Consider the following 70,654-nt stretch of genomic DNA (forward strand, 5'->3'; position numbering starts at 1 on the left):
CGTGACCGATATGTAGAACTGAATTGTATTGCAAAATAAATTAAAATAAATTTAAAAAAAAAAATTATATTCTATTTTACATATAGCAATAAAACTTGCATATTAGAATACTCTGATATAGCTATAAACAGAAGGAAAAAGGGAAATTTTTTGGGCTTACAGAACCCCTTCCCAGAGAACAATTTTTTTAATCATTTTTTTTCCGAGCCAAAGTGACAAATGTCCTTAGGGACTGGTCACAAATGGCCAGTGGAATTTTTTTAAAAGCCGACTTTCACAATCACTGTCTGAATGGAATAGAAAGTTCTGGATTCTTTTGAAATGCAAAAAAAAAAAAATTGGTTCTTGTTACTTCAATTCCCCAAAAACTGAATTTCCAGATCTGCCACAGAAAAGAAAATAACAACAGAGACAAAACAGTTATAGAACTAATACGTCTTCTCTGTGAGAAATCACTCCTCACACTTAGAGATTAATAAAGTGAAACACTCAATAATAACACAGGACTGGTTCTGGCTAATGCATAGAAGGGAAGCAGCCTTGAGTAGACATGTCACCAGTTTCTGTCTTAGGCTTAAACATTCTGCATATGCTGTCATCTTTGAATCTCTTTCAAGCCTTGAATAATGTAAACAGAGAGAGGGACAGGGCACTGCAAGTCTGGTCACTGGAGCAGGTGGGCGGTTTCTACAGCAAAGATACTGCCAGAACTACTTCATAGGGACATCGGTGTTGTTCTCAAATAGTTGCTACGCAGTTACCTTGCTCACTTGACAGAACTACTGTTCCCTGATAACAGAACTGAGACCTGTTGGCAGGTGAGGATTTAATGTTGGTCGTTACCCGGTGCTGCCCCCATAAACTGGGGTTAGAGGAACTCTTTGATGTGGCCAGTTTTAAGTCAGGGTTTTGTTCTGGGATGGAGACTTTGTTCCTTTTGTCATGGGAACGGCAATTAGGGGTCAGTCTTGGTGAGCAAACACTAACAGCAGTCTTCTAGCAGCCCTCAAACTTCAATGACAGGACAAAAGTTTCTAACAGCCTTGTCAGTACACTGCCTATCTTCCGGTCGTGTGGGAGGCAGCACTCCTTTAGCTAAGTTCCACTTGAGTCACTTAGTACTTCTAAGCAAGTTTATTAAGAAGTACTTTTGTCTATTTTGTTACCTCAGGTTTCTCCTGCATCAAAACTAGGGGAGATTTTAGTTTCAGGTCCTTTTCATGACTCAGGTGTCATTTATTCTCACTCATCACCTAATATTACCCTTTCTTGATCTCCTTTCTAAATTTTAGACTATGCCCACACTTACACCTGCTTGCATGTATATATCGTGGGCTAGGATGAGGGAGAACATGTTGTTTTTAACTGAGTTTGGGTTGCCTTAATATGCTTCCTAGGTCATTTATTTTCCTGCAAATTTCATAATTTCATTTTTCTTTATAGCTGAATAATACTCCATTTTGTATATGTACCACATTTTCATTATCTGTCCATCTATTGATCGACATCTACACTGGCTCCATTTCTTTGCTATGGTGATTAGAACATCAATAAGCATGGATGAGTCTCTGTGGTAGAAGATGGAGTCCTTTGGGTATATGCTTAGGAGTGGTAAAGTAGTTGGCTCATGTGATAGTTCTATTTTTTTTAAAAGAACATCCAAACTGATTTGCACAACAACTGTATTCATTTGCACCCCCACCAGCAGTGAACAAGGGCTCCTCTTCCCCGACATCCTCCCCAACATTTCTTGTCAGATTTCTTGATGATAGCCATTCGGACTGGGGAGAGGTGGTATCTCAAAGTAGTTTTAATGCATGTCCCTGAGGAGTAAGGATGTGGAATACCTTTAAAAATAGTTACTTGTCATTTGTGTTTCTTCTTTTGAACTTTCTATTTCATTAGTCCATTTTTAACTGGCAATTTTGTTACCTTGATGTTTAATTTCTGCAATTCTTTGTTGTGGGGTGTGGTGGTTTGAATAAAAATAGCCCCTGTAGGTTCATAAGAAGTGGCACTATTTGAAAAGATTAGGAGATGTGGTCTTGTTGGAAGAAGTGTGTTACTGGGGGGTGGGGGGGATGGCTATAAGGTTTCAAAAGTCAAGCAAGGCCCAGTGGCTCTCTCTCTTCCTGCTGCCTGCAAATGTGGATGTAGAACTCTCAACTCCTTCTCCAGCACCATGTCTGCCTACATGCTTCCTGCTGCACTGATAATAAAATAAACCTCTGAACTGTAAGCCAGCCCCTATTAAATGTTTTCCTTTATAAGAGTTGTGGTCAGCCTGGCGGTGGTGGCACACATCTTTAATCTCAACACTTGGGAGGCAGAGGCAGGAAGATCTCTGAATTCAAGGCCAGCCTGGTCTACAGAGGGAGTTCCAGGACAGCCAGGGCTACATACAAAAAAACCTGTCTTGAAAAAAACAAAAAACAAAGCAAAACAAAAAAAAGTTGTCATGGTTATGGTGTCTCTTCACACAATAGAAAGTTGACTGAGACATGGGGGTCCCTGCAAGCTCGATGTCCAGCAGAGAAATGAACCACTAGAGGCAAGAAGAAAATTTAGTTCAGCACAATTTAGTTAGCCGGGCCGCTTCAAACCTAGGGAGTCTAACTTCAAGCAGTTTATTTTTTTTACATATTTAAACACAGTAAAACTTTGGGATACGTTTCCTTATGACAATTATCACAAAGTTTAAGGCCTGGCTACATCAGAACTGCCTTACAAACTGTATGTCCTTTGTAAAGTACCTTGTAACCTCTTCCACAAGAATGGGTTCTATTGATTGAGAAGAATGGGCTGTCTCCACAGAACAGCAAAAGATCACCAAGTTATTAAACAATATTCACTCCAGTCTTCCATGTGAACAGGTGTCAATTTCTTCTATTGAAGAAAAAAGCCTGCATGTTTAGCAATTCTGGCTTCTCTAGTGCTGCCTGTGAGTGAGTGGACCTCTGTCCTCTATACTTTGTAAATTTTGGATATTTAGCCCCATCTGAAGTACAGCTGGTAAAGATTTTCTCCCGATCTGTGGGCTGCCTGTTTTGTCTGCTGATAGCTTCTTTTGCTGGAGATTAGTGAACCACACCTCTGGGTGTGTCTGTGGTGGCAGTTCCAGAGACTTTGGTATATGGGACAGTAACTGGGGAGAAACCCCTGCCCTGGATGCGTGCAGCACCATCGAATAGGTTGTGGGCCCAGGTAGCATAAAAGTGCAAGGAGAGAAAGCCAGGTATTAAGTGCAAGCTCTACTCTTGCTGCTATGTCTGTGACATCAGACTACCAGTGGCCAAAGGGAACTTCCAGGCCTTGAGGGTTGAACTGCACCACGGAGGCTCCTTGTCCTGAGATGTCCAGTATCTTGTGCTAGGAAGCTTCTGGGGTCCTCCTGCAAGCACCTTCCATTTCACGGTAGGATCATGGAGAGTATAGACACTTGTTATTATTTCTGGCTTTGTATAGGTTCTAGGGATTTGAACTTAGATCCTCGTGTTTGCACAGGAAGTGCTTTACCTGTGGAGCCATCTCTTCACACACAGACAGACAGACAGACAGACACACACACACACATACACACACACACATGCGCGCACGCACACACACATACACATACACATCCTCCCTCTCTTCCTCCACAGAACTTTGAATAATGCAGAAAGAAAATACATTGTTACAGGTAGCCTACCAGAAATAACCACTCAGACAGTTTATAGTCAACTGAAAGTCTTCATCCAGGCTGGCTGGGACCACACCAGATATTCCGGGACCTAGGTGTGGCCTCAAGTGTCCAGAACGCAGGACTTTAAAGGCAGAACCCACACACTGGCATCTCTTGCCGGGGGGGGGGGGGGGGGGGGGGGGGGGGGGGGGGGGGGGGGGGGGGGGGGGGGGGGGGGGGGGCTTCACAGAAGAAGGCAGAAGCAAACAGTTTTAACAAAGGCTAAAAGCAATGGAGTAGAGGGGTTTCGTACCAACAAACAGGCCATTTAACAGAAGCTAAATTAGCTAGGATATCCTGACTTTGGGTTCCTAGAACAGAGTTGGGTAATTTTGCATGAGATTCTCCATCAAGTTAAACCTGGAATGGCCTCAGCAAGTATGCAAGATGGAGGAACCTCTCCGTTGCCTTGCCCTGTCACGACATTTAGGGGCGGAAAGAGAGGAAAGAAGACCTAAGACGGAAGGGAAAGGGATCTCAGAGCCAAGTGCTCTAAAGGAAGGTGGTAGGAAAAACAGAGAGAGGCCTGGGAGATGGTGCATGGGTCAAGAGCACAGACTGCTCTGACAGAGGACCTCAGTTCAGTTCCCAAAGTCACACACTGCCTGTGCCTTTCCAGCCCCAGGGGATCTGATGCCCTTTTCTGGACTCATTGGGCACCTGGGCACTCACATATACAGACACATGCATACACACATGAAATAATAAATACACACATTAAAAATAATAAAAATAAATCTTAAAAAATAATAAAGCTTCAAATAAGAGAACATTTAAAATTTTCCCTGAAGGTGAGTGGCCGAAGAGAGAACCAGATGTCTATATCTGGCCTTCACACACATACACCACATATACACACACAAACACATACTAAGTTTTAAAAAACTGTCCCTAAAGAAACAGGAACCAACAAACATCTAGTTCTTCATCTGTTCTGGAAGAGATTAGAACACAGAAACCAAAGTACTGTAAAAATGGGAAACAAAATCCTAGAATTGTGCTGAGCATGGTGGTACATGCCTCTAATTACAACACTTAGGAGCAGAGGCAGGTGGATCTCTGTGACTTTCAGGCCAGCCTAGCGTAGCTGAATTTTTGTTTGGGCCATCAGCTCACAAACAACAACACAGAGTTCAGCCTTAGCTTAGGTTTGTCCCACTAGCTCTTATAACATATTAACCTGCTTCTATTAATCTACATTTTACCACATGGCTTTTTATGTTTCTTTCATTCTGTATGTCTGACTCCCTCTGTGTCTAGTTGGCATCTTGCTGGTGTAATTCGAGTGCCTAGATTCCTTTTCCTCTCTCTCCCCAGAAATCCCACCTAGCCTCCCTGCCTAGATATTGACTGTTAAGCTTTTTATTACACCAGTCACAGCAATACATCTTCACAGAGTACAAATATTCCACAGCAGCCTAGTCTACATAGTGAAGTCTAGCTATGGCTGCATCGTGAAACTCTGCTCCCCACAAAAAAAATTCTGGAATTGTGTTTCTACATATCACAGGGCCTGAAGGAGTCAGACACACCCTAAGGCCCATGAATCTCAGAGCTTGGCCACTTAGAGATGGCCTCAAACCAGGAGAGCTGGGAGTCATAAAGCTGACTACGTGCATAAGTTGTGACAGTGTCCATGCCCTCAGGAAGTTAGCTGTCCATGATGAAGCAGTGTAACAGTCACAGGGACCCTAAACAACTCAAATTTCAGTGCCGGACATGCAACTCAGTTGACAGAGTACTTGCCTAGAATGCATGAGGCCCTGGATTTGACCTCCAGCTTCACATAAACCAGACACTGTAGCACAGGTCTATAACACCAGCACACTAGAGTTGAAAGCAGGAAGATCAGAAGCTCAAGGTCATCCTTGCCTATGTAGAATATTTTGAGGCCAGTCTGGGGATATACGAGACCCTGTCTCAAGAAGGTGGGGGCTGGGAGACGGGGAGAGAACGAATTTAAATTCCTGCAGGACATCCTGTGTTGTGGCTGAGAGCAGTCTAAGGAGAGACTTGACAGCTTACTCACAGGAAAGGGTTAACCCACAGCTCTGATAGCCTACCTCAGCTAGATCTCAAGTATGTATTTCCTGACTTCATTTTACTCTTCTACATAACATTGCTTCAGAGAAAATGAAAAGAAACTGCAAGGTTTTTCATTCCACTTCATGAGTCAAACTGTGACTACATGCATTTCCTTCTGCTAATTTCTGCCTCAGGAACTGATTCCAGTAACAGCAAGGCTCAGTCTAGACTGTCAGCAGATGAGTGCTGAGTTCTGCCAGAGGCAGAGGGCACTGTGGGTCTGATCTTGCTGGGGAGGTATGTATGGCAGGCTTTTTGTTGCGTTTGTTTGTTTTAAGTAAGTGTTTATAAAGGAACTTAGAAACCCACAAGAGCAAAGCAACGAGGAAAGGCCAATGCTTATCAAAATAATCAGGAGCTGTGGTGCCCAGCGGAGTCCTCGAATAAACGCTATGCTCTGATCGTGCAGCACACAGTGGTACAGGGGAGAGTTTTAGGAAAATACCACTCAGGAATATTCTGGCACAAAGAGCCAGCTTTCCTTTTTGTTTTTGTTTTGTTTTATTTTTTGAGCCAGGGTCTCAAGTAGCTGAGGGTGGCTTTGAACTCTTGATCTTCCTGCCTCCATCTCCCAAATCCTGGGATTATGTGTGCCACCCTACCCAGCTGATATGAGAGGCTATGATTTTTCTCTTTGTGTATGTGTATATGCATACTTGTGCACATGAATGTAGACCACCACTGTCCACCTTATTTTGAGATAGGGTCTCAGATTGGCCTTGAGCTCACCAAGTTGAGTGGGCTTCTACTTGAATCTATAGGTCTCCACCTCTTCAGCATTGGGATTATAGAAATATGTCACCATACCTGGCATTTGAAAAAAGATGTAGCAGGAATCTTAAAGAGTCTTATTAATAAAATCAAACCTGAGGCCAGGTATTGGGGTGAACGCTGAAAGATCAGAGAAACAGAACAAGCCACAGTCACCTCACCTTGCCATTTCCTCAGCTGATCCTGTTTCCTCAGAATGGAAGCCTCTGAGTCTTCATCCAGAATGAATCTCAGCTGAACTGCTGCTCAAAAGCCTAAAAGCTTAACCAGCCTAGTTCCTGGTTTTCACGCCTTATATACCTTTCTGCTTTCTGACATTACTTCCTGGAATTAAAGGCTCAACTCTTGGGATTAAAGGCGTGAGTCACCATGCCTGGCTGTTTCCAGTGTGGCTTTAAACCCGCAGAGATCCAGATGGATCTCTGCCTCTGGAATGCTAGGATTAAAGGTGTGAGTGCCACCATTTTCTGACCTCTATGTCTGTCCAGTGGCTGTTCTGTTCTCTGACCCCAGATGAGTTTATTAGGGTGCATGATACACTGGGGAACACATTGTCACCACAAAAACATGTATTGGTTTTATTTATTTGAATGAGTAGTATTTTGTCTGCACATATGCATGTGCCCCATGTGTGTGCCTGGTTATCCTTGTCTTTTGACCCCTCTCTTCCCAGAGGCCAGAGAAGCACATTGGACCCCCAGGAACTGAAGTTACAAATGACTGTGAGCCGGGCGGTGGTGGCGCACGCCTTTAATCCCAGCACTCGGGAGGCAGAGCCAGGCGGATCTCTGTGAGTTCGAGGCCAGCCTGGTCTCCAAAGCGAGTTCCAGGAAAGGCGCAAAGCTACACAGAGAAACCCTGTCTCAAAAAACCAAAAAAAAAAAAAAAAAAAAAACAAATGACTGTGAGCCATCATATGGGTTCCGGGAACTCGAATCCAGATCCTCCAAAAGGAACTCACTGATCCTCACTGAGTGGTTTCTTTACTCTTTACACAGCTGCTTTTTTCTCTTTTTTGTTTGTTTGCTTCTTAGTTTGGATTCTAGTGATGGAATCCCAGTCTTCATGCTTAAATAGCAAGCACTCTGCCTACTAAACCGCCTCCCAGTCCTAGCAAAGCTCCCTGAAAACATCAGTGTGGCCACGCCCTTAACCCACAGTTTGCTACCTACCTGTTGTCTTTTCTCCCTTGTCAACAACATATGGGATATATTTATCCCACTTCCTATCATCTTATCACCTTGGGAAAATCCACCCAGTGCCAAGATAATGCCTGTCATTTCAGCACTTGAGAGATGGAGGTAGGAGGATCAAAAGTTCAGTCATTCTCGGCAACATACTGAGTTCAAGGCAACCTAGGTTATATGAGATCATGTCTGAAAAATAATAGATAAAAAACAAAGACTGGGATATATAGAGAGAGATCAGCGGTAGAGCCCTTGCTTAAGATGCACAAAATCCTGGGTGTGACACTGGGTACACACACACACACACACACACACACACACACACACACACACACACACACACAGACTTTTAAAAAGAACATGATTGAGACAGAAAGGATCATAATATGCTGCTGGCCACACATCCTTCTTTATTTTTACTTTTGTCCTGTGGTCCGGCTGACATGCTCTGTGGCTTCTTTTTCCTCCTTTTGCTCACCCAGCCTTCTTTCTGAAGAGAAGTTGTCTCAGTGGCTGCCCTTGTCAGCTGTCCCTGGCAGAGCTGCTTCTGCCACGCCCCTTACCCAGCACAGTGAACTCTACATTGAAGCCACAGCAAAACAAACAAGATGCTGGCTTCTTAAGATCAGCTGTGCCCGGCTCTGAGTTACTCCATCTTGTGTGGAGAAGTGGCTTCAGGCTGTGCCTGCCCCTGGTGACTCCACTTTACAAGCAGCATTTGGCTCTATTTAGAGTGCAAATGCCAAGACAGATATCAGCACCTGTCCGTTATCAGTGGTGACATGAGGCCCAGGCTTATGCAAGTAAAAAGGAACTAGCTATGGCATCAGCATGGGTTGGAACCACATGGATGTTACTCTAAACTGGACATCCCACTGAAAGAAACTTAGGTTGGTGGAGGACACACGACTCTACATCTCACAGAAAAGGCATTCTAGACGTTTTGTTTGTTTTGTTCTGTTTTGGAGACAGAGCATGAGGTAGCTCAGGCTGGCCTTGAACTCCTGATACTCCTTCCTCTACTTCCCTAGTGCTAGAATCACAGGCATGTGCCACACTGCCTATCCATTCCCAATTTAAAAAGAAACCGGGCAGGCCATGGTGGTGCATATCTTTGATCCCAGCTCGGGAGGGAGAAGCAGGCAGATCTTGAAGCTGGTTTGAAGCTGGTCTGGTCTATATAATAATTTCCAGGCCAGCAAGGACTACACAGTAAGGCCCTGTGTTCCCTCAAAAAATTATCAATTGTCCTTGGCTTTGTTTGTTTACATTATTTAAAACGTGTGTGTGTGTGTGTGTGTGTGTGTGTGTGTGTGTGTGTGTGTGTGTGTGTGTGTACAACCTGCAGGAGTCTGTTCTCTCCTTCCACCATGTGGAGCCCTGGGGTCAGACTCAGGCCGTCAGCCTTGGTGGCACCTTTACCTGCTGAGCCATCTTATGAAGTCCCAGGTTTTGAAAGAAAAAAAACCTTGGAATTTCTTATGAGGTAGTGGGTGGAAGCGTCCCATGCTTTGGCAAATTCTTTGTTTCCTAGGGTGTTCTTTGAAGGATCTGGACTGCAGAGACTTGCTCTGTCTTTTTCTTTGAAAATCAGCTTCCGGTCACTCTGCTGGAGTGTGTTCCTACTAATGAGGGGCATGCACTGCCACTGATGACACGTCAAGGAAACACTAATTTTGTAAGTGAGACACGCAGAAGGGCATCGTGGCACACACCTGAAATCCTTTCCCCAGTCAGTTTGGAGACTCTTTGGAGTTGTTTGGGCTCATTCTGAATTAATTTTACTTTCTGCAATTTGTCTAACAGGAAGTGTGGGATCCTTATCTTTCGGAGCTCTTCTGGGCCATTAGAGTTCTGTTGAACCGTTGGGGTGACTGCCACTTGTGTGACAGGCCAGCTTGCGGAGCACTTTTGAGCAAATCTGAGTTCTGTTGAACTATTTGGGTATTCCAGGAAAGCTTGGATCTTGTGGTAGCAAGCAGGAAAAGGAAATAAGGAACTGAGAAAAACAAGAGTATAGAAGATACCTCTTTTAATTTGTGTAACTATGAAAAATATTAAATCTATACTACTTTGGTGTTCCCTAGAGAGAATTCAAACTAAACTTAGGGTAATCGTTGTGGTTAGTTTTCTTTTTTTAAAAAAAATTTTTATTTATGTGCATTGGTGTTTTGTCTGCATGTATATCTGTATGAGGGTGTCAGGTACCCTAGAACTGGAGTTACAGACAGTTGTGAACTGTCATGTGGGTGCTGGGAATTGAACCCAGATCCTCTAGAAGAGCAACCAGTACTCTTAACCGCTGAGGTATCTTTCCAGCCCCTATGGTTAGTTTTCATTGTCGATTTGAAATAATCTAGAGTCACTTGGTTAGTGAGAATGACTAATTATCTACTCACTGTGGGCAGCACCATTCTCTAGGCAAGGGGCCCTGGACTGGATAAGGATAGAGAAAGAGAGTTCAGCATGAGCATGCATCCATTAATTCATTATTCTGTGCTCCTGGCTGTCAATGTGATGTGTGACTAATTGCTTCAAGTTTTTGTTGCCTTGAATTTCCCAGAATGGTAGACTGTGACCTGAAATTGTGAGCCAAATAAACATTTTCTCTTTTAAGTTGATCTTGTCAGAGTTTTTTATCTCAGCAATGGCTAACAAAACTAAGACAGTAAAGCTGGCATGGTGGTGCAAGCCTTTAGTCCCAGCATAGGAGGCAGAGTCAGCTAGATCTCTACGACTCCAAGGCCAGCCTAGTCTGTAGTCAGAAGTTTTCCTGTGTCCTGCCCAGTCCTGCAACCACGCAGACTCAAGCAAACACACAGAGGCTTATATTAATTACGAACTGGGTGGCCTGTGGCTCAAGCTTCTTGCTAGCTAGCTCTTGTATCTTAAATTAACCCATTTCTATTGATTCATAAGTTGCCACGTGGCCATGGATTACTGGTGTTTTCACATCTCGCTTCTCCTGCCGGTGTCTCACAGCGTCTCTTCCCTTCTGCCTTTCTTCTTCCTGCCTATCTGCTTTTATTTCCTGCCTGTCTCTAAGCTGCCTTGCCATAGGCCAATACAGCTTTGCTTGTCAATCAGTCAGAGCAACACATATTCACAACATACAGAAAGATATCCCACAGCACTAATCTACATAGAATGTCTCAACAAAATAAAACAAACAAAAAATTAAGACAGTGATTTATCTAAGAGTGCTAATGTAATTGTTTTTGTTTTGTGTTTAAAACAAAGCATGAGCATTTACCTCTAAAACTCTAGTTTACTTTTAAAGGTTTATCTTTAAAACCCTGTCTCTAGGAAGATGGAAAATTAAGGGGACCCAGGAAGCTCCAGCACAGTTAACAACATACAGTTAATATTCCTTTTGTTTATAGGTATTTTATGTTCAATTAGCAAGGAAAAGTAATAATAAATAAAATAGTAAGGAACCAGACTGAAGGCCTGAGTGTATATGGTCTCAGGTCATGTGCCATTCCTTTCCTTTACATCGATGTGATACGTGACAATTAACTTTGTGTACAGGGGCAGAATGTAATCTTCCTTCATTCCTGTGATCTGGAGTTTAACTCTGTTGATAGTAACCTGTCAAGTGTCCCTCAAGAACCACACTGTGATCTCATTAGCAACCCTCTGAAGACAGCCACTTCAAAATCCACCCAGATTCTATTCTTGGCTGTCTGTGACTGGTGCCCACACTCTAGGACATGTCTTACCCTCTCCCCAAGCACCTCTTTCCTTCTCTTAACCTTCATGTTTAAAAATCTAAATTTAAAATGTCTTTTAAGACTGGTGAGATGGTTGAGCTGGTAAAGGCACTGACTATCTCTATCACTTTCTATAGTGCACTGAAGTTGCCATCCTGAGCCTCTATGGCTTGATTCTACTCTTTGGCTAAGTTTTGGACCTCCTAATAGTTTCCTTATTATCTTCTTATCATGGTCATTATTATTATTTGTGTGTGAGAGAGTAAGGCTACTGTGATGTGCATGTTGAGATCAAAGGACAACTTGCAGAAGTCTGTAGCAGGAATCTTAAAAAGTCTTATCAATAAAAACAAACCCAGGGTCTGGTATTGGGGTGAATGCTGGAAGATCAGAGAAGCAGAACAAGCCACAGCCGCCTCACCTTGCCAATTCCTCAGCTGATCCTGTTTCCTCAGAATGGAAGCCTCTGTGTCCTCATATCCAAATGGATCTCAGCTTCTCGAAAGCCTGAAAGCTTAACCAGCCTCTAGTTCCTGGTCCTCATGCCTTATATACCTTTCTGCTTTCTGCCATCACTTCCTGGGATTAAAGGCGTGAGTCACCATGCCCGGCTGTTTCCAGTGTGGCCTTGAACTCACAGAGATCCATGCCTCCAAAAGGCTAGGATTTAAAGGTGTGAGTGCCACCATTTTCTAGCCTCTGTATCTAGTGGCTGTTCTTTCTCTGACCCCAGATGAGTTTATTAGGGTGCACAATATTTTGGGGAACACAATACCACCACAGAAGTCAGTTCTCACCTTCCACCACATGAATTCCAGAAATGTAACTCATGTTATCAGGTTATCAATCTTAGGGACAAGTACCTTTACCCATTAAGCTATCCTGCAGACCCATGAATGCCTTAATAACTAACCACTTGTGGTGACTGTTTATGCATCTGTATTGGCTTCTTCCTCCAACAAGTCCTCTTTGAATGGTGTAGCTTCTTTAATCCTTTTGAATCATCCAGCAACCTACATTTACAAACCAACAACAGCAAAGTGAGGCTGAATGGAAAGACAGGGAAAGTTCAGGGATACAGAAAGAAAAATGAGTCCTCACCCAGAGTCTGGTTGAGGCCTCTCACCAGCTGAGAGTTAAGGTTTCATCACAATAAAATTAACTGTGAGGAAAGTCTACAGAGTCAATTGCTATTTGAGACAGTCTCCACTCTGTAGTCCAGGTTGACCTAAAATTTGTGGTACTTTTCCTGCTCTAGATGAAAAAATGCTAGAGTTACAGGAATGAGCCACCATGCTCAGTTAGAATTCTTACTTATAGACAGAGCTCAAATAGGGATGTTAAAATATCAATGACCCATGTTTATATCCTAACATATATACATTTGAATTTAGCCTTATTCTTTTCTGGTTTGAAGTCCTGTAATTTCCTAAGAACCACAAAAACAACATAATCAGCCTTGTTCACAGTCAAAACATATATTGACTTCCTTGTAACCTAATAAGCCAAGGGTTTATCTGACATTTTCACCTGAGTTTTATTATTATTATTATTATTATTATTTGGTTTTTTTCAAGACAGGGTTTCTCTGTGTAATAGCCCTGGCGGTCCTGGAACTTGCTCTATAGATCAGGCTGGCCTCTAACTCACAGAGATCCACCTGCCTCTGCCTCCCTAATGCTGGGATTAAAAACACGTGCCACTACATCTGCCTTCATTTTGATCTGTTTTTATCTTAGCCATCTATAACTGTCCTGTGCACTGAAGAAACCACCCTATGATCTCATTCAATAAACTCCTTAGGTCAGCACAAGCAAACTGAAACACTGATATTTAATCTTTAAAACCTTTGACCATCATGACTGCAAAAGCCACTAAATCCATACATGTGGTGATCCTTTGGATTCTACTGAGAAGTTTGTGCTGCTCCAGGATGCACCTAGCCCTCAAGACCCTCTCAAGACGTCTCACTTGGGTAAAGGTACTTACCACCAAGGCTGACAACCCAAGTTCTATCTCTGGAACCTTAATGATATTGGAGAAGAGACTCCTTCAAGTTGTCCATTGGCTTTTATACACCTGCTATGGCACATGTGCCCCCCACAACAAAATAAATAAACATCAAAAAAATTTAGAAGAAAATCCTGTCTCCCTCTCCCACAGTTAAATCTATATTAAAACTCTCTATCTCTATCTGTCTGTATATCTCTATCTCTTTCCCGTGTGTGTGTGTGTGTGTGTGTGTGTGTGTGTGTGTGTGTGTGTGTGTGTGTGCATGAATATGCACATACAAGTGTGCTTGTGGAGGTCAGAGGTCAACACTGGGCACTTCCAGCCCTATCACTCTCTGCCTCGTTCTCTTGAGATGCGGTCTCTCTCAGAACCTGAAGCTTGCTGGTTTTTTGGTTAGGCTGCCTGGCTAGCCAGCAAGCTCTGCTGATCGCCCCATCTCCACTCCTCATAGCACTGGGATCACAGGCATACAAGATATATCTGGCTTTTCACAGGGTGCCAGAGATTCAAACTCGGGTCCAAGTGCTTATGCAGCAGGTGTTCTTACCCACTAAGTCGTCACTCTAGCTCTTCCACTTACTTTTTTGAAACTGGGTCCCTCACTGAACCTTGCACTTATAGGTTAAACTGGCTAGCCAGCAAATCCTAGAGACCCTCCTGTCTCTCCTTCCCCAGATCTGACATGGCAAGTCTGCTGGTGTGTCTGCTTTTTGTGTAAGCGATGGAGATTCTCTTACACAGAAAGCGCTTAGCGACTGAGCCGTTGTCCTGGGTCCCAAATTCTTTTTTAATAAATTCTAACTTTGTGTTGTATTGACTAGTTCTGAAAGTCTATTATGTGGTATAATAATCTCAGCATTCCCAGAATATGGGAGACAGAGGCAGGCAGATTTCTGTGAGTTCAAAGCCAGCCTGGTCTACACAGTGAGTTCTAGGCTAGCCAAGGCTACATAATAAGATCTGGTCTCCAAATAAATAAATAATAATCCCAGCATTTCTGGGTATAGTGTTGCATACCTACAATCCCAGCCTTAGGGAGGTGAAGGCAAGAGAAACAGAAGTTCAAAATCATCCTCATCTATGTAGTGAGTCCCACACTAGCCTGGGCTACATAAGACCCTGTCTAAAAGAAAATAACAGAAGAACTGCAACACACTTCTCTCCATCACAGAGGGCTCACACCAGTCCAAATCAACTACTAAGATGCCAGACCTGAGAGCGTGTTTGTGCATATGAAATATGAAATCTCCAGAAAACTAAGCATTTGTCACTGGTGGATGTTGATACTGGAGTGGGAGCCAGGCATGGTGGTAAGCACCTTTAATCCCAGCAACCAGGAGGCAGAGGTAGACTGGTCTTTGTGAGTTTGAGGCCAGCCTGGTCTACTTAAGGAGGTCTAGGCCAACCAGGGCTCCATAACCAGAAAAAATAGAAAAGAAAAGAAATGGAGCCAAAGAAATAAAAAGGAAGCTGAAGTGGGAACTGTCACTGTTACTGTTATGACCTGCTTTTTTCTTGCTCTTTTTCTTTACTACTTTCGGAGTACACAAACTGGTTGCACTTTCAAGATGTGCATGCTCTTTAGGAGGAAATAAACTTAACTGTGAAGGGCATCTCTATGGGTAAGACACTGGGTACCCTAAGCCACTCCTTAGCTCCTCATCAGCCAGAGGCACTTCTCACATTCGAAGACCCTGGTGGTCCTGCCTGGGAGATGCAGCCAGAGGAGAGAAAAAGTAGGCAAGTGGTAACTTGGGCTGCAGTCTCAGGGACAGGGGCAAGGTTAGAGAGGCCATGAGGTCAGAGGCATTTGGCTTTCCCCAGCATGTGATGGCATTGGGGATGTCTGGGGAACCTGTGAGGATGCTGCCTGGCCTCAGAGCCCCATGTAAGCAGGTGCGTTCCACACTTACATGGAACTGTCTTTCTTGAAGCTGCAGGCTCTTGGTTTTAACTGCCAACTTGAAGTAACTTACTGCTTTGAAAGAGCACAGAAGACATTGTTCTCTGTGGTTAGTTCTGTACTCTTTGCTGCTGGCCATTCTTCCAGGCCCCAATGTGTCCCTTTTCACTTCCTGAATGCCTGTGACATTCTAGAAGTTCTGCCTGTGGAACATCTGGGCCCCAAACCACATCACTCTGGTCTTTCTGCCCTTCCCCACAGCTGCAGGTTCCCAGAGTTGGAGTCTGCTTCCTTTTCTCCCCCATGTAGCTGGGGGGCCACCACATCACACTATTCACCAATCACCTTCTTTAGGGCATTGGTCACCATGTGTCTGGAAACTGTGAGGCCTCTTCTTAGTGTCCAGAGGTCTCTATTCATTCCTGTGCAGCATGCCAAGTTAAGGTCCAATGTGGGGAAGGGACTGGCCTGCTGCATAGCCTTTCCAGTGCTCTTCACCCATAGAGCTCACACCTAGGGTTCTCCCTCTGGACGTCACTGTGGGGCCTCAGGTCTTGCCCTAGCGTCCACTGTGCTCATGTGGGCATAGATTTTTCTCTAAATACAGGTCTCATCACAGCTCATAAGCCACGCGGGATGTAACAAACTCTCTTCAGTGTCACCCAGTCTACCTCCTGTCCCACAAATGTGTCTTTCCCAGGGTCCCCCATTACATCCACGGCCACAGACGACTCCTTCCTCTGTCCATGAGAAAGCTCACAGTGCAGACACTGGGCTGACCCCGAAGCACTACTAAACCACAAGGAGGCTGGAGCTGAGCATGGATCTGGCTCAAAACTGGGTCCACAGCAGCCCTTCCCTCCAGTAGCTGTAGTGGACAGCAGTCTGCTTCTCAGGTGCAGTCTTCACAGCAGGCAGCAAAGCCTCTTTGCAAGGAGCGGGTGTCAAATGCCTGCAATCTCCTTGAATCTGGGACATTTTCCAGGTGGGGCCCGGAGGGCCTTCTAGGGTTTGTCTTCAAAGTGTAGGACCCTGGTGCAAACCAGCAGAGCAGACTCCCTCTGTTCTGGTGCTTTACTGTGTGGTTGACAGTAAAGGATGTCGACCCTGGAACTCTCCTGCTGCCCACTCCATCTTACCTGGCATTTTGTTCCTGCCACACACCCTGAAGCTGTCCAGATGGATCAACCCTAAGGTACCTCTGGCCTTGACCCCTGCAGGGGAGCAAACCCACACAGCTCCCCAAAGGGCAGTCCCCTAAACCCTGACGCAAATACCAGCTCCATCCAGGGCTTTCCTAGAAAAATCCTGGACCCTCCTCTAGTGTTCCTGAAATGCAGCTAATGCAAGGATTCTAATTAAAACATATTAATGACGGAATCTCTAAGGAACTCATGGCACTGTTATGTTAACTCAGAGTAGTTCCTGAAAATTGAGCAGTTTCCTACATAGTGCCTGGCAAGGAACTGGACAGGCTGCCTTCTCTAGCCCCTCCCCCTAGTCTTTCAGTTTCCTACTGAGAGTTGGCCAGTTTCAGACTTCCAGTGGCAGCTGAAGCGGTAACATTGGAGAGCTTGCTGCAGAAGGAGCAGGTGAGGGACTGGGGTGTGCAGGGAGCATCCAGGAGCATCCAGGTGCACCTCGGGTTGAGGGTTCTGTGGAGTGGGAAGGGCAGCCTCAGAAAAGGAACGAGCAAAGGCAGAGCTGGGCCACCAGTCAGGCAGTTGGGATTCAGAAAACACAGGACACAAGGGTCAGGGCTGTGTTCAGCATTCATTCAGCATTCAGCAGGACCTGTGTGTCTTCAGGTGCCTCAGCTTGGCTCTGGAGGAGTAGAGGAAGTCTGTAGTTCTTCAGCATTCACTGAGTGGGGCAAGTAGGATGGAGTCTTCTCTGGCCTCTAAACATGCATGATAGAGGATTTGGAGGATGGGAGGACGGACACTGTGCTCCAGGACTGTGAATAAGAAAAATGAACTCACCCAGTAGCAGAGATTCCTGCACATTCTCATCACCCATGGGTGTGTGCACACACTTTTTTTGTGGGATCCTGAGCCTTTGCCCTTGCTTGTACCCACACCCCAAACATTCCCACGTACCCACACGCACACATACACATTCTGACTAGACACCAGAGTGCTCAGTGGCTCCTCCTCCCTTCATTGTTTCCTGTGAGGGCAGCACTTTCTCAAACTCCTTCCCACCTTCAAGTTAATATCTGCAGTTTGAAAATCACATTATCTGTCTTGGGTCTAGGAGTTCCAGCCAAGACGCCGAGGCTGAGCCTAATTCCCTCGGGGCATCTATTCTGTGTCTCTGGGAAGTGAGGCCCTGAAAGGGATTGGGTCCTTGCAGGGAGGGGGCCATCTGCTCCCAGCAAGGGTGGAGGGTTTCTGTGTTAGCTACCCTTCCTAGCCACATGCCAGAGGACATAAACTTCAGGAGGCTTAGCATTGAGTGGACACACACAACAGGCCACTAACATGCAGGAAATGCTGGCTGTCATCCTTCAGGCAATAACTGAATCAGGGCCCACTGTGCTTCTTACTGAGCTGGGCGCATATTGTAGAAGGCCAGCTGACTGCCAGCTTCTAGCCTCATGTCCTGGAGGTGGATGCTCCACTGTGTCTGTGACACTGGCCCTGCTGGGCCTTCACATCTCCCAAGGGACTGGAACAGGATCTGTGGGGTTGGCGCCTTCAGTCAACGGTCCTTGGGATTATGTCTTTGCATGTTTCAAGGCAAGAGAGACCCTGGTCTACCCTCTGCCTGCTATGCCTGGACCTGGGTCGGGGAGTTGGGGTACATCCTTATCTCTTAAAGGACATCTTCAGGCAGCAAAGAGCTGTGGCCCAGGAGACAAAAGTCCACTGATGGTCAGGAACAAAAGTGTTGTCTCTGAGGCCAGGAATTCTTCAGTGACCTCCAGAAGGGATCCAAAGTAGCCCAGGCCACCACAGGACAAACCTCTATGACAAGACAGTGGCCTTGGCCATCCTGGAAGGTGGCTTTACATAGACCTGCAAAGGCCCTAGGGTAGAACATACAGTGGTGCTGAGCCTGAGTGACGTGCTCTATGCATCATGATCCAGCAAAACACCTACAGCCAAGGGGACCCAGTGCTGTCCCCTATCCCACTGCCAACTCCAGCCCTGAGGTTTCATCTACTGAAGAGGAGACAGGTGGGAAACAGAAAATCCAGAAGTGGCCTGCCTAGCGTCCTCTGGTTAGAGAGGCAAGACAGACTGAGGTTAATATGAGATGCAGCCCCATACACAGCCCAGTTTTGGGATGGGCCAGCACCCCAGGCAGGGCTCACTCTTCATCAACTGCAGTTCTAAGAGCAGAAGGGAGGCATGGGGACTCAGCAAACCCACAGTCAGCGTGTTCAGCAAGGTCACTTAGGAGATTGTGTTCTGGTGGAAACTTTGGAGAAAGTGTTTCATGGCACTGTCTCAGGGAAAGTATTAGGTAGATCTTGTCAGTGGTGGAAAGCCCCCTCAAGAGAGTTGCTACACCTTTCTAGAAGTTTCCACCCCAGCAAACCGGAATGCTGGAAAACTGGTTATGTGAACCCTGATGATGGGTAGGGATTGGAAGACTGAAATGCATAGGCTGCATTTGTAGGGTACAAAATAGGTTCTGGCACACTCCTGGTTCTAAGGAAATAAGGTACAGAGTTAGGTCACCATTCTGCCTGGGAAACAGATCTAGAGGAAGATAAAAAACAAAGAAGGGAGATTATTTAGCCAGGTGTTAAGTCAGGTGTCAAAGCTGCTTGCTGAAACTTGCAAAGTAAAGGTGGATGCCCAAGTCAGGGCCGCAAGTGCCTGAGCATCTGGGCTCTTGGTGTAGTGGACAGCTTGCCCTGCTTAACCAGCGTCTCCTTACATGCTGCCCATAGCCGGCTCTCATAGTCACAATTTCCAACATGACTTCCAGGAAGATTTGAGAACGTGTGTGTGTGTGTGTGTGTGTGTGTGTGTGTGTGTGTGTGCGCATATGTGTGAGTGGGTGCATATGTACATATTTGTGAAAGGTGTTTTCCTCAGGAACTTTGCTTTTTTGAGACTTGGTCTCTCATTGGCCTGGAGCTCACCAAGTAGGATAGGCTGGCTGCCCAGCAAGCCCAGGGACCTGCCTATTTCCACTTCCCCAGTGGCAAGGTTATAAGTGTGTGCCACCATATCTGACTTTTTTTTAATTAAAAGATTTTAATCTTATGTGCATGGGTGTTTTGCCTGCATTTATTCTGGATATATATATATATAATGCTCTTGGTTGCCTGGTGCCCTTGGAGGCCAGAAGAGGCCATCAGATCCCCTGGGACTGCAGTTACAGACTATCATAGGTCAGCATGCAGGACTGGGAATCAAACTTGGGTCCCCTGGAAGAGTAATGTGTTTTTAACTGCTGAGCATCACTCTAGCACTCATACCTGACTGTTGTTGTTGTTGTTGTTGTTGTTGTTGTTGTGTTGTGTTTTTCGAGACAGGGTTTCTCTGTCCTGGAACTGGCTTTATAGGCCAGGCTGACCTCAAACTCACAGAGATCCACCTGCCTCTGTCTCCCGAGTGCTGGGGTTAAAGGCATGTGCCACCGTGCCTCGCTCAATACCTGACTTTTAAATGTATGTTCTAAGTATCAAACCCACTTTACTAGCTGAGTTATCTCTTCAGCCTCCAGTGAACATTTTAAAGCTAAAACTTGAAGCTTTGAAAGAAAAAATAGGCAAGAAAAGCATCGATGTGTAGAGTCAGTTTCTGAGGAAAAGAAATGAGAGAGAGGAATAGCCGAGAAAGGAATTTGCCTCGTGTAAGGCAGACAGCGTGCTTCTCTAAACACAAGTGTCTCATAAACCAATCAGAAGTCAGACGGCTGCATGAGAAACTGGCAATGTGCAAAATAGGAACCAACCCCCCAGGAGCAAGAAGCAGCCCTGGGAGGTGAGCACTGGCTCCCTCTGCTGTGAGTCCACGGATGTGTGAGTAACAGGGAGCAGTGGGCAGGTTCCGGTAAGAGGGTTCTAAAACCCTCTTCATGTATCTGGGATTTGTGTGTGATGCCACCAGTTGGGTACAGCCTGGGTTCTTGGTCGCTAGAGGGAGGCTGCAGGGATTGAGGAAAGGCTAGGCCAAGACCAAACCCAGGGCCTTATACTTGCTAGGCAAGTACTCTACCCCTAAGTTAAATCCCCAACCTCAGCGTTAGTGTTCTGGTCTTCAGGTGACCACAAATCCCACAGCTCACAGCTGCAGGAATTATTTTCTCACAGACCTGGGTGTCAGAAATGGAGGCCATAATCATGTACCACAATGCACAGGCTTGGGGAGGGTCTGTTTTTGTCCTGAGGCTCCAGGAGACAAGGTTTTGTGGCTGTGGACCTGTGGCTTCACCAGTTTCGTCTCTGCCTCAGTGTCAGATGGCCTTCATCTCTGTGCCCATGTGCCAAATCCCTTCTTCTGAGATATCAATCCTACTGGGTACAGCTTACCAGATCCAGTACAGCCTCATCCTGACTGGCTACACTGGACTAGCTTAATTCCAAATAAGGTCACAGTCATTCAGTGGATAATTGTCTTGAGGGACAGATTACCATCTGAAAGGGAGAGGCAGAGGAAAGAGGGAGGTGCTGGAACTAAGCTTCACATAAAAATGACCTCATTTGTGTGTGTGTGCATATAACAGACACAGGGCATGCATGAAGGACGGTTTTACATGCTTCTGGCTTCTCTCGGCTTGTGTCTACCTAGCAGTTTCTATCATATACTTTTCCTTATTTCTTTCTTTGGGAGAGAGGTGTGGTAGTGGCGAGGCAGAGTCTCAAGCTCAGGCTAGCCTCAAACACAAAGAAATCTTCCCGCCTCACCCTCCCAGTGTTGGAATGACAGGTATGAGCCACCACAACCAGCTTGCTTCATACTTTTCTGTTGCAGGTTGTTTTTAAAGAAGCATGGGAGAAATGTAGTGATTTAAGCAAACTATCCTTCTTGTAACAATAAATTAGAAATAAGAAAAGGGCCCAGAGTGGTGACACATACCTCTAACTCCAACATTCAGGAGGCTGAGGCAGGAGGACCTTAAGTTCAAGGTTAGCCTGGGCTATATAGGAAGATTCTATCTCTAAATAAAAAAAAGAAAAGGTTACTGTTGGTTTTGTTTTTTGAGACAGGATTTCATGAATCCCAGGCTGATCTTGAATTTGCTATGCAATGCGATTGACCTTGATCTTCTGATCTTCACACCTCTACCTCCCACGGGCTAAGATAACATGCAATACTATGCTTGTCTGGAAAAGTTTTTTAGAATAAGATAAAAACAACACCAACTGCCATAAACTCAAAGATACTCCAACTGCAGTCCTGGAACCACACAATACAGACCCGACTTCAAGCTGTCACCCTGAAACAGCTTGAAACAGCTGTTGGAGGGAGAGGCCCTTTGCGTTGCCCAGAGTCTGCTCCCAGGGGCTTGGGAACAGGTTGCAGGTGAAACAGGAGCAATATGAGCCAGGGTGGAGGTGGAAGTTGGTGCTGAGCACAGGGTAGGGCAGGAATTTGAGAGTCTGGGTTTGTCCTTACATACCCCAAGATGGGATGCTGTGCCTCTGGATGGGTTTGTTTAAATGAAGAAGGAATCCTGTGCAGACTGTGGACCCTGGGCACTGAGGGTATGTCCTATAAGTCTGTGACTGAGGATCAGCTGATGTAGGATATTAGTAACAAAGGAGCTGGGTATGGTGGCAAACTCCTTTTATTCCAGCACTCCAGAGACAAAGGCAAGTGTATCTCTGTGATTTGAGGCCAGACTAGGCTACAAAGCAAGTTCCAGGCCAGCTAGAGCTTCATAGTAACACCCTTTCTCAAGAAAATAGAGAAGAAAAGAAAAGAAAGAAGTCAGCAACAAAGAAAATTCAGAGCTGAGTCAAAGAGGTATATGGAAATCCTTCATGCTTTCTGGTCAATATTTCTTTCTATAAATCACTCGGGTGTGGTGGTACCTGCCTATAATTCCAGCATTTTCGATGTTGAGGCAAGGAGGTACAAATTTAAGGTCACCCTGAGCTACATAGCAAGATACTGTCTAAATAAACAAACAAGGGACTTTAAATGTTCTCTCTGCCATGACTCCATTCCCATAAGCAGTGCCATCCAGACACTTGCTAACTTCATGTGTTTATCACAGCCTGCGATACCTCACCAAATACTGGTGGCTCAGAATCCTACAGAAGCTCAGGTATTCAGGCAGGGCTGGTCAACAGCTCGGGAACTGTGGGCTGTACACCCCTGGCCAGGCTAGGACTGCTCCCACCAGGCTCTGCAGCAGCCTCATGGGCCTCTGACCCTTGTGTTTTCCTTCTTCTAGGTAGTGTTCCCAGACAGCTGGAAATGACAAGGCTCTCCTAAGGCCTCCCATTCCACCACCTGGCCATGAAGACCCGCCCCTCGGTGTCCATTGTCCACGCTCCCAGAATGTTCAGCGTACTGCTCCTTGCTGTTTCCCTGAATGCTCAGAATGGAAGTAGGTCTGGGTCTTATGCTAGCGGAGAGGGTACAAGAGTGCAGCCAGGACGAGAAGGACCCACTGAGGTTAGATTCAGGTGATAACTGCCACCCAGTAGACTCAGCACTGAAGACAGCCGGGAGGCCTGGTGCTACAGAAGTGTGAACTGTGTACCTCTGAGGATAGCTAACAGTAGAGGGCCAGCAACACTTGGAGCTGATGTTAGAACACTGGTGGGACTGCCCAAAACTACACCCAGGCTGCAAGGGAAAGAGGGTGCCCTGGCCAGGCAATGGGGGCACCACATAACTGAGGACCTGCTTAACCTCCTCTGGATACATCCAGCCTTGTCCAGCAGCCTAGGCATCATCTGGACCCTTAGGCCAGCAGACACTCAGGACAATCAGAGTGGGTGTAGAAAATGGGGCCCAGGGAGTTCCCCAACACAGCTCTCCAGATCCAGCATCCCCAGATAGGTAGTGAAATCACTGCCATTACATTCCTCCCACACAGTGTGTGCCTGTCTTTGACCCAGTCAGTATGAAATATTTCATTCTGTCTCTTGGAGGCCTTGACACCTGCCCCTCTGTCAATGGCCTACAAGAGCAGCCAGCAACTGTCCTGCAGCTCTGCCTTGCCCATATGTGATCATCTTCTCCATACAGGCTGGGACAGTCCTATCTGCACCGAGGGCATGTTGTCTGTGCCTAGAGGCAGTCGTACAGTGATGACCTGCAACATCTCTAATACCTTCACTGATGTCTCCATCTGGCTGATAGCCAATGGAAAGGAGATGGCCATCTTCGAGAAGAAGCCCCAAGGAAACTTCCGTTGGAGTGGGTGGGAGCTCCACGTTCAAGGGGGCCAGGCACAGCTTGTGATCAAAGACACCCAGGACATCCACACAGGGCTGTACTCGTGGCAGCTGCATGGACGCCAGAAAGTTTACAGAAACATCACCCTGGATGTTTCAGGTGAGGTGAGGGCTGTGGAGTAAGGAAGTGAGAGGGGATAAAGGCCAATATGCGGAGTGTGGTGAAGTATGGTGACTTGGGGGACAGGAAGATGGGCAGAGGGGAAGGTGGAGATTCTGGTCTTTTTGAGGAGCTTAATCTGTCTGAGATGTGGGAAGGGGCTCCATTGTCCAGGGCGGAAGCCCATCAAAGGTGGGCAGGAAGCAGTTGAAGCCAACACACTTCTTTTCCTGCCACCCCCAAGCCTCTCACACATCAGCTGTGGAGACAAAATTGCACCCCGATTCTCTGTGCCCTGGGAGTCTCCAGAAGAATCCAGCCACTGTCTGGCCGAGGACACTCATGCTATACCCTACTATTGAGAAGTCCATAGCCATTGTCACCTTAACTGAGGATGTGCTAAGCCCTGGTAACCACAGAGTGAGGCCCCAGTTCCAGCAACATTCACACTGCCATGATCCTAGCCCCCTTTCCAAAACATCCTCCACCATGGAGGCTTGCCCCGGACTCTGTGCATCTTAAGTTCAGCCAGGTGTGATATGATTCCAGCACTTGGAAAGCTGACAGGCAGGAGAGTCATGAGTTCAGGGTCAGACCTTGTCTCAAAACAAGAGCTGAAAAGCAAAGACCTTTGTCTGATAACCCTCCTGTCTGTACCTGGATCCTCTCCCCAGAGCCCTCCCACTACTCTAGCCTCCCTTCCTACCTGTTCCAGTTTAACTCTGTTGCTGTGACAAACTCCATGACCAAAAGCAACTTAGGAGAGGAAAGGGTTAGTTTCAGCTTATGAGCAATGTCTGTCATCAAGGGAGTCGGTAGGAACTCAAGCAGGAACCCAAGAGATGGGAACCATGGAGGAGGCTGCTCACTGGCTTGCTGTCTAATCCATGTTTCCCCACCTCCTTTCCTCTTCCTTCTCTCCTTCTCTTCTTTCTTCCCTCCATTCTGTCTGTCTGTCTCTGTTTCTCTGTCTCTCTCTTGCACTCTCTCTATTTCTAAACAGGGTCTCACTGTGTAGCCCTGGCTGGTTTGGAACTCACAGGAATCTGCCTGCCTCTGTCTCCTAAGTGCTGGAATTAAAAGTGTAAGCCACCCTAGCTAGCTTTTTTATGTAGATCAGGACCACCCGCATAGGGAATGGTGCCACCCACAGTGGGCTGGACCCTCCTACATCAGTTAGCAATTAAGATAATCCCCCACAGACATGGCCACAGGTCAATCTGATCCTGCCATCCCCCAACAGCTCCCTTCTCAGGCGACTCTAGGCTGTGTCAAGTTGACAGTTAAGGCTAGCTAGAACACCACCCTGGCTACTTCCATGACTCATTCACAAAGTGGAAGTAATTGCAGAAGACCCCTGTCCTACCACAGCCCTCTGTGTCACCCCCATATCTCTCTAGAGACCAGCACACCCCCGATGCCCATCCTTACTGCACCTAAAAATGGATTCCTCCCAGCCTGAAACCCACTGCCCGCTCCATCCTTTCTGCATCTGAAAAGGCCCTGGTCTCCATATCCCTCTCACCCTCCCAACAACAGTTCAGTCTATCATAATCACTGAGCCCCTGAAGGTGAGACCAACGGTAGTTCTTCCTGGGACCAGCCAGCCATGTAGGACTACGGCAGCTGGAACTGGAGGTGTAGTCACATAACACTCAATCTGATGGTATGTCTCCGACAGAGCCTTCAAGCAAGGATGAGGCCACAGACACGAGGCTATCCGCATCCCCCTCAGGTAGGTGTCATAATCCTGTCCCCAGGCTTCTTAGCATTCCAGCTGCTCCTGCTGCCATGGAGCCAAGTGCTGGCCAACTGAGACCTTTCACCCTTAGCCCTTCCTGTACTTGCCCACTGGGTGTCACTGCCCAGGAGGGTGTGGGGCCAGCAGGTGGCAAACAATGGGAAGAATAGGACTGTGAACCAGTGAGGAATGCCAGTAAAGAACCAGTGGTGACAAAAATCACCTGACTACTCCTGACCTACTTCAGATCCGGTCAAGAGCCCTCAGCAAGAGGCCAGGCCCAAGACCCTGGTGGGAGTCGTGGTCACTGTCATCTTGATCTTGGGACTCTCAGGAATCAGCGCACTAATCTGCTACAGGCACCACCGTTCCTAGAAGTCCCAGTGGATATGTTTGTCAGTGCCTGACTTGAGGTATGTGTTGGATCTTCCTGGGATCCTTCCCTCATACCTCCTTGGGGTGTCCCCTGAGTTCTGCTACAACAGGGGCTCAGGGAGCTTGTGGAGGCCTCACAGGACCAAGACAGCAGGTCCCACTGCAAGAACATTTTTAGTCTTCTATAGCCAAGAACATGGGCCCTGAATTGGGTCTGCAACGATCATGTTCTCAAGGCTTTATTCTGACACCTTGGAGAGCAGCATGGAGTCTATAGTCTTCAGGATCCTCTCAAGACTCTTGGGAACTTGTGTTTAGGAGGGAAACTATGGTTTCTGATCCAGGGTGTTTCAGACCTATGATGCCCTGGAAGTAAGCCCACCATGGGCTTAGACCCAGGTTCTGCTGGGAGGAGGTGTGTAAGAATGAGGTGAGTGTTCTTAGCAAAGGTGGCATGACCGTTCACATATGTATGAGATGATGGGTCATCTGTGCATGCCTATGCCTATCTGTACACAAGTCTGAGCTCAGAGATTCACCCCTCCTCTCTCCTTTCATCTCTCCCTGTCTAGATAAGGAAGCTCTAAGTCTGAGGGCCAGTAGAAGCTAAAGGAGCTGCCTGCAGAGCTGATTCCAGAGAGAGGCCACCAGCATGGGCTTGTCACCTTGCCGGCCTCTATGCCCCTCTGGAACCCAACACCATGGAACCATTATCACATGCTTGGGAGAGCAAAAGACTGTTCATGTTTGCTTTCCCCAAGGGTGATGGAACCCTTGGCTCTGTGCAAAGGAAGGGACAGTGACTTGCTGGGGAAGGGCCTTGGAAGCTGGAAAACAGTTTGGGTGTCTCTCAGTCACATGAACAAGAGTACAGCCTCTGGACTGTGGTCTTCAGTCATCTGATCAGCTCCTCAACTCTTTCCAAAATTGGAGACTTTCCAATCTGCACAGCCCTTGATCCTCAGCATCCCCATTCTCTGCCTCCTACAAAGGCCTGGGCTCCTTTTCTTCTGCTGAGACCCTGAGGTCAGGGTCTCTCCACTACACAAAGATCTCCAGTGCAAGTCTAGGGCTGCACCAAGATTTGCTTCAAGTAGAACTTGGGCACACACCTGCTTTCTGACTCACAATAGTAACAAGTTTGGGAAACCCAGGTGTTAAGTTCCAGGGGCCAAAATAGGAAGATTGGAAGTCTGAGATGAACCATCATCCCACTCCTGACACTGGAAGGTAGAGCACCCTCAGGATAGGGTCTATGGAAGGGTGTAAGTGTTTGCTGACAGGTAATGCTCTCCAAGGGAAGATGGCCAGCCCTGGGACTCCCCATGGACCCCTCTTTAGCAGACCCCCAGCCCCAACTCCCTGATTCATATCCATGACCAACTGTTCTTTTCTGACCTTTTGTCTTGGTTACAATGCTGTTTTTCCTTAAATATAGATTTAAGAAAGGAGTATTTTATAGAAATTCCATATATCATTGTTATTATTATTATTATTAATTTTATTAGCATTGTTGTTGTGTATGAGTGCAGGAATGGGCATGCCAGGACGCATTTACGGAGGGCAGGGGACAACTCTGGGGAGTCAGTCCTTGCCTTTCACCTTGTTTTGAGGCAGGATCTCTCTTGATTCTGTTGCTGTGTGGTATATTCCAGTGTAGCTAGGTCGTAAGCATCCAGACAGTTCTCCAGTCTCTACCTCCTGCTTTCACCCTAAGAGTGCTGGGATGGCAGAAACCCACCGCCACGTCTGGTTTTTACATAGGTTCTAGAGATCAAGTTCAGGTCATCAGGCAAATGCTTTTAACCTCTGCGCCCTTTCATTGACCACTAGATATGCCGTACTTTAGAAAATCCTCCTGGATGCTAATCTTTAAATAAATATAATAAACCAATGCGGAGATCAGCAGGTCAGCTGGGAAATACAACTGTTAGTCAAAAACTTAAAAATCTACAGGAAACCTCAGACACTGGTGCCTGAATGAAAGCTGAGACCAGGGATGCTGCTTGGTGCCTGTGGCCTCCAGAGCCAACTCCAGAGTGTCTCTGAGCTGCAGCTTGTGTCCAGATGCAGAAGGACCTGCGCTTCTCAGATCAAAGTAAGGTGATCCACAGCACTGCGATGCTGTCCTTGTTTGGAGCCATGTGTTAGTTCCTAAGCAGCTTAGGGAAGAAAGGTTGACTTTGGCTCAGTTTGAGGATACAGTCTGTCATAGCGGGGAAGGCGTGGTGGCAGAAGTGTGAAGCAGCTGGAAGCATTATGCTCACAGACAGGAAGCAGAAAACAGAATGCTGGTACTCATCTTGCTGTCTCTTTTGTGTTCAACCTGGAATTCTAATCCCAGCCCACAGGATGGTGCCTCCCACATCCTCCTCAGTTAAACTTTTTTGGGAACACTGCCAGAGACATATGGAGAGGTGTGATTCCACGGTGATTCTAAATGCAATCAAGTTGATGTTGCAGGATAAGGATCACAGGTCTTGTCACAGCCCACCAGCTCCCCAGGTCCCTCTTACACTGGGCATCATCTCAGGGCCCTGTGTGTCTTGGACTTTGAAACTTGTCATGTGTTTTCTAAACCAGTAAAGTGTGCTGATGCATGAAGTTCCACAAAAAGTCTGAATCTCTACTGAGAAGGGAAAACGTCAAAGTCCATGAAGTCCCTCTGCCCCCTGCAGCCACAGGAACCCGACAAGAAAACTGGTTCAGGGCCTTGAAGTGTGCTCAATTTGCTGCAGCGGTCGGTCTTCTCTTCAGGTTTTCTTTTCTGGGGATTGAGTGAGTGCCAGTCCCACAGTGTTTCCCTGCCCTGGTTCTCTCTGTCATCAAAGACAAAGAGAAAAGTCCTTCAGGACATAGAATTCTTATAGGGACCTTTAAAGGCCACCTGGGTACACGCTGCCTCCAAACAGGTTTGTCCTCATAGAGTAGGAAGCTAGTCCCAAGAAACTCATCCGCACATACACTGTACTGCTGTCCATGTCACAGGACCTCAAACTCACTACCAGCACAGGGAGCAACTCTGTCACTCAGACAGGAAGGTGCTCTGGGCCATGCATCCCTATATGATGGTGTACATGCATTGTCTCTGCATGTGAACATGAGATCACCCTCACAGTGACACACACTGATTCTGTCGTTAGTGTGAGAGCTCACAGGAGACTCCATGATAGTACATGCTTCTCCTGCTGTCCTGGGGGATCAGGGCCAGCGGGGTTTGACCTTGGGTCTGGACACAAGCCTGTCACTTTCATCCTAGGAGAAGGGCCACTCTCGTTGTGTCCCCTGGCTACCCACAGGTCCCAATGGCCTGCCTCTGCTGTGCTCCTGGGGCGGTTACAGCCTGGTGTCTCTTCTTCAGGGCCAGAGCCAGGTCTTCAGTCAGGCCAGTCTTTTAGTTCAGGTGATGGTGCAGGTGTAAGGACACAAGTCAGACCCCAGAGGAAAAGGACCCTGAAGACCAAGCTCCTGACAGCAGGGACATCAGCTACAATCTGACCCCTCCCTCCACCCTGTGTCCTCTTTCCTCCTGCTCCATCCCGGCTTCACTAACACTTCATGCTCTCTACTTCCCCCTACCCCACCACGGATGGCTCAAGTCAGTACAAATAGGTTAGTGAGTAACCCATGCCATTGACCACCTGGATAACGGAGACACCTGTAGAACTCAGCTTCCCAAGAAGAGAACACACAAGGACATGAGCCGTCTGTGCAGATGACCCTGTGTGTGACCATGGAGTCATGCATGCAACCCCAGTAAACATGAAAGACAAAGAGATGGACTTCTGAGATGTCTCAGTTGGTAAAGTGATTGCTTTACAAAATGAGGACCCGAGTTTGATCCCCAGAACCCATGAAAAAAATAAAAATAAAAAAACTAAGTATGCTGTGCATAGTTGTAATCCCATCACTGAGAAGGTAGAGACAGGGGGATCCCTGGGACTTACTAGCCAGCCAGTCTAACATACTTGGTGAAATCCAGGCCAATGAGAGACCCTGTTTCAAAAATGTGGACAGTGCCTAAGGTAGGACATTACACACACACACACACACACACACACACACACACACACACACACACACTAAATTAAAAAATAGGATTAAGCCACAGAGGACAACAGGAGATAAACACCTAGCACTCCTGAGTCTTTAGCAGATCCTGCTGGAGAAATTGAGAGTGACCTCAGAGCATAACTCCCTGAAAACCCCATGAATCAGAGACGGGAAATATCACAGGCCCTCTGATCAGGGGACATGCAGAGGGTGACTCCTAGTGGAGCTAGGTGGAACACAAGCAGCTGTCTATCTGTACACATGGGAGGAGACTTGCCTGACCGGAGCGTATTTTTTTACACAGAATCTCCAGAAGGTTAAGCCACATCACCTGTGGACATTGACACTAAGTTGAGACTCTGTCACCAGGGAAGACTTGGAATATTCTTCTCCTGGCATTGTAGTTTCAAAACAAACAAACTAGTTTCACTTTCACAGTGCATTTTCATTCAACCACAAAAGGCGTTTTGATGGGTGGGGTGAGACACTGGAACCCTTCAGCTGCCCTTCAAGACTCCTTACCACAGGGCATTCTTGCCCCCCTTACCAATGACCCCTACCTCTGGTCTGTCAGACAAAGCCCTGCCAGGAGGGATCATGGGATCATAGTTATTTGACCCTCTCTACATGGGTAGACACTAGGGGTATCTGGGTACCCCATGAGTGTAGAATCCATGGACCGTGTCCAGTGTGGGGCACTAGGCTCCTACCTTCCTTAGCTCAGTCCTAAAGTTCCTGCCTTTCCCTATGTGCTTGCCCAGAGTGGTCATGCCTGTGCTGTCCCATGTAGGAAAACAAATGCACACAATTTTCCTAAAGGAGCAGCCCCTGAGTCCTGAATCAAACATTAGCCCCAGCCAGGACTCTTCTAGAAAAAGCCTGGACCCTCCTCCTGTGTTCCTAAGATGAGTGGCTAATGCAGAACTTCTGTTTAAAAAGTATAAATGAGGGAATCACTAAGATACTTCTGTCGCTGTTGTGTAGACTCACGGTAGTTCCTGTAAGTCACACTGCTTTCCAGAACTTATTTTCTTCCCAGGTGAGGCCAGACCCAGATATGAATGGGCGGTACTTGGAAAACCTCCTCTCAACCACACCCCCTGGGCTGGATGAGATCATTGGTGGCAGCAACAGAGTTTGGCCAGAGGAGCAGGTGAGAAGCTGGAGAGCATGCATACAGGTGAGGACTGGAATGGGACCGCAGTGCTCAGAGGGTTTGGGGCATATGAAAATGAAAATGGAACCCTCAGGCTGGGTGTCCCTGGCTGCAGCCTCGCTGGGACCCTCGCTTCACTGGCTGCCTCTTGCCTCAAGGATTTGTCCAGAATAAAAGTGGAGCTGAGGTACTGCCCAGGTGCCTCGGACCCCCGGAGCAGGGTAGATCTGTCTCTCCACACTGAGATCCAGGAGGGGCAGAGACAGCAGCTGGGTTCTTCCATGTGTACTGAATGGGAAGCGGAGAATGGTAACCTCACATCTGACCATGAGAATGGGAAGCCAGGGCATGCAGTTGCCCAGGCCTACATAAGAGGGACCTGGTGCACACAGGGGAGCTGTGATTGGTATCTGTGAACTTGTGAGGCTGGTCAATCAGGATTGGGAATCTATGCCGTGTTTGGTCAGGGACACTGTGGATCCTTTTGTTCTCATCTTAATGTAAGTAGAAACCAACTTCTGGTTGTGGGGTTGAAGATTGTTCTTGTGACTTTCTTTCTACTCCAAGATTCTTGAGGCTCCATGCATGTGACTCCTAGCCTGACACTGAGCTGAGGCTGCTGCGCTGTTTGAGACAGGCTGCAGAGGGGGTCGAATCTGCTCCTGACCCCTTTGTGGCTCAGCACTCACATCCACTAGGCATGGGTCAGGGTATCAGACCCACCAGGGGATTCAGTGAGGCACTTATTACAAAGGCATTGGGAAGGGAGTGTCAGAAAGGTGGCATACCATGTTGTCTGTGTAACCTGAGTCCTGAAACAGATCCGATTCTAGGGGCTCCAACATGTGGGTTCTGCTGCTCATCCCTAAGAAAGCAAATAAAAATACAAGAAAGGAGCCGGGCGGTAGTGGCGCATGCCTTTAATCCCAGCAGAGCCAGGTGGATCTCTGTGAGTTCGAGGCCAGCCTGGGCTACCAAGTGAGTTCCAGGAAAGGCGCAAAGCTACACAGAGAAACCCTGTCTCGAAAAACCAAAAAAAATAAATAAATAAAATAAAATAAAATACAAGAAAGGAACTTAACCAACACAGTCCTTGGGTAAGGATGGCAACAAAGTCTGTCAATCCATCTCCAAGGTACTAACATGAGTTTTGGGCTTAAGTAGAGGAACAGGAAGGTTCTACATAATTAAGGGTCACTGTGGTCTAGTTGGTCACTGACAGTTCTGATTGAATAGGGTGTTGCCAAGAAGTCCTTGTTACTTAAGGGACAATGGGGTTCCCAAGAAGTGAGTGCTGTTCTGAAACCCAGGGCTGCTGCACTTTAAGAACAATGGCTGGAGACTTTTCATGCACCTTCGGGATCAGGAACAGGACAGAGCTGTCAGATGCCTCCGTGACTCATCTTTGTTTCTCCAGCTGTGAAGGATTTAGGTTTAGGGGGCTACTTGAGTAATACCATACCTACGTGCGGAGTTGAGCAGGGTCGTAAAGGAGACAGCTGTAAACAAGGCGGATGCCAGGCTCACCCTGCCTCCGGTTATTTTGTTGTTCTAGGTAAGGAGGTCCTGTTATAGCTGGAAGAACTCCAGAGGTTCCCAGGGCCCAAGAGCCTAGGTGGCCAGGATCTGGGACCACGGACTAGACAGAGGCCAGAGACGGGGGCAGTACCAGCTTCTCCCTCTCGCTGCTCCCACAGTTGCCAGGGTGGTCCGCTACCCCAGTCTACTGGAAGGAGGCTGAGAATCCTCATGGCAGGAGGTGGCTTGGGGCAGTTAGGGCTTTGGAGAAAAGCAGGAGCCACATTGACTGTGGAGATCCAAACTCAAGTTTCTCTTCTTCCAATATGTGGATCCCAAGGACCAAACTCAGATCATCAGAGTTGGCAGCAAGTGCCTTTACCTGCTGAGCAAATGGCTCTTTCTTCCTTTTTCATTTTTTTCTGGTGCCTCTGCTTCCAGAGTGCTGAGATTAAAGGCAGACACAACCATACTCGGAAAAATAAATTAAAAATTTACGTGTGTAGGTGTGTGTGTGAGACTGTGGGTGTGGGTATGTTTGTGTGCACAAATGCGGGGTCAGAGGACAACTCTGTGGAGTCTGGTTTTTTCCTTATGTCTTTACAAGGGTTTCTGGGGAAAACCCCAGTGGTCATAGCTTTGAGGCAACCGCCTTTACCTGCTGAGCCACCTCATCAGCCCTTAAAGGACATTATTTAACAGAGATTGATGTGAGAACAGGGATTAACAGAAAGAAAGCAACTCAGGGAAAGAGTAAGACACACCCAAGAGTGTGGGTATAAGTCTCTCAAAGGAGAATCACACTTCTTTGTATTTGAAATAGTTAGGTATAGGATTTTGGGTGTTTTGAAGTTATTGCTTTTGAAGGGTTACTAAGACATTTAAATGGTGAGGCTGGAGCAGTAGCTCAGAGGTTAAGAGTACTTACTGCTTTTGCAGAGGACCCAGCTTCAGTTTCCAGTACCCACATGGCTGCTCACAACTGTCATAATTCCAGTTCCAGGGGATCTGATGCCCTTTTCTGATCTCTGAGGGCAACAGACAAGTGTGTGGTGCACATACATGCAGGCAAAAACATTCAAATACCAATAAATAAATAAATAAATCTTTTTCAAAAAATTAAATGAGATTGCAAGGATACTTCTGAGGACACTAGACAGACTTGTAATTGATAAAGTAAATCCTGGATCACAGATTCAAGAAGGTAGGGTACCGTTATCATAACAGAAGGCAATAGTCTTGTTTGTTTGAGTACCAGAAGACATCAGGGAGATTGAATAAGGACATACTTTAGCTCATATATGCTCAGGCCTTAAGCATGTTCATTGCTATTTTAACTTTTTTTTTTTTTTTTTTTTTTTTTTTTTGAGACAAGGTCTTCCTGTGTAGCCCTAGCTGGCTTAGACTTGTTATGTAAACCAATTCGCTTTGAACTCACAGGGTTCTGCCTGCTTTTGCTTGCCTCTGTGTCCCAGTTATTGAAATTAAAAGTATGTACCAACCAGGTGGTGGTGGCACACGCCTTTAATCCCAGCACTCAGGAGGCAGAGCCAGGTAGATCTCTGTGAGTTCGGGGCCAGCCTGGTCTATAGAGTGAGTTCCAGGACAGGCACCAAAACTACACAGAGAAACCCTTTCTAGAAAAAAAAAAAAAAAAAGTATGTAACACCACAGCCAACTATTTTAACATTTTTATTTGAAAATATCTTTATATAAAGGAGTATTGTCTATGTATAAGTAATCTCTCAAAAAAAAATGTTAACCATGCTGGAATTCTTGATTCTCATCTAACAAGTGGCTTCATTCAGGCTCCTTTTCTTTCCCATGTCTCCACCATTTCCCTGTTTTTCTACCCTTCCTCAGAAAAAGAGGCATAGGGTGCTGGGGTGGACATGGTCACAGGCCAGTCAGGAGGCACTCCCAGTCTGCTGTGTATGCTGCCCCTCAGTTCCCTCAGACCTCACCACTGACATCCACTCTCTGTGCTGAGCTGGGGCTAGGACCTCAGGCAGCCAGGGCTGGTCCTGTCACTGACAAGGAAGAAAGGGCAAACATGTACAACTGGAGGGTGAAAGGGCACCCAGGACTCTCAGAGCCCTGAGGATTCGCCTGACCTGTGCCTCTCAGCCTGAAGGTCCAGAGTCCCCAGAAAACAAAGACATAGACTATAATGCTGCCCAAGGCTCTGGTCAGGACAAAATCCCCCTGAATCAAGGGGCCTGGGGCTCAGAGAGGGAAAGAGTTGGCCTTTTTCTCCTACCCGCTTGACTGTGCTCCTGAATCTATTTCTAGCTGGGTCCCTAGGAGAGGCAAAGTTAGGCTCCCAGAAAGAAAGAGAGACTAGGCTTCCAGTTCCAGGAACAATGGGAAGACTGTTCAGTTTGGGAACTGAGAGGTATCTTGAGGGACAGACCTATGCTTGTCCTGTCTCTGACGGCCAACCTCAAACCACATGGCATCCGTGTCCACAGTGCAAGCCAAAGATGACCTCAAGGCCAGGGCAACCTGCCCAGCGTCATCTGGGCCAGGAACAAGAATGTGGCCCCAGGCCCTCAGCCCTTCTGGGTCTACTGTAATGTCTGTCACTACACTGTGGTTTTCGCTTAGTCACCTGACTGCCTATGGTGCCCGGCTAGCACCATAGGTACCATAACAAAAGCCACAGCACCACCCCAAGCAGAGGTACCTGAGAGTGAAAGAGAGGTGTGACCATGGAATCCCCTAGCTGGATTTCAGAACCATCTCCCGCTGTGATGACCTCACGGTGGGCATGAAAAGAAGTTTTGGATGATCAGAGTCTGAAGTTGGAAGATGGGCTTGGCTTTGGGCAATGAGAGAAGCCTTGAACCTGGGCAGTACTCTTGACAAGCGAAGATTTCAGCTTCCTATGGAGGCCACCATGAGGATGTCAGTTCCAGGTACAGCCTCCTAGGACTGCTGGATCTAGCTCCCACAGCCCCAAGACAGAGCCCAGCCTCTATTTTTCACTTTCCGTGGGTGTCCCTATCCTAAGTCCAGCTGTGGATCAGTAGGCATTACATAAACACTCTTTTGGCTAAGGTTGCTAACTTTCCATGTCACCTGGGTCCAGATGAGGACCAAAATTGACCTTTGACCAGCCTAGCTCCAGCCCAGGAATATGGACCAGGCCTCCCATGGGGCACTGACCAAACCTTCCTGAAGGTCTACTGGCGAAAGTCCCAAAGAGCAAAGCTGTGCTCCATGTCCATGTCAGGTAAGGCCTCAGAAGAGGCTAGGCAGGGACCCTTACCCTTCCTACATCTCAGTGGGTCCTGATGCACTTGTTGGAGTACCTACTGTGTGCATAGTATGTACCAGGCCTGCGGGAAACACAGAGCTGGTGACATCATCAGGGTTGTTAGAGGTTCACCTCCGCTGTCTCATCCTCCTCCAACATAATGTTTGTGTACATGTATATGCATGTGTGTATGTGTACATATATGTGTATGTATGTGTACACATTTATGGAGGTAGAAGGAGTCAGGAAACAGGTTATTACACATTTTGCAAAGGAAGCAGTAAACTATAAGTAGGAGTCAGGCCATGCTGTCTCTGGGGAGCTCTTTGGAGGACAAGTTCCCTAACAGGAACTGTCAGTGTTTTGCAGAGCCTTCTCTTTTCCTTTATTGCCAGGGACCCTTAGAACAGGATCTACACTTATTACGGAAGCTGTACTAGTGAAGAGGATGTGTAGGAGGGTCTCGGTCCTGTTCTGGGAACTGCACATTGAGGCTGTGAGGGATGGTGTGATGCAACATGCATGTCCAGGAATCTGGAGTTGCCTCTGCCATAAGACAGTCAGTTGGGTTGATTTTGAGGTATAGAAGACATTACCCACCTAATAAAAGCAGCAAGCAGCCTGTCATGTGGTAAACAGAAGAAATACAAAACTTACCCGTGCTTTAGAAGTGTACAAAAGTAATATGTGACCAGGACAAGGAGACAGAGCTCAGGGTTTAAGCAAGGCAGCACTGGGCAGGCCGCTTGGCTGAAAATCGGGTGCAGGTTTGGCCAACGTCTTGCCTTTACTGGCATGAATTATTGAGGTGGCTAATCTTGCTTGTTGACTTGACTACATCAGCAATCAACTAAAATGCAAGCTGCTGGGAACTTCCGTGTGGGATTTTCTTGATCAGATTCTTTGAAGCAAGAAGAACCACCCTGAATGTGGGCAGCACCTTCTGGTGGCACCCAGACAAGAGGAGCAGAAGAAGGAAGCTTTGACTTTCGCCTGCTCGCCCTCACCCTCGCTGGAAGTTTCTTCTATAATGTTGCTGTAGCGTTCTTTCACCAGTGTTAGAACCTACTTCTTCAGGATTTCAACATAGACCGGAGCCCAGCAGCAATCCTGCCGCCTTCGGCACCAGACTGGGACAGCTGAGACAGCCTAGTAGACTGAACCATGACCAGATTCTTGGTCTCTCTGGCATGAGACAGCCATTGTTGGACTACACAGACCACGTCCTCTAAGCCATGGTGCTCAGTGTGAGGATGACTGAGCAGGTGAATGAAGGACAGGCAGGATGTGAGAACAGCGGGCACCACTGGTGAGAAGAAGGCAGCTCTGAGGCCTCAGGCGCTGCGCACTAACAGAGGCCACTTAGTGCACAGTAGAGAGGCAGTGCACAGGTCAAGCCAGTGTGACAAAACTGTAACATGACCCTGTCTCTGTACAAAGTACAACCCTAGCAGTTTGCCTGGTTAACTATGCAGCTCTGAACAGCCAGCTCAGTGCTCCTCACTCCTGGCTTCGTCTGTCTGCCCGTTGCTTTACCTCAGCCAGCCCCACACGCCTTAGCAAATGTAAGGACAGGAGAGGGTGGCGCACTGGTGGCTACCCCCCCGCCCCCCGCCCCACCCCCCCCACCCCCCCCACCCCCGCACAGGTTCAGGAATCTGGGGGGAGGCAGACAGGAGGAGCTCTTGTCAGGCTGGTGCTGTTTTCATGGGCCTCTGCAGCAGATTTGGGGACTTCTGACCCCTTCTTTTTCCTTCCTCTAGGTAGTGTCCAAAAAACCACTGACCAGAACAGTTGTCTCCTGAGGCCCATCCTATGAATGAGCCATGTTGGCCTACCCTATAACATTCACTGGTCCATGTCCCAGAACTCTCTGGACCCTCCTTCTCCTGGTTGTCTCCCTGAATGCCCATAATCAAAGTAAGTGTGGGTTTTACTTCTCCCAAGTGGAGGGCCTCAGGCCAGATGTGGTCAGGCCCAGGTGGTGACCTTGGCTTTATAGACTCAATATGGTGGAAGCTGGGCTACAGAAGGGTAAGCCACGTATCCCTGAAAACAGCTGACAGCAGAGCACTAGTAGTCCTGGGATCACTGCCGGGGCATTGGTAGGGGTATCAAAGACCATGCCTAGGCTACAAAGTAAAGATTGTGTTCTCTTACACAGACTGGGACAACCCCAGATGCACTGAAGTAGTGTCTGCACCCAGAGGCGACTGTGTGGAGATGTCCTGTAACATCTCCAACACTTTCAGAGATATCACCATTGAGCTGACTGCCAATGGAAAGACCACAACCATCTTCAACAAAAAGCCCCCGGGAAACTATCTTAATGATTCATGGCAGCTTCAGATTCAAGGAGGCCAGGCCCAGCTGGTGATCACAGATGCCCAGGACATCCACGCAGGGTCATACTTGTGGCAGCTGCATGGATGCCAGAGAAGAAACATGCACCTCATCCTGAATGTTACTGGTGAGATTTAGGCTAGGAAGTGAGTTGGTGAGTAGGGGAGGAAGGATCAGGGAGGAACCCCATACAGTTGAGCTCTGGATTCCATCTGCTTCCACATACAAACAAGGACCTTATGTGTCTAAACCTACTACCCTCCTCACCCATTCCTTCCTGCATAGTCCCTTCCGGCTCTATTCCCTCTGGTCCTTACCACCAGTTCAATCTACCATAGTCATCTGAGCCCCTAGGAAATTGGGGGTGACATCAGAATTTCCTGTGATTTAACCTGGAGGTACATCATGGCTGCTGTCCTCAACCCTGATAATTTATCTCTAGTAGAGCCCCAAGACCAGGAAGGCGTTGAAGGTCAGAAACTGTTCATGTTCTCCAATTCCAAAGGCATAAGACCTTCACACTTTTCCCCCTCTGGCCACATAGCCACTGTTCTTAGAGCCCCACCCATAGCCCTCCCCTAGCCTCCTCCACAGCCCTTTCCTACCCATATACTCCACGATGGGAGTGTTGAGGGGTGGGAGGGGTACAAGGGTAAAGTGAGTGATGCTAGAGTGAGTGACTTATGCAAGCCAGTTATCATCTACTTCTCTGCTCCAGACCTAGCCACTGCCAACCAGGATCCAGAGAGTTTGCAAGTCAGTGCTGAGCCCCCATCTGCAGTGAGCACGGAAGTCATCATCATCCTCGTCTTCAGCATCATCATAATAGGAATCAGTGCATTTGCCTGGTACAAGCACTCCCATCTCCCGAGGTGCCACAGATTTGAGGTCCCAGGGCCCGGTTTGAATCATAAGTTTCCTGGTATCTCCTACCTGACACTGCCTAAGATCTCCCAAGTCCTGCCCCAAAAGGTACTCAAGGAGCCTTATTAGTTCCGGAGAGCACAGTACAGAAAGCCTCTACTGGCTATGGCTGACAATCCAAGCCCTGACTTGGGACAGGCTCACGGGAATCCTCTGTCCCCAAGCCCTTGCTTTGACCCTGGGACACCCAGAGAACAGAATGAGGTCTGTACTCTTCAGGTTCCTCCCAGGACTCCAGGGGAAATTTATATTGAGGACGGAGCTGTGATTTTTGATTCAGGATGCCCTGGAAGTTGACTGAGCCCCTCCTGTACTCAAAACATAACTCTGCTGGGATTTGGGAAACATCAAAGTATTTTGGAGTATCCCAAGTGTGTGTGGTGTAACTGGTTATTTGTGTAAGCTGTCTGTGCTGGTGGGATCTGTACCTCACACAGGCCCAAGCCAGGCTCTCAGGCAATCTCCCTCCCTCTCTCCCTCTCTCCCTCTCTCCCTCTCTCCCTCCCTTCCTTCTGTTCTCTCTTCTTTCCTTTCATCCTCCCTCTCTGTCTCCCTCTTTCTCCAGATGAGGGAGCCTTATGGGTGATTGGAACCTGAGGGGAGTCACATGAAGAATGGATTCCTATGCTTGGAGAGCCCAGAGCAAGGTCAGCACCGTGGGCTGATCATGTTCTCAGGATCTGGAGCCCCTTGGTGCCCTCATCGCCCTGTAAACATTCATGAACCTACCACCACCCACTTGGGACAACAAGGAAGAATCCTGTTTGTGTTTGCTAGGCACAATAGTCCATGTCCTATGTCTGGGAGAGGCACAGGATCCCATCCATGTCCTGTGCAGAAACAGGGACATGGGCTCACTACAGAAGGACTTGCTAAGCAGTGATCCAGGCCTCTCTCTGGCACTCACAATAACAGACTTTTTCCTGTAGTCATTAGTTGCTTACTCTGCACCTCAACTTTTTCCAAAGTTGGGGAAATTCCAAGCGGCACAGCCCATGGCTCTCAGGATTCATCCCCCTCTGCCATTTAAAAAGGGGTTCCTTCCCTTCTGCTGAACCCCCTCCACTTCCCTATGGTCTCCTGCACCAGCTGGGAGTGGTGGGAAGGTGCTATGCCAACTTTGCTCCAGGCACACAGATCTGTTTCTAATTCACAGCAACAGCAAGTTCCAGGGATCCTGTGGTCAGGTCCCAGAGTCTATGAGAGAATTAGAGGTCCAAAATGATGCATCACCATACTCCTACCACAAGGGGGTGAAGTGAGCCTGTCTGTGGGGAGTCCTCAGGGACAAGGAGCTCATCAAGGGGGCAATACCTGCTGGTGGACACTGCTCTCCTGGGGAGGACAGCTAAGCCCTCGAATTCCCCGTGAACCTCTCCTGTAGACCCTCTCCCTGACTGCCTCCTTATCCCCACCCTCGCCTGCTGTTCCTCTTGGGCCCATTTATCTTCTTTATTGTAATGCCAACTTGAGTAATTTCATCATTTATAGACTACAACTCATGCTTCAGAAAAAACTTCATGATACAAGTTGTTAAATAAATATAGTAAATCAATTATTATATAAAGCCATAGGTCTGCTAGGAAATACACTTAATAGTGAGAAACATAAAAACCCACAAAACAGGTCTGGAAAGATGGGTCAGGATTAAGGGCACTTTCTGCTCTTGGAGAAGACCTCGGTTTGGTTCCCAGCACACCCACATGGCATCTCACAGCTGTTGTATGATATTTTGTTTGTGTTCTGACAAATAAAGCTTTCCTGAAGATCAGAGGGTGGAGCTAGCCACTAGTTAACCATAGAGGCCAGGCAGTGGAGGCTCACACCTTTGATCCCAGCACAATCAGGAAGTGGAGACTGGAATATGAGTCAGAGAGGTAAGAAGTCACTGGGAGCTGCTCCTTTGCTTCTCTGATCTTTCAGGTTATAACCCCGATATCTGACTCCCGGTTTTTACTGATAAAACTAAATAGATTCACGCTTCACACAACCATCTGTAACTCCAATTCCAGGGGATCCAATGCCTTTTCTGGCCTCCACAGGCTCCTATATGCACGTGGTGCACAGACATACCCTCAGGTGCACACACACACAATAAATAAACAAACAAATAAATAAATAATTTTTTTAAAACCTTTCACAAAACACTTGCTTAGCACTACACACTGAATCCTAAAGATGAAGGCTGAGACTGGGGACCCTGCCTGGTGTCCTTGACCTGGCCCAGATCAGGCCCATAGCAGCTTCGAGTTGGTGACCCTGAACCCAAGTGCACAGAGATGTGTGCCTATTAGTCTAAATTAAGGTCCCTGTCGTCATGATGCTGGGTTTGGGCCAGTTCAAGCCAAGTCAGCCCACAAGCACCTCTGGTTCCCTGGGTCACATTGGGCACAGCTCATGGGACCCATGCATCTGGGGCCTCTGAAACCTGCTACATACTGCCTAAACCAGTCAAGAGCATTGCTACATAAAGGTCATAGCAGATGTCAGCTCTGAACCCTTGTCATAATGGGAGGAGCCAAGTATCCAGGTGCCCCCTGTCCAAAAGCCACGAGAATCCTGGAAGAGAAACCGGATAGGAGCCCTTGGCTTTTCTTTCCTCCCCCACAGCTTCTGCCTCTTCAGGTTTTCTCTGCTTCAGACAGAATGCTGCTCCTGCAGTGCCTAGCCACCCTGACTCCCTTCTGTGTCTTTCTCCCCTCACTCCATCCACAGGCTCCAGACCTACTGTCCTTGTGCTATGCCCATGGGACCTACCCCTCTCTATCCTTTGACCTCCCTTCCTCCAACAGGCCCTTCCCCTGTGTGCCCTGTGTCCATGGATCATGGCTAGATGTCCATCTCTCTTCACAAAGAACGAAGAGTAAGGTGTCAGGATAAAAGTATATCCATTCTGGATATAAAAGTTTTTAAATTAATTTATTATTTTCTGCTTGGAGATGTGTATGTGCCACAGTGTGTATATGGAAGTCTAAGGACAACTTGTAGGAATCAGTGCTCTCTGTCTACCATGTGGAAAAAGCAAACTCAGGTCATCAGACTTGGTGGCAAGGACCCTTACCCAGTGAACTAGCTCTCTAGTGCTGGGTATAAAAAACATAATGTGTATTCTGTGTCCTTGACCTGGCCCAGATCAGGCCCAGGACACCAACACAGAGGCTTAATATTACTTATAAATGCTTGGCCAATAGCTCAGGCTTGTTGCTAGATGACTCTTACACTTAAATTAACCCATATTTCTTATCTTTGCTTTGCCACGTGGCTCATGGCTTGTTACTTCATTTTCTTCTACATGTCCTGCTTCCTCGGCAGCTGACTGGTATCTCCCTCACTCCACACTTCTTCATCCCAGCATCCTTAGTTTGGTGACCCCTCCTATACTTCCTGCCTGGCTACCAGCCGATCAGCGTTTTATTAAACCAGTTTGAGTGACAAAGCTTTACATTGTACAAGAGGATTATTCCACAGCATGCCTCTGCCTCCTGAGTACTGGTATTAAAAGCGTGTGCCACCATGCCCAGCTAAAGATTTTATTTTTAATTATGTATATGTGTGTGTATGGGTTTGTGTGTGTGAGTGCAGTGCCAGCAGAAGCCAGAAGATGGCATCTGATCCCCTGGAGCTGGAATTACAAGCAGTTATGAGGGATGATGTGCATGCTGGGAATTAAACTTTACAAGAGCAGCAAAGCACTCTTAACTGGTAGGCCATCTATCTCTCCAGCCTTCTCACTGTCTTAAGTAGTAACTTTTGTAAGTACCAAGATCATTAGTGGTGGGGTGTCATGGGTCATTAGGAGTTACATAAGGCATCACAAGTCGCTCAGAAAACTCCAAGAGCCATTGTCCGACCATTAGAGTTGGACCTTTTGCTTTTAATTTTGGGCCTTTGGGTTTCTAGACCCATCTCCCCCCAGATCAGCAAGTTCAATCAGGGGCAGAGATGAAGCTCTTGAGAAGGAATGGAGAGAGGCTTTGGGGTACCCTGGTTGGTCTTGCTTATCTGACATAGGGTCATAGAGAGAGCCATAAAAGGCTTGAGCTGCATTTTGAAGGGAAAAGGAATAGTTATTGAAAGAGGTTGAGGGTGGAGAGTGGCACTGCTTGAAGACTAAAAGGCCCTTGGGAGTAGTAGGCAGGCACTGTGTTGATGGTAAAAGCTGATATTCCTGAGACAGTACTAGCTGGATCTTTATGGTCTGTAATCTGCAACAGGGGTGTTAAGTAAGAAAAAGCAAAAAAAGGAGAATTATGCAGGTGATTGGACCCAGGAGAACTAGTAACCAGGAAAGCCAGACCCGGTGCCTTTCCAGGGCACCATCACTCAGTAGTGCTCTCTCTTAAATCTGATGTCTGTTCTTCTAGTCTTTTAGCTGCAGCTGGCACTGTCCCTAATGGACTGGCATAGACTCAGCATTCCTCTCCCAGGGCCAGGCAAGAACCAGGTATGACAGTTTTGGAGAATTACTTAGGAGAGAGGACCAAGCTGGTCCTGGAGGGCCTCGTGGACTGCTGAAATGTGGCTAATCCCATCACTAAGTTCACTGACAAGTTATGATAAACATAAGAAGCACTCTGGAGGCAGAGACAGGCAGATGTCTGAGTTCAAGGCCAACCTGATCTACAGAGCGAGTTCCAGGACAGACAGGGATACACAAAGAAACCTTGTCTTGAAAAAAAGGAGGAGGAGGAGGAGGAGGAAGAAGAAGAAGTCAATACTGTGACAAAACACCATGACCAAGGAAACTTATAAAAGAAAGAGTTTAATTGGGGTTCTGGTTTCAGAGGGTTAGAGTCCATGATGGCATAGTACAAGCATGGAGGAAGCTCAGAGCTCATGTCTTATGAGCAGGAGTCGGATAACACAATGAATGGCTCCACTCTTGAAACCTCAAGCCTGTCTCCAGTGACACTTCCCCCCAACAAAGCCACACCCCCTAATAGTTCCCAAATAGTCTACCAACTAGGGACCAAGTATTCAAACTTGAGCAAGGTCAAGTCAACGACAGAGATGAAACTCTTTCTCTAATCAGCTATGGGGCCTCTCATTCAAACCAACACAAGAGGTAAGACTCAGGGGACCTGTCAGGACCCACTATTGTTTGTTAGCGAGAATAGGAATCCAAAGGGCTTCTTGAGAAAGGGTACAATCTTGCCAAGCAGACAAGTTAGGACAAGTGCTGTTCTGGTTAGTTTTTTGTCAACTTGACACAAGCTAGGGTCCTATGGGAAGAGGGAACCTCAATTGAAAAAAAAAATGCCTCCATCAGATTGGCCTGTAGGCAAGTCTGTGGGAGCATTTTCTTGATTAATGATTGGTGTGAAAAGACTCATCCCACTCTGGGCAGTGCCACCCTGGACAGATGGTCCTGGATTGTATGAAAAAGAAAGCTGAATGGGCATAAGGAGCAAGCCAGTAAGTCACATTCCTCTGTGTCTGCTTCAGTTCCTGTCTTGAGTTCCTTCCTTGACTTCCCTCAGTGCTGGACTGTGATCAGGACCTGTGAGCCAAATAAACCCTCTCCTCCCTAGGCTGCTTTTGGTCATAATCTTTTTAGTAACTTATTTTATTTTTATGTGCGTTAGTGTTTTGCTTGCATATATGTCTGTGTGAGGATGCCAGATCCCCTGGAAATGGAGTTACAGATAGTTGTGAGCTGCCACATGGGTGCTGGGGATTGAACCCAGGTCCTCTGGAAGAGCAGCTGGTGTTCTTAACTGTTAAGCCATTTCTCCAGCTCAGTCATAATCTTTATAACTGTAAACAGAGGCTTTTCTCCCGCCTGCCTGTTTTTGAATACCCATCAGTCACTTCCCAAATTAGAGGCTTATATTAATTATAAACATTCAGCCAGTAGCTCAGGCTTATTGCTAACTAGCTCTTACATTTAAATTAATCTATTTATATTAATCTATACATCACCATGTGGTGTAGTACAAATCTTAAAGGGTCTTATTAATAAAAAACACAGGAGCCAGATATTGGGGTAAACACTGAAAGATCAGAGAAACAGAACAGGCCACATCTAACCTCACCTTGCCAACTTCTCAGCTGATCCTGTTTCCTCAAACTGGAAGCCTCTGAGTCTTCATCCAAATGAATGTCAGCTAAACTGCTGCTAGAAGCCTAAAAGCTTAATCAGGCTCTAGTTCCTGGTCCTCACACCTTATATACCTTTCTGCTTCCTGTCATCACTTCCTGGGATTAAAGGCGTGTGTGCCTTTAATTAATTAAAGGATTAAACACCATGCCTGGCTGTTTCCAATGTGGCTTTGAACTCACAGAGATCCAGATGGATCTCTGCCTCTGGAATGCTAGGATTAAAGGTGTGTGTGCCACCATTTTCTGGCCTCTGTATCTAGTGGCTGTCCTGTTCTCTGACCCCAGACAAGTTTATTAGGGTGCACATATATTGAGGGGACACAATATCACCACAATGTGGCCCATGGCTTGTGGGTCCTTTGGTGTCTTTGCTTCTTGGATGGATGGCTCCCTGTCTGTTCTTCTCTGCCCTTCTTCATCCCCTCCTTTGATTTTTCCACCCAACCCTATCCTGCCTGGCTATTGGCCAAACAGCTTTATTGTTAACCAATGAGAGCAACACATATTCACAGTGTACAGAAGGATCCTAAGAACAGGCAGTGTTCTTACCTACAGAGCCATCTCTCCAGACCGGTCATAATCTTTATAACAGTGATAGAAAGCAAACTACGACAATTAAGGATAAACTTGATCGAATGTTGAATTTGTATTTAGAGTCTGTTGGACATGTGGCAAGCACATACCTGTGAGACTTGTATGCATATATGCTGCCTTGGAATTAGGGGTTTGAGAGAGACAGATTCTTTTTGTCCTGTGTAACAGAATGATGTCTTTGTATGATGAAAGAGTGCCCACAGGAATGGACTTTTCTCTGTGCTTGGTGATACAGATGGAGCCTGGCTTAAAAGGCCAATATCTGACAAAACTTGCAAAAAAAAATGTGAGAGAATTAAATTTGTACTTATATTTTGCTATGAGAACTATGGAAAAAGTGGTAAGTCTAGTGAGACAGGATTCAGTTAGGGTGCCTGTGGAAAGAGATTGTTACTTGGGTCCACATTCTGACATAGGAGGGAACCTCAATTGAGAAACGGCCTCCATAAGATCAGGCTGTAAGGCATTTTCTTAATTGGTGATTGATGCGGGGAGGGTCCAGCCCATTGTGGGTAAGGTCATTCCTGGGATAGTGGTGCCGGGTTCTACAAGGAGGGGAAGTTTCAACTCTGAGGAAATAGCTATGCAGTGCTTTGTTCAAGGACACTAGACACATCTATGATTGATCCTGTGTGTGGCTATGCATTCACACACACAACCCCAACAAAATTCAGAGGAAAAGGAACCCACAGATCAATGTCACACATTAGCCACAGGAAACAAGATATATTCACCCAGCACTTCTAGAAATTCAGTTGCTGCTAAATAAATTGTGAACGACTGTAATGGTATTGTGTTCCCCAAAATATTGTGCATGCTAATAAACTAATCTGGGGTCACAGAACAGAACAGCCACAATATTAAACATAGAGGATAGGCAGTGGTAGCACACGCCTTTAATCCTAGCATTCCAGAGACAGAGATCTACCTGGATCTCTGTGTGTTCAAGGATATAGCCAAACATGGTGACTCACACCTTTAATCCCAAGAAGTGAGCCTTTAATCCCAGGGAGTGGTGGTAGAAAGCAGAAAGGTATATAAGGCATGAAGACCAGAAACTAGAAGCTTTTTGGCTGGTTAAGCATTCAGGCTTTCGAAAAGCAGTTCAGCTGAGATTCATTCTGGATGATGACTCAGAGGCTTCCAGTCTGAGAAAACAGGATCAGCTGAGGAATTGGCGAGGTGAGGAAGCTGTGGCTTGTTCTGCTTCTCTGATCTTCCAGCACTGACCCCTGTACCTGTTTCCAGGTTTGTTTTTATTAATAAGACCTTTTAAGATTCCTGCTACAGAATGACCCTTGAAAACCCTAGGATTTTGCTCCTTAATTCACTTGACCTTCAGGTTCCACTGCCTCTGCCATTAATACGTGGTGATACATGTCTTTAAATCCCAGCACTTGGAAGAGTTAGGAAGGGTTGGAAGGCAGAGGCAGGGCGATCTCTGTAAGTCCAAGGCAGCCTGATCTACATAGGGGATTTCATACCAGCCAGGGTGACATAGTGAGGTTCTGGAGATAGTGAGAGAATGAGAGATCAAGGGAGAGAGAGAGAGAGAGAGAGAGAGAGAGAGAGAGAGAGAGAGAGAGAGAGAGAGAACAACTGGGCATCATCCCTTCAGCCGAATCCCTCATCTCAGAGCCTCTCCACTCCCTAAGAGTTTCCAGTGCTAACAAGGGCCACATCAGTTTGCTTCAGGAGATCATGGTCACACTCCTTTTTTCTGACTCACAGCAATAATAAATGTTGGTAGCCCAGCTGTCAGGTTCCAGGGGCACTTGGTATTAGACGTCCAAGCTATGTCTCTTTAATCAATGAAGTCCATTGGGTTTGGGTCTTCATCTCCCCTGGAGCACTGGGTTACATTTGGGCACAGTCCACAGGGCCAAGTGTGTCTATAACCTCTGAAACTTGCCACATGCTACCTAGAACAGTCAAAAGTATTCATTCATGACAGCTACATCAAGGTCAGCCCTGGGGGTGTCACTAGTCCAGTCCACGTGCCCCTTATATGGCCACAGGAATCCAAGCAGGGAGACTAGGTTAAGGCCTTTGAATGTTCTCATTTCCCTATAACTTCTATCTTTTCATGATCTTCTCCTCTGGGGGTTGAGTGATGATTCCCCTACTGCCCACCTGCCCCAACTCCCCTCATGTTTCTCTCCCATTTCCTCAAATTACAGGGTTCTATACCTGTTGTCCCTCTGTTGAACACAAATGGCCTGCCCCTGCCTAATCAATCCTCTGTTCCTAAAACATTCCAAATTTGACCTTCCACTACCCGAGTTCCTCTCCCATGTGCCCTGGAGTGCCCCACATGGTACTCCGTCCACATCATAACACTCCAAATCTACCCATACGAGGAGCATCTTCCAGTCACTCAGAGTGGGACCCCACAGAGGAATTGGCTTTAGGCCCCTATGTGACAGTGTACACACACCAAAGCTCAGCCTCACTGTGACACACACTGGCTCTGGTACTGGCAAATAAAGCTCTGTGGTAGGCAAGAGTCCTAGATTTCCCTTGACCTGGGAGCTGGACACAGGGCCCTCACTCTCACCCCAGGTGGGCTGCTGTTGAAGGTGTTTCTACCACCCTTTGACCCAGCAGGTCTGACTCAACCCTGCTTCTAAGGAAGGAGCATCCAGGCCTTCAAGGCAACCACGGCCTAGGACCCACACCTGGCTTCTCCTCTGAGGCCATAGCCATGTGTGCTCTGTGATGCCAGTACTGAGACTCCATTGAGTAGAGCTGACAGGTGACACCATAGACCTGAGCATGTCCCAGCAGAAAAATCACACCAAAAAGCAGATCTCAGCTGCCTCCTGGCCTCTAACCATCTAACCCCCTTATCTTTCTACTACAGTCGCAAGCCTAGCCCTTATCTCTTCTCTCTCTTGACTGTCTCCTGTGGAAACTCTGGGTTGGGGTGAAGAGGTGGACCAGACAACCAGCTAAGGAGGGCAGGTAGAGTCAGGTGGCGATGTAATTAGCTTCCCCCACCTAGCTTGCTGTGCTTCTCTGCCCTCTAAGTCTCTACCTTCACCCCCCACCCCCCGGGAAGCCCTACCTCCTCTGCTCTTCACCACCAACCAACCAACCGTGCTGAAATACCACGCCCCTGTTTCTTCCTCTCACGGGGTATTTGGGGTATCTCTGTCACAGTGCTCAGTAATGTGGTGATCTGGCTCTGGTCAGCTGATGTGGGCAACATGGCTCAGGAGACAATGTTGGCCTTGCTGCTCACACTGGCTGGAGTCCTGCCTGGCCCCCTGGATGCCCAAGGTAAGCATTTCTCTGCACCGCAGGGCTCCAGGGAGCACCTCACACTCCTGCCTGGGAAGGGTTGCTGCTGAGCTTGATGTCCCTGAGTCCCAGAACTTTCAGGGTCCTAGAGTAGTCTCTGCTCTGTGGAAAAGTGGGGGCTTGAAAGCTTTGTTTACATGGCTAACAATCGCCCTTGCTGCTAGTGAGGACTGTCCTCTAGTTCCCTTTCAGAGCAGCTGTGGGAAGTCCTGTGGTAAGAGGCAAAAAATCTGCACCAAGAGTATGGAGGCTCAGGCACCCTCCCAGGCACAATTCTTATACCAAAAAAAAAAAAAACAACAACAACAAAAAACCAGCGCAGCATTCAGTGTGTGCGATGCTGAGGTTGGCACTCAGTCTGGTGTACACAGGAAAACGGGTGTTGTACGCTCCGGGCAGGGCAAACTAGGCTGGGATCTGAAAGAGTGGGGATACCTGGAAATGACGGAGGAGGAGGAGGGTGGCTGTCTGGGGACTGACTCACCTAAGAGAGACAAAGGATAGAGCCTGGGGGCAGAGGGAGTGGTCAAAAGGGAAGAAGTCCCAGTGCTGGGATGCAACAAAGTTGCAGACAGCCCACCCTGAAGCCCATGGATTGCTCAGAACTTGGGCATAGTCACAACTGTGTCAGCACCTAGTGCTGCTCCAAGGTCCCCACAGCACCTTCTCTGAAGTGCCACATTAGCACAGGGTTGACCACAGGACTGGCCTCAAGTCCCTACACCAGTACTTCAGAGAGGGGTTTGAGAGAGGCATCTTACAGGAATACAAAATGGGAGAGTAAAGCCTAAAGGTGTAGAGTATGAGGTCTCTGTGCATAACAAAGAGAGTTAGCATGTGTGTGAGTATACACGTGTGTGTGCTGTGGGGGATGCTTGAATGTGCGTGGACATATATGAGCGTGGGATGTATGGAGTCGCTAAGATATGTGTTAATGTGTTTGAGTCCCCATGTGCTGTGTGGGAAGGCAGAAAGAGCTGTCTGCCAGCACAGTGGTAAAAATGGCTGGTCCTTCACAGAGATGCAGCAGTCTTTCCAAGTCATGGTGGCCTCTGAGGGGGATTCCATCAACATTACCTGCTCTACAATGGGAGACTTGGAAGGAATCTACCTGAAGCAGAGTTGGCCACAGGATTCCGATGTGATTTACTTTGAAGATGGGAAGGAGTCCACAGTAGACAAGCGCTTCTCAGGCCGAATTGATTTCTCCGGTCCCCAGAACAACCTGACCATCACCATGCGCCTCCTCCGACTGACAGACACTGGAGTCTACTTCTGCGAGGCCGTCAGAAGAAGCCCAAGCCATGGCTCATCCACCATGGTTGTGGTAACAGGTAGGAAATGTGCCCATCTACCGCTGGCTAGGCCAGGAGCCTGCTGGCTGTGGGGACCTTCTTTTCACTTGCTGGAACTGTCTGCTCAGAGCCTATTTGTTCCTGGAAGCATCCTGGTGGCTGCCTCTCAGCTATCACCTCAGCTATCTCCTCCCTGGCTTGAACCCCAAGGCCTTGAGTAGAGTCCTCTCCTGCCAATGGCTCTTTCTGTTCATCTTCCCAGAAAAACTGTCCCAAGAAGCATACAGATCCCAGGAACCTCTGAGGATATCAGTTTCCCTCCCAGCTGCCCTGGCTGTAGGCTCCTTCTTCATGGGGCTGGTCCTTGGGGTGCTGTGCACACTGAGGAAAACACAGGTCAGTGTGAACCTATGGCTGTTACCAACAAGCTGGCCCTTCTCACGGGCTGACAGAAGGAGAGAGAGAAGGCTTAAGGCCAAAGGTCTGGTCAGGGGCACATGGCAAAGTACTGAAGGAGCAGAGAGGGGTGTGAGTAAGGCATCACGCAGGGACACAAAACGAAGCCTAGAGGTAGAGTGTGGGGCTTCTGACCAGGCCCCTGTGCATAGCAAAGTGAGATAGCACGTGTGTGAATATGCGTGTGTGTGTGTGTGTGTGTGTGTGTATGGTATGTGAAATTCATGAGTGTGCACATACATATGTGAATATGGGGTATGTGGAGTATCTGATTGAGTCCCCATGTGCTGTGTGAGAAGGGGAAAGGGCTTGGGCTAGAAGGGTCCTGACAGTGGTCAGCTCTTATTGACCACTCAGCTGTTGGCCCTGGGACCTGCCTGCAGTTGACCCTACCAGGTGCAGATGGAGCCTGACCAGCGCCCCAGGTCTGAGGAAACTGCTTGTTGAAAAAGGGGTTGCTTGGAGACAGGCACACTTTGCCCAGGTCACCATGCTGGCCACTGCCATTGTCTTTTCAGATCCAGGAACTATGTGCCTCGAGGGATAAAGACTCACCGTGTGTAGTATATGAGGACATGTCCTACAGCAATCGCAAGACTCCATGCACCCCCAACCAGTACCAGTGAGCCCTCTACCCACAGTCCCCCATGCCTTGTTTCGGCAGAGCTTACAATGATCCTGCTGACCCACCTAGCCCAACTCCCCCAGCACCCTTCCTGTGCCACTCAAGTGCCCCTTGGTGCTTCTAGGTGGATGGGATCCCTCCTCTGTAAGCTTCCCTACAGAGTTCTTCAATCTATCCTCCACCCTAGCCTGGTATCCCTGATCATGCTGCCATCAGGGGAGAAAAAAAAAAGCTTGGGAAAAAAAATGTGGTATCTACCTTGGAGCCATCTGGCCAGAAATAAACAAACAAAGAGAGCACTTGTTTTTTTGTTGTTGTTTGTTTTTGTCCTTCTTTAACCATGGTTTTTATTTTCCAGCCAGCTCCTAGATGAAGAGGGCAGGGACTGTCAGTCCTCCAGGGTTTTGTGGCCAGTGTCTGTGAGAGCACAAGAGGGCAGAGGTGGTGGAGGGGAAGTGGGGGAGGGGACGCTCTCCTGCCCCAGCCCCCAGGAGGCTCAGCACTACAGACACCCCGTAAGGAGCAGCTCACCTGCCCAGGTGAAGAGCCAGTGGCAACAGTCTCACCCATTCTAGAAGGCCATGTTCCTAAGGGCCCAACCCTCCTGGGTCCCTGTTGACACAGCCCTAAGGCCCTCAGTGAGAACAGCATGAGTGGTGGCTTTCCCAGACTCCCCCTTTGTCTCAGAAGCCCCTACAACAGCGCTAGCCCAGCATCTAGGGCCAGCTCCCAGTGTTGCACTTGGGGATAGGAACCCGAAACTAAGCACAGGCGCTCAGCTGAAACACGGCGAGCTGCTTGGCCCCTCATCTACCTCACATCACTGACTCCTGGGGTAGCTGGAAGCATCAAAAAGAATAAGAACGAAGTCGATGTTTGAGCTGGCCCCACTCCTGCTCCACACTCTTACCTGACACCTCTTTCTCCTGCCCTCTGTCCTATCCCTGCTGCCAACAGAATAAGGTAGGCACAGAGGACAAGTGACTAATAGCAGCAGTACAATGGGAGACTTAATAGCCCTGTTCTGTGCACCTGGAAAATGGGGTGTCAGAACCCAGCGGTGAGTGGTACCCTTGGACCCAGACCATGGCTCCATCCACCTCTCCACAGAGCCTCCTGTCCTGCCAGCTCATCCCCAATTCAGCCTCCCCTACCCAGGCTGACCTCTGCTCCCCAAGCTACCACCAAGGCCCTCATAGAGACTGTGCACCATGATACTGGCATGACAGCAAAGCCCAAAAGAGTTGCAAGAGCACCAGAGCCTGAAGCAGCCATGTAAGTCACTGGGGTTGTCAGTGCCCAGCCTGCTGTGTAGATAGATCCCTGGTCAAGGGTCACAGGGGCCTGGATTTTATAGGGTTAAAACCCCTGGGGCAGCAAAGGCCTCTGCTAATAAGCCTCAGCAAGTCTTCTCCCTTTGTAGGTACCTCTCACTTGCTGCCCCAAGTCTCATTTGGCTGGGCCACTGTCCTAGGTCTAGGCGGCCTCCTAGATAGTGTCACCAGCCTCATTTAGGAAATGTGATGTATTTTCAACCTTGAATGAGGACTCTAGGACATGAGACCTCCCTCTAAACCTAAACTCAGGCCCTCTGCCCTCCATCCAGGCCTGCTCCACCCCTAACATCTCAGAAGAGCCAAATCACTCCTGCGTTGGTTAGCCCTCCCTGCAGGCCTTCACTTTGCTCAGCTGAGAATCACCCACAGAGAGTCCTCCATCAGTATGAAGAGAACCTGGCTAAGACAGCTGCAAATCCAGAGGCCAACAGTGAACCCTGAGCCTGTCTGTGCCTGACCACCAGGGCAAGTCATAGAGACAAAGCTAATCAGTCAGCTGCATACTTAAAAACATCTCAAACAAAAATAAACGATAGAGAACTACAAACTGCAGAGAAATGTTTACTAAACAAACTATAGGTCAGGAGCCAATATATTTATTTGATTTATAAGATGACTTGTCAGCTGGGTGGTGGTGGCACATACCTTTGACCCTAGCACTCGGGAGGCAGAGGCAGGCAGATCTCTGCAAGTTCGAGGTCAGCCTGGTCTAAGTAGTGAGTTCCAGGAGAGCCAAGGCTACACAGAGAAACCCTGTCTCAAAAAAAAAAAAATACAGTCAGTCAGTAAGTAAGTAAATAAATACATAAGATGACTTGGCCCTGAATAGGAAGACAACATCTGAATAAAAGAATGTACCAAAAATGAGCAGGTGGCCAGCAACACCCAACTGTCCCATTTCCCTTACAGTAGCTCTTCAGTGTCTGCCGTCATTTGGTGCTCTCTTTGTATCAGTCCCACTCCTCAGCATCTGGAGGCCACCAACCCTCTGCAGATCTGGGAGATACTGTAAGGTCTCTGTCTAGAAAATCTTGCCCCCCAGCCAGCAACTATGGGCCTGGATGGCTCTAGCTAAGTCCTTTACACTTAGCACACAGCTAGCCGTGACCAGGGAAGGCAAAAGAACACAGGTGTGGGGTCCTGGGAAACAGGCTGGGCACAGCTGACATCCCGAGGTCTCAAGCCCGGTCAGTGTGCCTGACTGGTGCTGACAAACATCCCTCACCGTCAAGATTTAATGTATACAAAAGCTTCTCTCACATTGCAAAGCAGTCATGTTGGCAGTTGCTCTGTGCAGTAACAGAAGTCTTGTTCCAGCACAGCCTCCCACACAGAGCAAAGGATCAGCAGTGGGACAGAGCCCATGAGGCTAGTTTCTGGGCTCTCTACCTCCCTGGAGGGAACTCAGCCAAGGACAGATCCAGATATATAGCAGGTGCCACCAGGGGCTTGCTGACTCAACAAAGAATCTTTATTATTGGCCCTGGGGCCTCATTCCCCACCCAGGAATTAGGTAGGTGGGGTCTACTTCTCTTCAAGTGCTGGTTTGACTGCCAGGCTGGCACCAGCTAAGTCAGTTCCCACCACAGAGAAATTCTGGTTTCTCCCTCTCATTTCGAAAACAACTTCCTGAAAGATAAGCAGAAAGCCTACAAGCCCATCTCAGAGCCCTTGTGATCTGAAATATTGCTTGCCAAACCCCACCCAGCAACAACAGGCCATGTGTCCACAGAACTGAATCCCTAGACCCCCTCCCTCCTCTCAGCCTTGCTTGCTCAGGGCCATCACTTCATGGTCTTCTTTCTGACCCCTCCATATTTAGTACCCCATGATCTGCCCCATGACCCTTCTATCAAGGCTGAGCTCCCCACAGTCCTCCTCTTTGTCTACATTCAGGCCTTGATGGTGTGGTACACAGGAATGAATCCTTCTACTATGTCCCCATCCCCACCCAGGCTCAGAAGTACCCAGCCTCTTAGTGAGCACCACTACGTGCTATGCATGTTGGGTAATATTCTGGTTTATTCCTCTGGTGACAATAGCATGTGCTTGGTCTGAGCTCTGGTCCCCACCGTGCTAAATTCTGTGCCTCACACCTCCCTGCAGGAAGTGGAGACATTTATGGCTTGGGACTCAGCCAAGGGCAGAGCCAAGTGTACAGCAGTGCCGCCAGGGGCTTGCTGACTTCTGATTCCAGATCTTGACTGCTCAACAAATAAGCCTTGTTTTTGGCCCTTGGGGCTTTGTGGAGGCATCTCTCAAGGCTGTGGCTCCTTCATCTGTAAAATGGGACAATGCAGTAGTTGGATGCCATAAAGATTAATCAAGATGCTGCACGCAACACCTCCATAGAGCAATACTCCCTCAGCTACCCAGGCTTGGACAGACAGGGGAGTTAGACTACATGGGGAAAAAACCTTAGGGGAAGCCTCATACACAGGGGAAGACTTCCCCCTAACAACACATACACACATTCACACACACACACACACACACACACACACACACACACACACACACACGAGAATTTCATGAGATCAGCCTCATGAAGCAGAGGTAAGCCTCAGCCTAAGGCATCCCAGCACAAAGGGGAGCCACCGAATCACACACCACCTCATCCCTTCCTCTCCCCTTCCTCCCTCCCTCCAAGCCTGAGGGTCTCAATAAATCTTTTTTGTTAGTGTTATACTCTGACACAAGAACCTGGCCAAGGGGTCGCAGCCAATGGGAAGTATGGGAAGGTCAGCAGCAAGCAGAGATCCTGTGGGGCAAGACACCCTGAAGGCACCTTGGGGTACCAGGAGAGAGGAGGAGAGCATTGCTTGGATTCAGCCTTTGAGAACAGCAGAACAGTGAGGAAATTCCAGACTCAGATGGTGCCAAGCTCCTCACACATGAGGACAACAGGGTAATTAAATACTAGGAGGTCAAGAACTTGATTCCTTGACTGTCACATTCAACAAAATTATACAACTTAAGGGCAAAATAGATGCTCAGGCATCTAAGCTCTTAAAACACACCATCAAAGGTCAACCTTGCAGTCACTCTTGGAGACAGTATTCAAGTCAGGCTAGACACAACTGCAGGAGTCATTACAAAAAAAAAAAAAAAAAGAAGAAGAAGAAATCAGAGGCTGGGTCCATACAGGTGTTCAGAGGTTAAGAGCACTGGCTGCTCTTCCAGGGACCAGGGTTCAATTTCTAGCAACCACATGGAGCCTCACAACCATCTGTAACTCCAGCCCCAGGAGACCTACTGTCTCCTGGCCTCTGGTACTGTGCACACATGTTACACAGACATGCATTCAGGCAAACATTCATATACATAAAATAAAAGTGAATACAGTCTCAAAAAAGAAATCAAGGACTGAGGACATAGCTTAGTTGGCAGAGTGCTTACCTGCCCTGATGAAGCCTTGGGTTTTATCCTCAGAACCACAAAAAACAGACATGTTGGTGTACACCTCAGGAAGCAGAGGCAGGTAGATCAGGAGTTCAAGGTCATTCCTGGAGATATATATTTCAAAGCCAGCCTGGAATACACGAGACTGTGTCTCAAAACACAATAAATTTGAAATATCAGCTAGTATTTTCTTTTGCTTCAAAAAAATAAAACACTAAAGAAAACAAAAGCAGGATCTATCTATATAACAATACAGAACTGAAATTCTGGATTATCGCAATACAATGGGGGGAGGGGGTGGACGCAGAGATGGAGAGAAGTGAGCACGTGCCCACACATTTCTCATTTCAGAAAGAAATCATACTGCAGGGAATCAAGTGTGAGGCTTACAGGTCATCACCATAAAAAACAAAATATACCTATGTCTTTCTTTAAATGAGCAAAAAATACAGAACAAAATACAATAGCACAAAATATAACCAGTGTGAGATTAGCAAAATTAATACTGCAAAGATAGTTATACTTTCAAAAGTAACCTATTGATTTGATGCACTCCCTTTGGATCTAGAGCATTTCCTGCTCGTCCAGAGGACCTGACTTTGATTCCCAGCACCTACACCAGGTGGCTTACAGCCGTGTGTTCCTCCAGCTCCAGATCTAATGCTTTCTTTTGGACTCTGCAGGTACCTGCACACACATGACACTCACACAGACACCCACAAATATATTTTAAAAATCTCTATCCACTGTCCATCAAAATTCCAAACATATTCTTTACAAAACTAGAACAAAATACTAAAATTTGTGTGGAAACATAAAAGACCATGGATAACCAAAGCAATATACATAAAGAAAATACCAGAGTATCCCATTACCTGACCTCAAATTATACCCAAAACCATACAGACAAAGACAGCATGGTGCTAACACAAAAACAGGCATGGAGAACAAAATAGAAAGCCCAGGAATAAGTCCACTCAACTATGAGCAGCTACTTTTTGACAAAATGCCAAAAAGATATACTGGAACAATGACATACTATTCAATAAATGGTGCTGGAGAAACTGGATCTCTACCTGCAGAAGAATGGAATTAGACTCGTATTTCTCACCCGACATTAAAAGAAAATCAATTCAAAGTGGATCAAAGACCTAACTTAAAATCTTAAACATTTAAACTGCAAAAAGAAAATCCAAGGAAAATGTTTCAAGACGTTAACATTGGTATTGATATGGGCAAGGATTTTTGTTTGTTTTTAGAGGCCAAGTCTCACTTTGTAGCCCTGGCTGGCCTAGAACTTGCTATATAGACTAGGCTGGACTCCAACTCACAGAGCTCCACTTGCCTCAGCCTCCCAAGTGCTAGGATTAAAGATCTGCATCACCATGCCTGGCTTAGGCAAGAATTTCTGAACAGAACCCCAATAGCACAGGAAATAGTCTCAAGTGGAATTACATGAAATTCAAAAACTTCTGTACAACAAAAGAAAATATCAACAGAATAAACAGTCTGTAGAATGGAAGAATCATTGCCAGCTGTATTTCAGACAAGATGCTAGTATCTAGACTAAAACAAGAAGTGCAAAATTAAACACACACACACACACACACACACACACACACCCCAAAAACTGCCAATCAATAAACAGGTGAGTTGAATATGAAGTCCTCGAACACAAATACAAATGGCCAACAGACACTTAAACAAGTGTTCAATATCCTTAGCCATCAGCAGAATGCATACTAAAATGACTCTGAGATCCCATCTTACCCCAGTCTAAATGGCTATCGTCAAGAAAATAAAAGATAGGACTGTAGCTCTGTGATAGAGCACTTGCCTAACATGCATCAAACTCAAGATTCAACCCCCAGTACTGTTAAAAATAAGAATAAACTAAGAAGAAGAAAACTAGTAAGCATATGAGGAAAGATACTCGCTGTTGGAAGTGCAAACTAGTGGGGCCAGAGAGATGCTTCAGTGGTTAAGAGCCCTTGTTGCTCTTGCAAAGGACCTAGGTTTGGTCTCCAGGACCCATGTAGTAGTTCACAGCCATCTGTAACTTCAATTCCAGGGGATTAGACACCCTCTTCTGACCTCTGTGGGCACCAGGCGCTCACATGGTACACATATGGACATGCAGGCAAAACTCTCATACACATAAAATAAATCTAAAAAAATTTAAACCTAAAGCTAGAACTATCATGTGGCCCGACAGTGTCACACCTGGGCTTATAGCAAAAGGACTCTATATTCTGCAAAGACACTGAACCATAATGTGTATTGTTGTGCTTTTCCATAATAGCAAGGAAATGGAACTAACCTACGTCTCAATCAACAAATGAATAGACAATTGAAATGTGGTACAGCACATAGTGGAATTTTATTTACTTTTTTATTTTATTAATTTTATTATTAGTGGAATATTTATTACTGCAATAAATGAAATTAGTAAATTTTTTGGAAAATACTATATTAAGTGATGCAACCCAGGATCAAAGAGATAAATACCACATATTCCTTTTCATATGCAAATCCTAGCTTCTAATTGTTTTATATATATATATATTTATATATGTAGATATTTGTGTGAGAAGAGACCTCACAGCTACACAGGGGCCCAGTACAGGGAAAAATTGAGGTTTGAAAGGAGAGGGTTAGGTTAATAAAACACATAAAGTAAGAAAACCTATAAAAGTGGAAGGGTGGATCCTGGAGACAGGGACAGAGAGGTGGTAGAAAACATGGGAGAATCAACCAAAACTAACCTGTATGAAAATGCCATATGGCCAGGCGGTGGTGGCACACACCTTTAATCCCAGATCTCGGGAGGCAGAGCCAGGCAGATCTCTGTGAGTTCGAGGCCAGCCTGGTCTACAAAGCGAGTTCCAGGAAAGGCACAAAGCTACACAGAGAAACCCTGTCTCAAAAAACCAAAAAGAAAAAAAAGAAAGAAAGAAAAAGAAAAGAAAATCCATATGGAAACATGTTACTTTGTATGTTGATTTAAAAAAAATTAATGAGCCGGGCGGTGGTGGCGCACGCCTTTAATCCCAGCACTCAGGAGGCAGAGCCAGGCGGATCTCTGTGAGTTCGAGGCCAGTCTGGGCTACCAAGTGAGTTCCAGGAGAGGCGCAAAGCTACACAGAGAAACCCTGTCTCGAAAAACCAAAAAAAAAAAAAAAAAAAAAAAAAAAAATTAATGATATAACCACTGAAAACATGTGACCTGAAAATGTAAAATTTGTGCAGCTGAAGATGTTGTAACCACAGACAGAAATAGATAAATCAGTAGTTTAAGCAGAGATTTCACGGGGTGAGGATGAGGAGGAGAAGATGGGTGTCATGTGGCCCCAACAGCCTTCAAAATCATGTACAATCAAGGATGACCTGGAAGTCCTGATCCATGCTTCATCGCTAGGATTGTAAGTGTCCGTCACCATGCTTGGCTTTGGGGGAAGATTCTGAGGCCCCTGCAAAACCAATTCACAGAACCAGTCAACAAAGGATTTCACACTCATTCAGATGCTAGCATGTATGTGAAACTGTATTTTAATTATAGCTCCTGTCATCAGGCCCTGCAGAGAGAAACAGGATGAGGTCTAGGAGCCCAGTGTCCTCCGTGCAGCTCATGAACTTGCAGAAAATGTCAGAGCTTGTTTTGCTGTACACAGAGAGGAGAGTGCACTTCAACTCAGAGTCAAGAGTGACTATCTTGGTTTTCTTACAAGGGAAAAAACAAGATACCGCAAAACAGGAGAGTGGCCGTGATAAGGCAGGTGATAACATCTGGTCCTAACATCTGCATGTTATCTGTGAAGTTCAGCCTGGCCTCAGTCTGGACCCAACCTGAGGACCATGTGCCAAAACCTAGATCTGCCCAGCAAAGACTCAAGCCCTTGACCACCCATTCTCCCATCTGGGCTGCAGGTTCCTGCCCAGCTCAGGATAGAGGACCCTAGAGTGTGCCTTGGAAGGAAGCAGCCCCCTTCACAAAGACCCTCTGGGTGTAAGCCCATCTCTTGTATTTTCACAGCCTTCCCAGCAGTCTGTGGGCTTAAATGGGGCAGCTGCTCTGGACGGCCCAGATCTGTACAGAAACCCCAGAAAGTCAGAGAAGAGGCCATCGGGGCATTAAAAAGGAGGGTGAGCCAGACCTGTCATTCCAGATATTCAGAAGGCTGAGGCAGGAGGATCAGAAGCTCAAGACTAACTTGGCCTACAGAGCAAGTGCAAGGGCAACTTAGTGAGCCTGGGGGTACAGCTTAGGGGTAGAGCTTGTCTAGAAAGTGTGAGCAAGGCCCTTGGTTCAACTCCCAGAACAGTGAATGAGTGAATGAATGAATGAAATTCAATGGAAGATGGAGGGCTGGTGAGCCGGCTCAGTGGGTAAGAGCACTTGTCACCAAGCCTGATGACCTGAGTTCGATCCCCCAGGCCCCACATGGTGGAAGGAGAGAACAGACTTCGGAAGCTCTCCTCTGACCTCCACACATGCACTGTGACACAAGCACACCTACACACACACACACACACACACACACACTTGCATGCATACTCAAATAAATAAAACGTAATTAAAAGGGGAGAGAAGGCTCAGCAGCTAAGAGCACTTGCTGCTCTTCCAGAGGACCTGAGTTCCACTCCCAGAACCCATGTTGGGCAGCTCACAACTGTCTGTAACTTTATCTCCAGAGGATCTGATGGCCTCTTCTGGACTGGGGTGTTTATGTGGGGGGGGGGGGGGGGCGGGTGACACACAGATCCATTAAAGTACATTAAAGTAACTCTTTAAAATGTATAAAATATAAAACATTTTAAAAGAGCATTTTTCTGTTTTTGAGAGTAATATTAGCTGCACATTCTTTGTAAAGAAAGCTGTGCTACATATAAAGGAGAGAATAAAAATCTTTTATTCACTTAAGTATTTTGAACCAGGATCTCACAATGTAGTCCAGGCTGCCCTTGAACTGATATTAATCCTCTTGCTTGTCTCCCAAGTGTTGAGATTATAAGTGTGCACCACCAAAACCTGCTGAAATTATTCTTAATTCTACCACCAAAAATAACCACATTTTGCCTTGCTTGTATTAATTCACCCACTCAACTCTATACCCACTTGGGCAAATGCCCAAGGTCTAGATACTGGGCTCATGTGGCTGTGCCGGTTCTGGAGAGGTTCATCTTCAGGCTATGGGCACTAAAAAGAGCACAGAGGGTCTCCTGGTCCCCAGAGATGCATCGACTCAGCTGACAGAGCCTGAACATGTACAAACTGAGAAGGTGCACCGAGAAAATAAACACAAAATCCCAGATATAAAACTGTGCCACCCTGGTGAGGGAGAACTTACCCCCAACTCAGCACTGGGAAGGTAGAGGCAGGTGAATCGGGAGTTCAAATTCAAGACTAGCCTGGGCTACTTATTTAGAATCAAAAGATTATAGCCGGGAGGTGGTGGCACACGTCTTTAATACCAGCACTCGGGAGGCAGAGGCAGGAGGATCTCCATGAGTTCGAGGCCAGCCTGGGCTACAGAGTGAGTTCCAGGAAAGGGTCCAAAAATACACAGAGAAACCCTGTCTCAAAAAAAAAAAAAGATTATAATGTGTATGTTTATGTGAATGTTTGTATGTATTCAGAGTCATGTGTGTGCCAGTATATATGGAAGTCAGAGGTGAACCTCCAGTGTCTCTCCTCGGGCCCTGGCTCCTTTGGTTTTTGAAGCAAGGTCTCTCACTAACCCAAGTGTTGCTGGTTAATCTAGGTTGGCTTGCCCAGCAAACTCTAGATGTCTGCTATTTCTACCTTTTAATTGTCTACCACCATGGCTGGATTTGTATGTGAGTTCTGGGGACAAAACTCAGATCCTCATGATTGCAAATCAAATACTTAAACAACTGAACCACCTCCCCAGCCCTATTTAGCTTATTGTTTTGTTTTTGAGAGAGGGTCTCTGTGTATAGCCCTGGCTGTCCTGGAACTTGCTATGTAGACCAGGGTGGACATGAACTCACAGAGATCTACCTGCCTCTGCCTCCTGAGTGCACGGATTGAGGGCATGTGCTTTCATGCCAGCCCCCTCCCCAGCCCATTTTTTTAAAAGGTTTATTCTATTAGTTTTTAAGATTACATATATGTGTGGGTAGATGCACATGAGTGCCCACGCCTGTGAAAGCCCACAGCATAAGATCTGGAGCTATGCCAGGCGGTGGTGGCGCATGCCTTTAATCCCAACACTCAGGAGGCAGAGCCAGGCGGATCTCTGTGAGTTCGAGGCCAGTCTGGTCTACAAAGTGAGTTCCAGGAAAGGCGCAAAGCTACACAGAGAAACCCTGTCTCGAAAAACCAAAAAAAAAAAAAAAGATCTGGAGAGTTATATGCGGTTGTGAGCTATCTGACATATGTGCTGGGAATCAAACTTGGCTCCTTTGCAAGAGCAGTGTTTGATCTTAACCACTGGGCCATCTTTCCACTCCAATTTTTTTAGTTTAAAATAAATCCTCAAGCCAGGCCGTGGTGGTGCACACCTTTAATCCCAGCACTCGGGAGGCAGAGCCAGGCAGATCTCTGTGAGTTCCTTGCTAGCCTGGTCTACAGAGCGAGATCCAGGACAGTCACTAAAACTACACAGAGAAACTCTGGGGGCGGGGGGCACACAACAAAAAACAATTGCCAAGGGGAAAATATCCAGAAACTAGCAATGATCTAAGACAAAGTATCTACCTATAACCTTTTTTTTTTTTTTGAGACAGGGTCTCTCTGCATAATTCTAACTATTCTGGAACTGGCTATGTAGTTTAGGTTGGCTTTGAATTCACAGAGATCCTCCTAACTTTGCCCCTTGAGTGCTGGGATTAGAGACAGGCATCACCACAGCTGACTACTCATAACTATTTTTTTCTGGATGACTTCACAGCCTTCTGTCTACCTCTTCAGGTGGCTACAATTCCATGGAGTTCTTTTCTAGAGTAAAGATATGGAGTCTAAATGCTGGTTCAACAGAGATGTGTTTAGGATACCCAGGTAAGTGCAATCTACTGGGGATTTCCAAATCTGGGCATTACTTGAAACACGCACAGGGATTCTGGAGGATGTTTTTTGAGATTCTCTCAAAATAGTAAAATAGAACAGTGTGGTTACAGATGTGACAAGCAGTTGCATCATGGAAAGTGAAAGCCTGTATACGTATGTGTGTGTAAAGGGCGTGAATGCATACTAAGCCTTTCCCAGGAATGTTACAACTCTGACGCATTGCACACAGCAAACTCCCATTCTGAGCCACCATTGTTTAACTCCAAAGGGCACTGGTGAGCCTCAACTCAGCCTCACATCTAGGTCTCCCACCAGACCCCTGAGCCAGCACCCAGAGGAGTGACAGAAAATTCAGAGGACAGAGAAAGGAAGGAAGTTCCTGACCTTGGAACCAGGGTTAAGTCTGTCATCCACTCAGAGAGTCAAGAATTTCTTGTTTGTTTGTTTTGTTTTTTCAAGACAGGGTTTCTCTGTGTAGCCCTGGAACTCACTCTGTAGACCAGGCTGGCCTCAAACTCAGAGATCTGCCTGCCTCTGCCTCTCAAGCTGGGACTAAAGGTATGTGCCACCACTGCCTGACTAAGAGTAAAAAATTTTAGCACAACTAACAAAAATCAGAGTGATGACTGCTCCCAGGGACTATATTCTTTTCTTGAAAGATGTTTCCAACAAAAATGTTTAAGGGGCAGGGGGCTGGAAAGGTGGCTCAGTGGTTAAGAGAACTGTTTGCTCTTGCAGGACTCAGGTTCAGTTCCTGGCACCCATACGGTGGCTCTCATCCTCCATCTGTAACTACAGGGGATCTGACACCTTCTTCTGACTTCCGAAGCACCAGGCACTCACATGGCACATGAGCATACAGGCAGGCAAACCACTCATACACATAAAGTAAATAAACCTTTTTTTTTTAAATGTTAAAATGGCAATGAATTGTGCTAAAGGTCAAAGTGTCTGTGATCTTTGAGTTTAAGATACTCCTTTCTCATCTATAAACAGGTACCTTTCTGAGAATCTCACAAGTAAGATTATGAACATGTTTACTATCAAAAGAAGTCTTGAGTTTTTTTTTCTTTGCATTTTTCCTGAACTGTTTTTAATCTTATCACCCTGTATCACCTGTATGATGCACCTCACACACCACTGACAATCTCACTTAGTAAAGAGAAAAGTAAGTGGAAATGTTCTTAATTCTAAGTCATTTGGCTAGTGTAACTTCAAAATCATACATATAGCCATTGCTAGAACACTGAAATGTGACTCTTCTTTCTTTTTTCTTTTTTTTTCAAGAAAGGGTTTCTCTGTGTAACAGCTCTGGCTGTCCTGGATCTTGCTCTGTAGACCAGGCTGACCTCATACTCACAGAGATCCACCTGCCTCTGCCTCCTGAGTGCTGGGATTAAAGGTGTGAGCCACCACTGCCCAGCTATGACTCTTTTGGGGGAAAAAAAGATTTATTTGTTTTTATTTCAGGGCTAGAGAGATGGCTTGTCATTAAAGAGTACTGTCTACTCTTCCAGAGAATCCAGGTTTAATTCTCAGCATCCACATGGATAACAACCAACAAAAATTTTTATTTTAAGTGTATAGTTGTTGTTTTGCCTGCCTGTGTATCTGTGCACCATGTGTATGCAGTGGCCACAGAGGCCAAAAAAGAATGTTGGATCCCTTGGAACTAAAGTTACAGACAATTGTGAGCTGCCATGTGGGTGCTGGGAATCAAACCGGGGTCCTCTGGTGCTCTTGACCTTTGAAACATTTCTCCAGCCCCTCAAATGTTTCTCCCCTGCCCCAAGACAGGATCTCAGTTTATAGTTTGGCTGACTGGGAACTCACTCTGTAGACCAGGCTGGACTCAAACTCACAGAGATCTGCCTGCCTCTGCCTCCTGAGTGCTGGGATTAAAGGTGTGTGCCACCACATCTGGCTCAAATCCTACTCTTCATTAAGAATTTTATGCCAGTACTAGAATATGTACAAATCCTCCCCACACTTCTCTTTTCACGCTTATATTTAAATATATATTAAAACTTTTTTTTTTTTTTTTTTTTGGTTTTTCGAGACAGGGTTTCTCTGTGTAGCTTTGCGCCTTTTCCTGGAACTCACTTGGTAGCCCAGGCTGGCCTCGAACTCACAGAGATCCGCCTGGCTCTGCCTCCCGAGTGCTGGGATTAAAGGCATGCGCCACCACCGCCCGGCAAAACTTTTTAAAAGGAAAAAAAAGCTGTTGGTGGGCTGGAGAGATGGCTCAGCTATTAAAGCCTCACAACCAAAAATATAAGAGTTCGGTTCCCAGCACCCACCAAAAAAAAAAAAGAAAGAAAAAAAGGTTGTGGCTGTAGCTCAGTGGTATCAGTGGTAGAGTGAAGCTTTACATTCATGAAGCTCCAGATTCAATGCCCAGGACGGAAGGAAGGAAGGAAGGAAGGAAGGAAGGAAGGAAGGAAGGAAGGAAGGAAGGAAGCTTTTCCTAATAAAGTTGGGCACAGTAGTGCATGCCTGTAACCTCAGCACTTAGAAGGTAGAGGTAGGCGCATCAGGAGTTCAAGGCCAGTCTCTGGCACGTAGTAAGTCTGAGGTCAGCCTGGGCTTATCATGACTGATACCATTCTGGGACCTAGTAAAGGAGCTCAGTCCAAAACCATGGCTCACAAATTGGAATATATATAATATATATATTAGTGTGTGTGCAGGTCAGAGGTCAACACTGGTTATCTTCCTGTCACCCTCTACTTTATTCTTTGAGACAGGATCTCTCATTAAACCTGGAATTCATAGATTCAGCTAGACTGACTGGCCAGTGAACCCTAGGGACCCTCTTGTCTCTGCCTCTCCAGCAACGAGATACTCAAATCTTCATGTTTATGCCACAGCAAGCACTTCACTGGTAAAGCCATCTCCCCAGCTTTTCTTCTTGTTTTTTGAGACAAGGACTCATATAGCTCAGGCTGGCCTTCTCCTGCTTCTACATCACAAATCCTGGGATTGTAATCATGTGTCACCACACCTGGCTTTAATTAATTAATTTTTTGTGGGTGTAGGGGTTTTGCCTGCATGTGCTATGCACCATTTGTGTGCCTGGTGCCCATGGAGACTGGAACAGGTTGTCAGTTACAGACAGTTGTGAGCTGCCTTTTGGGTGTTGGGTCCTCTGGAAGAGCAGCCAGTGCTCTTAACAGCTGAGCCATTTCTCCAGCCCCTCGGGGTTTGTTTAAGAGATAGTCTCACTCTGTAGCCTAAACTGGTCTAGAAGTCACAATGTTGCCTAAGCTTACCCTGAACTCATGGAGAGCCTCCTGCGTTAGCCTAGTGGGTGCGAGGATTTGTAAGTATGCCCGTATACTCAGTTCTTGTGGGTTTTCCTAGCAACTGATTGTGCTGCCACCTGGTTCTCAGCCCCACATGGTCCTGTCAACTGGCCAAGGGACTGTAACAAAGTCCATCTACCACTCACTGCTTCCAGTAAGACTTAGCAGGTGCCCCTCCCCCACTGCCTCTCCCCAGGATGCAGAGCTACCTAAATGACAACCTGCCTGTGGGCGCCTGTCTGCCTGAGCTGTGCCTGTGGCTATGGCTTTGGTTTACTGTGGTTGATGCAGGAAGAACCTGCTGAGCCTGCAGAGGCCCACCAAGTTCTCAGGGCTCCACTGTTTAACACCTCCCCTGCTGCTCCTCAACACCAGCAAGGGTCCTAGACTTCTGTGCTGAACAGTTCACACCCCTAAACCAGGTGACAAGTGGGTTCACAAAACACTCCCATGTAGCATGAATTGTTAGAAGGTTTTATTAATAAAAACAAACCCAGAGCCAGGTATTGGGGTGAGTGCTGAAAGATCAGAGAGACAGAACCAGCCACAGCTAACCTCACCTCGCCAGTTCTTCAGCTGATCTCAAACTGGAAGATTCTGTGGCCTCATCCAGATGGATCTCAGTTGAACTGCTGCTCAAAAGCCTAAAAGCTTACCCAGGCTCTAGTTCCTGGTCCTCACACCTTATATACCTTTCTGCTCCCTGCCATCACTTCCTGGGATTAAAGGCATGTGTCACCATGCCTGGCTGTTTCCAGTGTGGCTTTGAACTCACAAAGATCCAGATGGATCTCTGCCTCCAGAATGCTAGGATTAAAGGTGTGTGTGCCACCATTTTCTGGCCTCTATATCTAGTGGTTGTTCTGTTCTCTGACTCCAGATAAGTTTATTAGGGTGCACATATATTGGGGAACACAGTATCACCACACTCCCACTTTGGCAAGGAACCCTCATATGGACCTGAGAGTCAAGGGGCTCTATACCACATGGGCACCCCTATGTGTCAAGTCCCTGACCATTCCTGGCCCCTCAAATAAGATTCCAGTGGCCCATCAACCACACACATTGCTGCTGGCCCCTCTCTACTCTTCCTACTAGGGAGTCATGGCTAATCTGGAGAACCTCACACAGCCCTTTACTTCTACCTCAACCTCCTCAGTGTCATCTACAAGGACAAGCCCAGTAGCGCAATGCCCCAGAGTACAGGATCGACACTTGAATTGTGACCTGGGCATGAGAGGGGCACTAGGAGGGAGGAAAGGAGAGGTGGGATGAAGCTGAGAGAGAAGGGGGAAGAAGATGAACAGAGCCCTGGCAGCCCTGAGATCAGCAAGGACATCTTGCTAGATACCCTCCTGCCCCCTGACCATTGGCTGGTAGGTGGGGGAGAGAGCCCCAAGTGCTCAGTGCTCAGAAACAAGGGCCCAGGGCCCTGCAGCATCCAGGGCAGCGTGGAGAGAGTGGCATGTTCACTATGACAACTCTTTTAGCCCCACATCCCACTCTTCGCAGCAGGAGACCTTTATCCAGTCCTAGGCTCTCTGTTCTTCTTGGCCCTTTCGCACATTCTTAGTGTCCAAGGACAGAAAACGGTGGTTGGACAGCCTGCCTGAAGGCAGCTGTTCTTTTGCAGACTCTTGCAGGCCCGTGGGTCTTATGGGCAGCATCCACAGACTATGGGCAGGTGCCCCCCAGGCCATATGACACTCTTGAATACAAGGAACCGCATTTCCTCAGGTTCCTCCCTGACTTGTACTCTCAGGCTCAAGCCCTGAGCATCACCATGTTATTTAAAGCATTCACTCCTCGGAAGAGCCACAGAGGTACCTCCACACAAGAGCCACAGGCTGCCACTCTATTAACAAAGCCGGACTTGCTGGGTCAGAATAGATGGCTCAGCAGTTAAGAGAATGCACTGTTCCCGAAGCGGGCCTGAGTGCATTCAATCCCCAGCATCGATCTGGAGCCATTCACAACATCCGGTGACTCCTGGCAAGCAGAACATACAGCAAATGTCGCTACTCTAAGCCTGTGTGCCTCAGATCCATGACCTGTCCCTACCCCAATACCAACAACCCCTTGCAGCTCCTGGGAGCTGTAGCCTGCACCCTCTCTATATTTGTGGCCCTTCAGGTAGCATGGGGACTTTCTGAGTTAAGATTCAAGGCCGTGCACCAGCATCTGAGGAAAACACCAGGAGGAAGGGCCACATCTTGACTCTCATAGGTCATTAGTGAGGGGTAACTGCTCTGACAAGAGGCTGCTCACAGGGGCTGGAGAGATGGTTCAGTGATTAAGAGTACTTTTGCTCTTGCAGAGGACCTCAGTTCGTCTCCCAGCACCCATGTGGTGGTTGAAAGCTACTCATAACTCCAGTTCTGGGGGATCCGATGCCCTCTCCTGACCTCCTCAGGTACCAGCCATGCACGTGGTGTACCGACACACATGCGGGCAAAATATTCACACACAAAATAAAATGAATAGGTCTAATTTTTAAAGTTATATATATGCTGTATATATATATATATATATAACTAATGTGTATGTATTTATATATGTATATGTATGTATATATTTATAAACATACATATTTTACGAGGCTGGCTCTTACTATGCCCTGGGTCCCAGGTAACTTAAGCCCAGGAAGTACCCGTCAGTGTGTCACAAGCTACAGGTCTGCAGCTAACCCATCAGATCACTACCCCAACATGGAGAGTAGGCTGCTGTGACATCTGGAGAATAGCTCCCAGAGGCTAGGGTGCCAGGCTAGTTATGATCCTATGGAAGGAATCTCATGAGGAACCTACCCAGACCTAAAACCTCAATTTCTCTCTAAGACTAAGTCCAGGGTATAGGACTCAGTATAGAAGTCCAAGATCTATCCCTCTGAGGCTGAGCTTCTGGTCTTGAAGGTGTGCCTCACCTCATCCTGCCTCTTGGGGTATGTGATCTCTCTCTCGAAGCCCAACCTCTTACACCTTCCCTCTGGCCTAGTGCCTATACCAGGAGCTTGGGCTGTCTGAGATACCCTCCACCCCATACAGGATACTAAGTATCATAAGGCCCTTGCTCTGTTCTTCAGTTCTACCACCCACACCACCATCATGTGGGTGGGACTTTCTGCTCTGATTGAGCTTTGGGCCCAGCCACCATAGCTGAACACTCCAGGCCCAGAGGCCACATTGATCTCACCCCAGGAATGACCTGAAGACAGGACTTCCTCTGGGGGCTCGGGGACTCAAGCCCACAGAGGTGATTTTTGCCTAGTGAAAAGTGGACATCCCTTTATCTTCTTCTCCCTTCCCCAGAGGTCACCAAACTCGCTTGGGGAGAAGGAAGCTAGCCAGCCCTAAGTCCACAGCAGGAAGAAATAGCAACACACAATGATTAAAAACAAGACCGAGACTGAGACAAGGCCACTGTAGTCCCTGGATCCACTGGGAAAGGCCAACGCAATGGAGTGTGCGAGGGGACCTGGTCTCTTGCTTTGTTCCTTCTCTGGTCTGTGAAACTTTGCAGACCTACCTCCCACAGAGGATTTGGTCTAGCCACCTCCTGCCAGCCTGACCACACCTCATGTGACCTAACAAGGCCTGGGACCCAACTTGTCACAGGTGCCACATCTCCTAGCCGAGCCTTTGCTTATGCCCCCAGCCATCTCAAGGTGACCAGCTTCCTCCCTCTTAAGAGAGATGTGGAAAGAGCATCTGTGAGGGACCCCAGAAACTAGGTCCATCTTGCTCCTTTATGGACCTGTGGTAGCTCCCAAGTTAGAGTACAAGGTCCTCCATAGACCACTGAGAAAAACACAAGAAAAAAAAAAAAAAAAAAACGGAGTTGGAGGGCTACATTTTGGCTCTCATAAATCATTAGTAAGGGAGTAGCTGCTCTGGAAAGTGATGATCCCCCTACAAGGGTCCCCCAGGCTCAGTGTGGAGGTCTTAAATGCCCTGAGCCAAGGAAGGA

At 47.2% G+C, this 70,654-nt stretch overlaps 3 protein-coding genes across 3 annotated transcripts; all 3 read left to right on the forward strand.

The window, feature by feature from the left end:
- Positions 1–16,919: 16,919 nt before the first annotated feature.
- Positions 16,920–28,590, forward strand: LOC128121676 (secreted and transmembrane protein 1A-like). The gene is made up of 6 exons (XM_052756547.1): positions 16,920–16,985; positions 22,759–22,914; positions 23,562–23,870; positions 25,552–25,605; positions 25,859–26,024; positions 26,559–28,590. The coding sequence occupies exons 2-5, from the start codon at positions 22,824–22,826 to the stop codon at positions 25,984–25,986; spliced, it is 582 nt and encodes a 193-aa protein (XP_052612507.1). The 5' UTR covers positions 16,920–16,985; positions 22,759–22,823; the 3' UTR covers positions 25,987–26,024; positions 26,559–28,590.
- Positions 28,591–37,724: 9,134 nt separating this feature from the next.
- On the forward strand, positions 37,725–39,308 carry LOC128121449 (secreted and transmembrane protein 1b-like). The gene is made up of 3 exons (XM_052756146.1): positions 37,725–37,892; positions 38,137–38,442; positions 39,034–39,308. Exons 1-3 carry the CDS (start codon positions 37,799–37,801, stop codon positions 39,306–39,308), a joined length of 675 nt encoding a protein of 224 aa, XP_052612106.1. The 5' UTR covers positions 37,725–37,798.
- Positions 39,309–49,144: 9,836 nt separating this feature from the next.
- Positions 49,145–51,832, forward strand: Cd7 (CD7 molecule). The gene is made up of 4 exons (XM_052756151.1): positions 49,145–49,217; positions 50,258–50,572; positions 50,796–50,929; positions 51,508–51,832. The coding sequence occupies exons 1-4, from the start codon at positions 49,145–49,147 to the stop codon at positions 51,613–51,615; spliced, it is 630 nt and encodes a 209-aa protein (XP_052612111.1). The 3' UTR covers positions 51,616–51,832.
- Positions 51,833–70,654: the final 18,822 nt, after the last annotated feature.

This window comes from Peromyscus californicus, unplaced genomic scaffold (genome assembly GCF_007827085.1).
Source record: "Peromyscus californicus insignis strain IS unplaced genomic scaffold, ASM782708v3 Scaffold_3__1_contigs__length_106647218, whole genome shotgun sequence".
NCBI classification, from domain to species: Eukaryota; Metazoa; Chordata; class Mammalia; order Rodentia; family Cricetidae; genus Peromyscus; species Peromyscus californicus.

Excerpts from the sequence above, each read along its gene's own strand:
- LOC128121676 (XM_052756547.1), top strand. The coding sequence starts at position 22,824 with ATGAAGACCCGCCCCTCGGTGTCCATTGTCCACGCTCCCAGAATGTTC. Across the intron at positions 22,915-23,561 it reads CCTGAATGCTCAGAATGGAA|GCTGGGACAGTCCTATCTGC; the intron begins GTAGGTCTGGGT and ends TTCTCCATACAG. Across the intron at positions 23,871-25,551 it reads CATCACCCTGGATGTTTCAG|AGCCTTCAAGCAAGGATGAG; the intron begins GTGAGGTGAGGG and ends TGTCTCCGACAG.
- LOC128121449 (XM_052756146.1), top strand. The coding sequence starts at position 37,799 with ATGTTGGCCTACCCTATAACATTCACTGGTCCATGTCCCAGAACTCTC. Across the intron at positions 37,893-38,136 it reads CCTGAATGCCCATAATCAAA|ACTGGGACAACCCCAGATGC; the intron begins GTAAGTGTGGGT and ends TCTCTTACACAG. Across the intron at positions 38,443-39,033 it reads CCTCATCCTGAATGTTACTG|ACCTAGCCACTGCCAACCAG; the intron begins GTGAGATTTAGG and ends TCTCTGCTCCAG.
- Cd7 (XM_052756151.1), top strand. The coding sequence starts at position 49,145 with ATGGCTCAGGAGACAATGTTGGCCTTGCTGCTCACACTGGCTGGAGTC. Across the intron at positions 49,218-50,257 it reads TGGCCCCCTGGATGCCCAAG|AGATGCAGCAGTCTTTCCAA; the intron begins GTAAGCATTTCT and ends GGTCCTTCACAG. Across the intron at positions 50,930-51,507 it reads GCACACTGAGGAAAACACAG|ATCCAGGAACTATGTGCCTC; the intron begins GTCAGTGTGAAC and ends TTGTCTTTTCAG.